At 35.7% G+C, this 56,476-nt stretch overlaps 1 pseudogene; it reads left to right on the top strand.

Moving 5' to 3' along the window:
• The first annotated feature begins 1,408 nt into the window (after window positions 1–1,408).
• On the top strand, window positions 1,409–37,032 carry LOC118857802 (annotated as a pseudogene).
• The last annotated feature ends 19,444 nt before the right edge of the window (window positions 37,033–56,476 follow it).

The following is a 56,476-nucleotide window of genomic DNA, read 5'->3' as shown; positions in this document are numbered from 1 at the left end:
TAGTCACCTCCTACTTATGAGACATATTTCAATAACTTAATGATTTCAAAGACCTAAAGTTCAGAAGATACTTTCATTTAAAATATGGTCACTTTCTACTTTTTGACATTTTGGTGCTTATACCCATGTAGGTGACCCTCAAAAAACTTTAAATAATGGTTTCAGTGGGCTCAATAATCTGTTAATTATCTTTATCCCTTCTGAGAGCAGTACTTCTTTCATTATTCATTAGTCAAGGGAGTTACCTTTGTATAGGATATGTAGCATTGTAGACAGATGTCTAAGTAAGTAAACAGAATATTCATGTTTTATTCTCAATACTTGAATGACCTTACTTAATCTTTCTAAACATCTATACTCTCAGCTGAGCAAAATAACATTTCTTTTTTTTTACTTCCCATAGAACAAAGGGAGTATATTGATTAGTATCATTTTTTGTAATGTAAGGCATTGGTTAAAAGTTTCCTGAATACGATTTAATTTTGATTATCTAAAGCAGTGATATAACCTTGAAAGTGTATGTGTGAGTTTCTTGCTTATAGTGTGTGTGTGTGTGTGTGTGTGTGTGTGTGTGTGTGTGTGTGTGTGTAAGTCTGGAGAGATTATATATATAAATATATATATAATATACATATACATATATATATATATAAAACCCCTTCTAAGAATAATGTTCTTAAATGCATAAAATAAAATACTTAGGATTACAAATGAAATTAGTTATATTGAAATAGAATTATTAAACTATTAAAAAAGCAAACTGACAGACCCCAGAATAGTTACTCCTAAAAGAAAAGAACAGTCCTAAAGGAGATAAGTAGCTCATAGGATTCAAAATTATTAGGTATTTTAAAAGATCATTCTTTATGTAATGTTTTGCTTCAAATTTGATTCATTTGTTTTGTACTTATATTTAAATTAGAAGTTCATGTTTGAATATAAATGTTTAAAGGTCTGTGAATTATTACAATAAAACTATTATAATCATACTTTGAGAATCTAAGTGGAGGAGGGTTGGAAAAAGTTCACCCTATCCAGCCCTCCATCTCCAAATAACTTATAACACACATTCTAAGCTTGATGTGGACACTATGATCTTTCAGTCTGATATGTAAATGTTTCCTCCACCATTCAAAGACTGCATTTGTTTTAGAGTTAAAAAATCTCAGTATGAGTCCAGCCTTTGTCATGTACCATCTATTTGAGACCTTCACTCTTATTCACCTAGACTAGGCAGAACCTAGATGGCAGAGTAGATGTAACAACTTAGCCAAGTTTTCCCAATGTTGCCCACCAAAAAAATTTAAAATAATGGCTCTGAACAAATTCTGGAGTGGCAGACCCAACAAAATGTCTGGGTAAGACATTGTTCAAGCCCAAGACAACTTAGGAGGTCAGCAGGAAACATATGCAACACCGGTGTGGAGGCTGTCCTAGACTGCAAGTAGCTTTGCCAATGCAACTGTGGGTCTTGGAGGTGGTTATGACAGCAGCAGTATCAGTAACAGACAGCAGCAGCAGCTTCAGGAGTTCTCAGTCCAGCAACAGTAAGAGGGTTAGGCAACTGGTCAGAAAAATATATGAAGGAGGCTGAACTAGTAATAAACAAAGGACCCTGTTGCATCGTACATACACAGGTCTAGGTCACAGTTTGAAGGTAAAAAAATCCTAGACTTCATATTTCAAAATAAAATATAAAGGAAAACTGTCCAGATATCTTAGATCAGAGAGCAATATCAAAATTGAAAGAATCTATGAAATACCTCCTGGAAGATCCCAAAATGAAAAAGAAAATGATCAGGAATATTATAGCCAAATTCCAGAGCTCCCTGGTAAAAAAAAGAAAGAAAACATTGAAAGCAGCCAGAAAGAAACCATTCAGATAAAAGAAACCACAGTCAGGATCACACGAGATTCAGCAGCTTCAATACCTATCAATCTACAAAAATATTATTTTATAGAGCAAGAAAACAGAGTAATAAAATTCATTTGGAAGAAAAAAGATCAAGGTTATCAAAGTAATCAGTGAAAACAAAAGGTGAAAGAAGGTGGCCTAGTAATTATAGATTTTAAACTATATTGCAAAGCAGTTATGATGAAAATAATCTGGTACAAGCTAAGAAAAAAGAATGATGGATCAGTGAAATAGATTATGTATACAACACACAGTAGCAAATGGCCAATAATCTAATATTCAATAAGCCCAAATATTTAAATTTGGGGGGTAAGAATTCACCATTTGACAAAAATTCCTGGGACAACTGGAAAACAGTTTGGAAGTAACTAGACATAGCCCAACATATACCAGGATAATTCCAAAATGGATAGATGATTTAGATATAAAGGGTAATGTTATGAGTAAATTATGGAAATATAAAAATGTACTTGGCAAATCTATGGATAGGGGAAGAGTTTATAATCAAATCAGAAAGATAGAATTGCAGGAATTCAAATGGATAACTTTTTTACACGACATTAAAAAGCTTTTGTACAAACAATAAAAAGGCCAACAAAATTGGAAGGAAAACAGGAAACTGAGGGAAAGGTTTTAACATCAAAATTCCCTCATAACAGCCTTATTTCTCAAATATATAGGGAACTGAGAAAAGTTTACAAAAATAAGAACCATCCACTAGGCTATAAATCATCAAAGGAAATGGATGGGAAGTGTTCAGGGGAAAAATATAAAACTCTCTATAGTCACATAGAAAAATCCTGTAAATCACTATAGACTAGAGAAATGCCAATCAATACAAGCTTGATAATCCACCCTCACACCTATCAGATTGGCTAACATGACAGAAAATACTGGAGGGTATCTGGAAAAATTGGGACACTAATGCACTTTTGTTAGAATTGTGAACTTGTCCAAACATTCTAGATTACAATTTGGAACTACCCCAAAGGGGCATAAAGCTATTTACACCCTTTGAACCAGAAATACGACTTCTAGGGCTTAAACCCAAAGAGACCAAACAAAATACAGAAGAAACCATCTGTACAAAAATAGTTATTTCTTTTGGGGTGGTAAAGAATTGAAAATCAATATAATGTCCATCAATTGGGGGTTGGCTGAAGAAGCTATGGTATATGATTGTGATGGAATATCGGGCCATAAGAAATGATGAACGGGATGGTTTCAGAGAAAACCTTATCAGACATACATGAATTTAAGGAAGGGAATGTGTAGAAACATGAGAATATTGTACAAAGTAATAGTAAAGTTGTAATGATTATCAATTGTGAAGGATTTAGCTACCCTGATCAAGACAATGATACCAGATAATTTCAAAGTGTCCATGAAGAAAAATGCTATTCACCTCCAGAGAACTAACAAACTCTGAATGCAGATTGAAGCATACCATTAAAAATATTTCTTCATTTTTTTTTGCAATTTTATCTGTGCTATCTTTTGCACAATGACTAATATGGAAATATCTCTTACATATCTTCACATGTATAATTGATATCAATATAATTGTCTTCTTAAGGAAGGGACAGGGTCAAGCAGAAGGGAGAGAATGTGGAACTCATCATTTTTCAAAAAAAATAATTATAATGTTTTACCTGCAATTGGAAAATATTTAATGAGGCAAATAACAATACATTTATAGTGAAAATAGGTTTAGAAAGAACATATCCATAAAATAAGCATTATAAGAATTACAAATGGAATGGAAGAAAAATGGATTCCAGTTATAATTCTCTAGCTGATATTTGAAACGTATTTGAATTGACTGAAATGGCAAACATTAAATAACTATGGCTTTAGCAGGTCAGTGGAAAAACTCCACTTATGTAAATTGAGATGCTCAGAGAGGGGTATGAATGGATTGCTTATGCTTATTAGAATAGTTAAGTTAAGTGTTTGTTAATATAGTTGCATTTTTATCTATAAGAGAAAATTGGAAAAAATGATATTTTGATTAGTCACCCATATAATGCATAATTTATTGAAAAATATTCCTTGAGAATTTCATTTTCGAATATGAGATCTATCCAGGTATAATTTGGGAAAATTTCCTCAGAAGATGAGAAAAGAATTCAAATCTAATTTTGAAAAAATGGATTTGTTATTTTGCTATATTTATATATGAATAATGCCCCAGAATATTACAGGAAGGTGAATCAAAGAATGCTTTAATGTTATAAGCTATTATAATATAAGATTTGATTTTACTGCTAGATATCATTCAACTTGGTCTTGGAGTTAACAGTGCTTAGCCATGCTTTCTAGTAAGACTTTATATTTCTTTCAATAAAAAGCACTAGAGGTTTAACTGAATAGAAAGTTTTCAGTAATATTTCCAATCATTTTGATCCTATCTTAGAGATATTAGATTTACAATGAAGAATAGATATTTGATTTTAAGACTTTCCAGATAATTCTGCACCATTTGATTAATAGGGAGAAAAAGGGAAGGAAATAGCTGTCTATTTCTTATGATGTGGATGTGAATAGTGAGAAGTTGAGCAAATGGCAGCTGCTTTTGTTGTCAGACTGAGGAAATAGGTAAGCCATTTGAAAATATGGAACAGTCTTTCTTTTAGTGGCATTCATAAATGTGAATACCATCAGTGGCACATTTCTAATGCGTATGGTATTAGAGCTATAGAAATCATTTCTGGCTGCCCAGGCACAAAGAGATATATTGTTTGAAAGTGAATAATATAAAAAAATACTTATTTCAATAAAAATCAATGATAATGTTATCTATATAGGTATAAATGTATATCATAATTACTATCACCATGATTAGTCTATATAGGGAATGTGGGATAGTGTTTCAATGACCAGGCTTAGAGTGAGAAAGACTTTGATTTAAGTCCTGTCTCAGACATAAAATAGTTATATGAACATGAGCAAGTCATTAAAACTCAAAGTGCACCCACACAACCACCAAGACTATAAATTATATTTATAGATACATAGAGGGAGTTTCCATACCAGACTTCCCAATACCAATGAAATCATAAAGCTACACCACCAAAAAAGACATTAAAATAGCAGATTATATGGCACAGTGAAATAGGTTAATTCAATTATCTTAAAGATTTATTTGGATCAAAAATAATGTTAACATTGATCAAATCTTAGTGCTTTAGAATTTTGAAGTGTTTTCCATACATTATCATTTATCTCATGTCCATTTTCTGAGGGATAGGTATTGTATGAATTGTTATCCCTACTTTGCAGATTAGGAAACAAAAGTTCATAGTAGATAATCATATAGCAAGACTGAGTAATGATGTAGTCCAGTTGGTACATTGGTTCTTTCAAGATGTAGAAAAGGAATAAAAAGGAAAGCTTCCCTCAAATTAGGTAGTTCCTCATGGAAAGCATGGGAAAGAACTGCAAAACATTGAAAAGCCATGGTGTGTCTGCCATCTCCAAAGTTGAAAGGAGACTCAATGTAGATATATTCAAAGCAGTATATTTAAAATTGTTTGGAAAATTTACTTGTTCAGCAGTAGATGGAATAATCAGATCTGGCTTCAGTAAGGACATGAAGCATGAGACCCAAAATCAAGATGGGGTTATTTATTTAAGTCAGCTTCCTTGCTGAATCTTCTGGGCTAGTGAAAACTGTCAGGCTTTTCAGTGAAGGTTCCTCAATGACCTTGTCACCCATAGTCCAAATGGATATGCCTGGTCTTCTTAACAAATTTCCAAGACCATTTGACACAGTATTCCCTAGATTCTTGGTTGAACTTATAGGGTCCTATGTATAACTAACTTTCTGATTTGGCTGTGATACTTAGATGTGACATTGATGTCTATATTTAATCCCAGTGTGCTATATTGGCAAAAGCTCTTGAGTAGGAAAGAGAAAACAATAGCTTCAGGTCTATATCCATCATCTACTAACTATATTACCACAGAAAAGTTATTTAGGCTTATTAGTGGTCTCACTTTCTTTATCTGTAAAAAGGGGCAGTGATCCTTACACTGCTTACCTCATGGAATTGTCAGGAAAATAAATAGATACTAAAGTGCCATTATTCTCATATTCTTAAGCACATTGTTTCAACCCTGGCCTTGGACTCCCTGGGCTTTAATTATAATAATTCATTACTGTGGCCTTCTCTTTAGTATTTCTAAAATTTTTGGATTTGCATGGGCTAGTTACATTCTTGTTTATTACTATGAATTAAAATCATTTCTTTTTATGGGTAGTTTGCTCTACCCATGCCCTTCCTACAAAAGAAATATGCCACAATTCCATAATTAGTTGTTTCCAAACCTCTTAGATAGTCTCTAGAGGAGGATCCTTGGATTATCACACCTGTTCTACATGCTCTGTCCTTGTGTGCTAAACACAACTGCTTAGGACTGAATTAAATGGTACTGGAATTCTGATTCTATTCCTTCTCCCCATCCCCAACCCTCTTCTCATCACTATGAAATCATTTTGGGCTGGTTGTAGATGCATAATGGCTCAGAAAACTGTGAGAATATGGTTTATTATTAGTAGTTCTCTGGTATGCATATTTATGTTCTGTTAATTTAAATTACACAAAAATTAAAATTACATGTTGAAATATCTATTTTAAGTAATATTTTATTCTTCCCCAGTTACATGTAAAGACACTTTTAACATTCATTTAAAAAAAATGAAGTCCAAATTTGCTTTCTCCTTCCCTCCTCACCTCTCTCCTTGAAATGGAAAGCAGTTTTATGTAGGTTATACATATTCAATCATGTAAAACATATTAACATGTTAGTAATGTTGTGAAAGAAGACACAGACCCAAATGAAAGAAAAACATATACACAAAAATACACAGAAAGTGAAAAATATTGCTCTTGAAGCATAAATTCTGAGTGTATAAAACAAACAGGGAAAATAAGTAAGATATATTTAGACTTAGATTAACTGTTATATACAACCCAGATCCCTCTGAGTTATTACTATTATTTAGTAAATACTATTTCAGCAGAATAAAAATGATGCCCACATGGACTGAGTCAATTAATTCAGCTTGAAAAATTTCTTACTTCCAGGATGTTACACAGTGGGGAAAATTGTCTCATTTTGATAAATGCAACTTGTATGTTTGTGGAGAGCAAAAAAAAAAGATATTTGACCCAATACTAAATTTTAATATTTTAGTGCATCTACAGTGTCATTAGTGTATGTCTTGAATCTGTGATGGTGACAATATTTCCCTTCTTTATAATCCTGGACAATTTTCTTTGATGTATTTGCATAAACCTCCAACTTCTGCCCCTACAACTCTACCTTCATTGATCTACACCACTAGTTAAGAAAAAAAATAGGCAACTAATGTCCAGTACCTCGACATATCTGGAGCATCATTGTCTATGGTCTTGACTCAAAATGTCACCCTGGGGAGAGGGTGAGTATCCAAATTCGTCCTCCACTCATTACCTATCCCTATATATAGCAAAATTCATGTAATGTTACTTTCTTTATTCTGGTATTAATCATTACCTTCATAGAAGTAACTGTGCCTATCTCTATTTCCCATTTTTTTATCCCAATCCTATTCTACTCCACCTATGCCTTCTCTAAATCTGCTTACTCCTTCTACTGTGCCATCTGAAATTCTCATTCTGTAATTAACAAACTTCCCTTCATTCTGGACCTTTTCTTTTCATCTGCCACTTCTATCTATTTGCTCTCATTGAGACGTGGATTCTTCAGGATGATACTATATTTCTCTCTATTCTTTAGATATGCCTTCTCTCACCTACTTTGAAATGTTGGTGTTGGAAGAGAAAAAGCATACAGCAATTTTTCCTCCTTTGATGCTTACTTGAATTAAACAAGTTCACCCAATGTAGGTCATGATAGAAATTTTCTACTGGCCTCATCTGAATCAGTTTCTTCCTCTGCTCCTCATATGCTACTTGTTTAATAATAAAATACTGATATTCCTTCATAACGTGCAACTCAAAGCTCCCACTTCCTCAATCTCCTTAACTTCTCTTATCTATTTTTTCACTCACCTCAGGCTCACACAAGGATGGTCTTAACCTGAATCTCACCTTTGCCCCTAAGTTTGTATTTCCTTAATCAAAACTGACATTTTTCTATATGACTATAATCTCCTATCATACCATCATTTTCTATGCCTTATTATTGTCAAAGTTCTTCATCATCCTAGATGGAAATTTCAATCACTGTATTCATCAGGACCCTTTTTCTGACTTCACAGTCCTTTTTTATATGTTTTTTATCCTTCAGTCAACTAATTCAACTCCACACTTTCTTTTACTTTCCAAACCATAAATACATTTTCTTTTCACTATACTTCCCTTACCAACTGCCAACACAAAATTTCTCCCAATATCTACCTCTACTATTCTTACACAGATGCTGCTGAATGGAGCTTGAGGAAGTCATAACTTTGCTACAAATTTATGTTATTTAACTCAACTTAGGCTGCAATGAAGGAAGGCAATTGTTTTATTCTTCCTTGCTTGATTTCCTATTTCAGTACTTGTGAAAGTTATTTGTAATATTTTCTTCTTCCATTAAATCAGCCTCTTCTCCTTCAAAATTTCAAGTTTCTTAAACTTCATTCACCTTTAAACTTTTCACCTTAGGACTTCACTTGTTATTTTACTGATAAAATTGAGGTCATTCACTGTGAATTTCCTTTTTTTCCTTCTCTTCATCTCAAAACCAATTTACATCATCTCCCACTCTCTTTCATAATACTCATTTTTATTCTCAGGGCTAGCCAGCTAACCTTCAAATCATCCTCACACTGTCCAATCTTTGGTGCCAATATAAGAACCACTATGACTCACAAATATCTCAGGGTCCTAATGATAACCCTAAAGTGGGTGGTATAATCTTCCACTCTTTACCACTTGAAACAGTAAGGCAGTAAACACATCAATTAAAATTGTGAATATGCCTATGCAGTTGTATATCACAAAGGATGAGAGACTCTCCATAAAGAAGGTAAAAGAAGTATAACATTTATTAGGACACCAGAAAATCATATCCCATAACCAAATGTTCAGCTCCCACAGCCAGTCAGTCCACTTTATCATAACAGCAAGGTACTTAAAACACCATATCACAGCCTGGAAACTCACCATCCCCAAACCTCTCTGACCCCCTGCTAGGGTCTTCCTCAAAACAAACTCACAGTACAGCTAAGTCAGCCTGTTCTGTTCTAACAACCATTAGCAGCCACCAGCAGCCATAACATCTTTCTCTCTCTCCCTCTCAGCATTTTCTACGACATAATTTCCTTTTCCTGTCAGGAAGCTCCTCCTACCATGTAACTTAGACTTTCTGTGATGTAAGCAGGTCACATGGACTATTAATGGGAGGGAAAGACCTTCAAATCAAATTGCTACTACCCTGCTGTAGATATTCTGCCCACTCTGTGGCATGATCCTTGGCAAGAAATAAAAAAGCATGAGGATTGAAAAAGGCAATTAAGAGTTCATTGGTAAAAGAGTTGAACAGTTGAAGAGAGGAGAGGTAATTGGGTTGTGTATAGACAGCTTTTTGTAGAATCTGAGACACAGAAAAAAGTAATGGTATTTTAGGTGATAGTAGGATCAGATAAGGTTTTTCAGTCCTCATTCTTCTTGATTCTTGCACATGACACTCCGGATACCCCTTTCTTCCTACAAACTTTTTTACCCTTTGTCTGAACATGCCTTCCAAGTCACCTATTTTGGATCATCCTTCTTGACATTCTCACTCACTCACCCAAGGTTCTATCCTGGATGTTCTTCTTATGCTCTGCACTTGGTGATGTCATCAAATTTCTTAATTTTACTCCCCATTTCTGTGCATATTATAACATTGAACTGAGACCAGTGTTTGTTAGCATGGCCAGAGTGTTTTACCCCATGTGGAAAAGTCTGGGAATTTTGTGCTTTTTGGATGATAATGAATAAAGGAAATGGCTTGGATATGTTTAAAATATTTGCAAATATTCTGTAAGTGGTTCTAGTCTGTGAATCATGTGATAACACAAAGTCATTCTTATTTTATTGGTTAAGCTTTATATTTAGCTATGGGCAAGAATTTTAAAAGAAGTCACGTATCAAAGCCTTGACTCCTTCGCACTGATGGCATTATAGTTAAAGAAGAGAGACAATGATATATGAGGAGAGGCTGAGTCCTCTCTATCCCAAGTTGACATGTGGCCTATGAAAATGGACTTTTTTTCTTTGCCTCAATATTTTATCTTTAATTTTATGTGAAAAAGATCAGATACTATGACCTTGTGAGTTTCAAAGGATCAGAAGTATAAACCACTGGTACATCTGGAAATGGCAACCAAGTGGTCCTGCTTTGAAGCTTCATGGAATGATTTGGAGGACTCAGCCCAGTGGTAGTAGAGACAAGGACTCATTAAGCACTGTCATCATATTTAGATGTGAATTTTATAAGAGCAGTGCTATGTAGAAACTGCAATGAGTTGGATTCCAAATGTCGTATAGAGGAGATGCTCCTACAGTATTGGTGATAAATGTACTTTTGTACTAGTTATATCTTTGATGTAAATGTCTCTCTAAAAATATAATTGATGTTAAGTTTAAAATAGAACTGTGGCACTATTTACTAGTAGCTAAGAGTGGAGAGATCACACTCACCCTTTATGGGGATTAAGCATCAGAGCATGAGAGAAGATATACCCCAACCCTTCAAGGTTGTCCATGGATCCCTGAGGGTTTAGTGAAGCCAGTATGGCCCTGGGACAATGAGGACAGAATACTCACTACAATATGATGATTTCAAAATTTACATATCTAGTCGCAGTTACTATACATGATTGTGATGGAGTCCTATTGTGGTCTGAGAAATTATGAAGGAGATGGTATAACAACAATGTTTCTAGTAGCTGCTGTGGCCGTGTAAAACCAACAACAAGAGCACACAGAAGGGCTGATAAAAAGGTTCTTCAACCTGCTTTCCTAAGGAAAGCAACTCTAAGGGATTAATAATCTCAGTTTAATTAAACATACATATATCAATCGCTTAGTTCAGGGGGGAAGATCAGTCCCCTGATCTTCAAGGCAAATACAAACAGAAATTACAAACATCAATGGACAGACCTTGTCTGATCAAAACACAATTTGTAGTTACCAACATCTGTCTGAGTTATCAAGGCTGGGAGGGGGGTATTTTAACAGCTTGCCCAGAGTCTTGTCACCCTTTCAATTACTGTACCCACAAAAGTGAAATGCTAACCTTCTAACACATATACTCTGCTCAGGGCCCTGGGGGTATGAGGCTCATCATTCAGGGAGTGGGAAATCAGGGTATGGGAAAATTCCTTAACCACCAGCACCACATCATATATAAATCAATAACTCTCTACCACCTTAGTGCTGAGAAGCATTCCAAGACAAAAGATCCCACTTTACCTGCCCCATTCAAATAAAGGCCAAACTCATTAAAGGCACTTGGTTGCCTTAGTATCCCAAAAGAGAAGAATAGAAAAAATCCTGCCCTGATTACCATTGGTTTCAGAAAAACCTAGGGAAACTTACATGAACTGATACAAAATGAAGTGAGTAGAGTGAGGATAATTTTGCGCACATTAACAGCAATATTCTAACAGTAACCAACTCTGAAACATTTAGCTACTTTGATCAATACAATGATCCAAGACCATTCCAAAGGACACATGATGAAAAATGCTATTGAACTCCAGAGAAAGAATTGATGAGCACTAATAAAAGTTTATTTGTTTGAATTTTATTTTCTTGACTTTCTTTTTTTTTTCTTTCCTTCACTTCTCTTTCTTTCTTTTTTTTCTTTATTACTTTTGCAACATGACTGATATGAAAAAGTATTTTGCATGACCTAACATATGCAATGTGTATCATATTGCTTGCTTTCTCCGTGGGTGGGGGATGGGAGAGAGAGAAAGAGAGTAATTGGATCTGAAAACCAAAAAAAAAAATAGTATTAAAAACAAACTAAACAAATAAAAAAGGAGGAAAAGGAAGAGATACTCAATATACTGTAAGACCCTCCTGTATAAAAGGGGGGCAGTAAATAATACTTAAGGACTAATAATGCATTAATTTTGACTTGTACTTTCCACATAATTGATTCTACATTTCTATTCATGCATTTTCCCAATGATGATCCCTGTGCCACTTTCTGAATGCAAAGTATTAGTGGAAATATGCTGCAGGCTCATCATTTTCATCATTCATTTCTCCATTGATTCTTGCATCACCTGCTATTTTGGTTTATCATTAGTTTTTACTTTTTGCTTGGTCAAATATTTAAGTAAGGATGCAATGAGATATAGAGGCGATAATATTCAACATAGATCTTAAAAGTATAGGTTGAAATCCTGGACCCATTATTTATCAGACACATAACCCTGCCTACATCACTTAAATTCTCAGAACTTCATTTTCTGCACAATTTTCACATGTCAATTGGGAGAATGAAATAGGTATTGATGAGTTTAATAAGGGTCATTAAGAACCTAGAAAAAGGCAAGGAGTGATCACAGTGTCTGCCCAAGATGAGAATCCTCTAAAAATCTACCCAGCTTCACATGTTGGAGGTACCTAATTCCACCCAGGAAACCAGCAGACTTCCTTGTCTACATTCTCCCTGACTACATCTTCATATTTTAAGTATCTCCCTCAATACAATTTTCTCTCTCTCTCTCTCTCTCTCTCTCTCTCTCTCTCTCTCTCTCTCTCTCTCTCTCTCTGTCATTTTTCACTTTGCTTTGGGTTCTCTGTCTCCCAGGCATGCCACATTTCTCCATAGAAATACCGGATTCTATTAGTCCTAATGCTGAGACTGACAGTCTCAACTGTTGTGCCTACTTCCCAACCTGAGGTTTTTAGGGAAGATAAAAACATAAGGCTGAATTAAAAATCCCATGCCCTGTAATCATAATGAGAGTTTGGCCTCCTTTCTCCCTGACTCAGGGGCTGTGACAAGGGGTCATGCCATGAATAACATTCTCTTTGGGCATTCCCACTGGAAACATAAACTACTGATAAAGGAAATTGCTGTCTTTCATTCTCTTAAATCCTCAAAAACTCATAACCTAAAAAACTGCCGGGCACACGATGGATGATAAATATTTCTGATTGATTACATAAATAAAATCATAGACTCTTATTGTAGAACTGCCCATAGCCATTTAGGTATTACAATATCATGGTACAAAACTAAAAAGTTGTGAAAAGATATTAACTGGGGATAGAAAAAGAATTGCATTCATCCCATATACTCAGGTATTATTCTACAATTTACTTTTCCATAAAAATTTAATGAGACCACTGTGTAACAGCAATGCTGCTAGCAGCTATTGTGGGGGTGAAAGATCAAGAACAGCACCCAAGATGGCTGCTAGCACAGGTTCTTTAATCTACTTTTCTAAGAAAAGTAACTTTAAGGGGTTAACAATCTCATTTTAATCCAACGTACATATATCATTCACTTAGTTCAGGGGGAAAAGCCAGCACCTTGAACTTCCAAGCAAATACAAACAGAAATTACAATCAGAGACAATATAAACAGAGGAGACATTTATGTCTAACCAAATCACAATACTTAGTTACTAGAGAAGTACCAACATCTGGGTTTTCAAAGCCGGGTAGTTCCAGCAAATACTGAGGGTCTCATCTAGTCAAATCACAGGACACTCTTCCAGTGAGGGAGAGCACCAAACATAATGCTAACCTCTGAGTTTATATAACCTCTTCAGGGTCAAGGGGCATCACAAACATGTGACTCAAACCTATGTGAACTAGGCTTTCCCTTGATATAAGCATGTCATCAAAGACTCCCTATTTAATCAAAGAAACAAAGGTCAGAATCATCAAAGCACTTGATTATCTAAGTGCTCCAAAAGAGAAAACAGTAAAAAAGTACCACCCTAATTATGAACACATCTGGCCATTGTTATAAAAGCTCCTCAAAGAAGCTTATATTCTTTTCAAGAAACATTGCATGTGAATTCGTGCACACAGATATATTACAAGGAAAATTGAGAAGAAAGTATCTCATTGGGGATGGGGAAAGTGGAGGATTTCATGAAGGAGGTAGTAAATGGATTCAATTCTGAAGGAAGATAATGGTTCTGAGAGGAGGAAGCATATCCCAGACATGGAAAAAGTATGGAATGATGAGTTTAGAAATAGCATATTAATTTGGCTAAAGCATAGAGTCATTGGAGAAGGTAGTAGAAATAAACCTAGGAATAAATAATGGAAATAGAAAGTGGAAGGTCTTCAATGCCATATGAATAAATGCGTATTTTTCCCTATAGTCAGTATTTACCTTACTGGATGTTTTTCATAAGGAGAATGATGTGACCAGGCTTTTGCCTTAAGAATTTTTGGAACTCTGTAGAGAATGGATTGTAAAAGGAAAAGACTGGAAGAAAAGAAATGATTTAGGACACTATTAAGAGTCCCAGTGAGAAGAGATAAGGGCTTCTAATACTGTAGTAGTTACGTGAGAAGAGACAAGTGAGTAAATGCCAGAGTAAATTCTGGAGTTAGAGGACCTATGTTGTATCTCGTATTACTGTGGGCAAGTACCATAACCTTCTTAGGCCTCATTTTCCTCATCTTTAAAATTAGAAGCTTGGAACAGATGGATTGTCTCTCAAGTCTCTTCCATTTCAATATCTATGATCCTATGATTTTACTAATTCATAGTAGACAGGAAGATAAGGAAAGACAACCTTTTAATAAGAAGAATGGAAAAGAGGGAAAGGTCAAAGCAAACTTAGAAGTCGCAAACCTGGGTGAGGGGAAGGATGGTGATATATTGTGACAAAAATTTGGCTAGCAGCAGCTGTAGGGGTGTAAGACCCAACAAGACCAACAACAAGAGCAGCCAGCACCAGTTCTTTGGATCTCCTTTACTAAGGAAAGTAACTTTAAGGGGTTAACAATCTCACTTTAATCACACATACAAATATAGTTATATAGTCACTTAGTTCAGGAGGAAAAGACAGCCAACTGAACTTCCGAGCAAATACAAACAAATTACAAACATCAACAGACAGACCTTGTCTGATTCAATTCATAGTTACCAGGGTTTAAGAAAGTCACAACATCTGGGTATACAAACTGGGGAGGGCAGCATTACAAAAAGCAAAATGGATAATTTTGATTATGCTAAACTGAAAAGTTTCTGTATAAACAAAGCCAATGCAACAAAGATTAGGAGGGAAGTGGAAAATTGGGAGAAAATCTTTACAACCAATGTCTCTGATGAAGGCATCATATCTAAAATATGCAGGGAACTGAGCCATATTTATAGAAATACAAGTCATTCCCCAATTGAGAAATGGTCAAAGGATATGAAGAGGCAGTTTTCAGAGGAAGAAATTAAAGATATCTATAGGCATATGAAAAAATGCTCTAAATCATTATTGATTAGAGAAATGCAAATCAAAAGAACTCTTAGGTACCCCATCTCTCCTGTCAGATTGGGCTAACATGACAAAACAGAAAACAATAAAAGCTGGAGAGGATATAGGAAAATTGGAACACTAATACATTGCTGGTGGAATTGTGAACTGAATCAGCCATTCTGGAGAGCAATTTGGAACTATGCCCAAAGGGCTGTAAAAATGTGCATACCCTTTGACTCAGCAATACCACTGCTAGGGCTATATCCCAAAGAAATCACACAAATATTAAAGGGACGTGTATGTACAAAAATATTTATAGCAGCTCTTTTTGTGGTGGCAAAGAATTGGAAATCAAGGGGATTCCCATCAACTGGGGAATGCCTGAACAAGTTGTGGTATATGAATGTAATGGAATATTACTGTGCTATAAGAAATGGGGAAGATACGGATTTCACAACAACCTGGAAAGACCTACATAATATGATATTGAGTGAGAGAAGAACGAGGAAAACATTGTACACAACCAAAGACATAGTGATTCTCTTATGACTAACTTGGATAGACTTGGCTCTCCTCAGTAATACAAGGCTAAAAGACAGCTCCAAAGGATCCAAGATGGAAAGAGCTAGCCACATCCAGAGCAGGAATGGCAGACTTTTTGGTATTGTTTCTTCTCTCTTATGATTCAGTCCACTGTTCATAATTCTTCTTTGCAACTTGACTATTGTGTAAATAATTTTAATGTGAAGCTTTATGTAGATTCTATATCAGACTGCGTGCCATTTTGGGGGAGGGGAGCAGGGAGGGGAGGGAAGGGAAGAAAATTTGAAACTCAAGATCGTGTAGAACTGTGTCATAAACTAAAAATGAAATAAAATCTAATTAAAGAAAAAATAGACAGACCTTGTCTGATTTAAATCTCAATTCATAGTTACCAGGGTTTAACAAAGTCATACTGTCTGGATTTACAAGCCTGGGGCGAGGGTGCTCTTAACAAGAGCTGCCCAGAGTCTCTTCAAGGCATACACCACTCTTCCAGTGAGTGAGAGCCCCAAAGGAAAAATGCCAAACTCTGAGTTGTTATATCTTGCTCAGGGTCAAAGGACATCACAATATGACTCAAACCTATGTGACCTAAAAGCATCACAAACATGGAACTCAAACCCATGTAAACTAGGCTTTCCCTTGAGGCAAGGAGGTCATCAAAGACTCCTGATTAAATAAGGGAAACAAAGGCTAGACTCTTCAAGGGCACTTGATTAAATAAATGGTGTAAGAGAAAACAGTAAAAGAAAGTGCCACCTTAATTACTGATAAATATGTTAAAAAAAAGACAACCAGGTACAGAGTTTTCCACTAGTGCATGACATTAGTTTGAACATATTCTCTGTACCACTATTTCAGTTTTTGTGAAATGAGGTAGTTAGATTTGATTACCTCTAAATCTCTTGAAAGTCTAGTGTTCTATGCTCAAAATATGTTTGTGTGAATTATCTATGAATTTTATAGTTCATTCTTTTGAGTAATTTTTTGCCTAAGTGCTTTAGCTAACTGATTCTGCTCTTCATTTTCCTTGTGTGAATAGGCACAGCGTCAAACTTGATAAATAATTTCTGAAATTATCAATATTGTATGGCATGCTCAAATATGTTGACAAAATTTTCAGTGTTTGCTCATGTTTATGAAAGAATTGGTAATTTATCTGTTCAGGTAAAAGTATTTTTAATGGAAGTGACTGCCAGATAAATTATATTTTGCCTCAAACTTTGTAAAGGACATGAAGTATGCCCTTGTATTGCTTTAAAATATCACAGGCATTTTTTTTTGAGAGAGGACCATTCATGCCAAGTGAATGGTATTTATAATCATCAACATATACCATACAATAAAAAGGCTGAATATGAAGCAAAGCAAATATACTTGATATTATCAACTTCATTTAATACAGTTTACTGTCCTAAGAATACTTTGAGACATTTTTAACTGGACTCATCAATGATGGACAGTTTCTATATAGAATAGAATATGTAAAATCATTCCTTGAGCAAGAATTTATGGAGGGAGATATGTAAGCATATCGGTGGGTAGCAATATTAATTAATGGAAGGAGTGATTATTGGCCAACTGACCATTCTCTCTTTAGCCTTCATATTTTGTAATTGGGTGACCCACTATGCCTAGAGTGCTTTTCTTCTGCTCTGCCTCTAAGAATGTTAAAGTTCTTCAGGACTGAGCTCAAGGTCCACTTACTGAGTAACCAATTTAAAAAATTCTACTGACTTACTTATCTCCCTCCTCAAAATATCTTTAATATATTTATTTGTTTATATGTCTATCCACTCATTAGAAAACAAGTTTTTGTTGGCTAAGTACATTTTTAATTTGATTGTTTTGTCTTGTTATCACTAATGCCAAGCACAGTACTATGGGCACAGTTAGTACAAAAAAAAAGCTAATTGAATTGGATCGGACGGGAACATCTATAATAAAGAAGCTACAAATCTATCAAAATTTGTTTGATGATAAGCAAAATTCAGTAAATTGTAAAATATTCTTTCTGAATTAATTCAATCATAAGAACATTAAAATGGCCATAAATATCACTTAAAATAATTTTACAACAATTATGAAAAGTTGACAGAAAAACAACAATTTTCTTTCCTATTTGTGGTCGTATAGAATTTTATACTACCATTTTGTCTTTAATAAATTATATTGATATTATGTCTTATATATATCATGTAGGAATACAATATTTTCATTCAAAATAGTAGCCTTTTGGGGACAATAACCTAATTCTCCACATTTTATAGATAAGGAAGTTGTGAAGATGCTAAGTGATTTTACTGTGTTCATGCAGGTAGTTAGTAAAAGCAGTAGCATTAGAGTCAGGGACTTTTGATGCCAAGGCTTGGTTATAGGCACTTCACTAATCTATCCCAATGACATGTTTTTCTTCCCGTAAGATTCATAATATAAAACTGGTCTTTGCAATCATATTTTTAAAAAAATTGAAGATAATGTGTGGTTTATAATTTAAAGTACCTGGATGTGGATAAACATTGACTGGGTCAAGCTAAAATTTTTAAAAATCATGCCAGATAAGAGACACAAGAAGATAGAAAAGCAAGGTACACTAAAAGATAAGGGTAAGTCAGATCCAGATACTGAAAAGCAAGGAAGAAAAATTCTTATTACAGAGTGAGAGAAAATAATTTCCTCATCCGGTGAACTGAAACTTTTCATGTAGCTTTCAACTTATAATAGAAGAAAAGGAGGGGTGTGAGCTTATTATAGTGTATATATGTATGTTAAATATAGTATCATAGTAATTAAATTCAGAACCAAAATAATGCAAATATTTCACTTCAGAATAGCGTTATACATTATACACATGAAAACCTTATTACATATCTGTTATCAATAAACACATTAAAGAAATATGAAATTTGAAATATAATTCATGGATAGTCAACTGTCACCCCTACCAAATAGATATTACATGAAATTCATAAAACATTTATTCATATTTTGGTGCAAAGAAACCTGATAGCTTTTTTAAAAAAAATAAATAATATTTTATTTTTCCCAATTATCACAAAAAATTGATATTCATTTAAAAAAATCATAAGTTCCAAACTCTCTCCATGCCTCCCCCACTTTGCCCTTCTCTGAGATAGCAAACAATTTGACATAGGTTATACACATTTTCAATCTTGTAAAACATACCTCCATGTTAGTTGTGTTGTGAGAGAAAACACCCTCCCAAAAATTAAAAATTAAAATGTGAAAAATAGCGTGTTTCTATCTGCATTCAGACTCAATCAGTTCTTTATCTGGAGATGGTACCATTGTTCATCATCAATCCGGTGGAATTATTGAGAAAATCCAAGTTATTCACATTTGATCACCCTAAAATAGTGCTGTTAATATGTATAATGTTCTCCTGGTTTTCCTAACTGCATTTTGCACCAGTTCATGAAAGTCCTCCCAGGTTTTTTTTTTTCCTAAAACCATTCTGCTCATCATTTCTTATAGCACAATAACATTCCTTCACAGTCAAATACCACAACTTGTTCAACCATACCCCAATTGATGGGCATACCCTAAATCTCCAATTCTTTGCCAAAAAAGAACTACTATAAAGATTTTTGAAGATGTAGGTCCTTCCCCACTCCCTTTTTATGACCTCTTTGGGATACAGACCTAGTAGAAATATTGGAGGATGAAAACCTATGCATAGTTTGATTTCCCTTTGGTCACAGTTACAAATTGCACTTCAGAATGGTTAGATCAGTTCACAACTCCAATAGTCTATTGTTGTCACAATTATCCCATGTCTTCTCCAATAGTTGTCATTTTCTGTTCTGAGATATTAGCCAATCTGATGGGTATGAGGTGTTATCTCAGAGTTATTTTAATGTGCATTTCTTTAATCAATATCGATTTAAAGCATTTTTCGTATGCCTGTAGATAGCTTTGATTTCTTTTATCTGATAACTGACTCGTCACATCCTTTGGCAATTTTTTAATTGGGGAATGACATGTATTGTTACACATTTGATGCATTTCTCTAAATACTTGAGAAATGCAGTCTTTGTAAGAGACACTTGCTGTGAAATTCCACCCTCCACCATAACTTCTGCTTTCCTTCTAATATTGGCTGTATTTGTTTTGCTTGTACAAAAGCATTTTAATTTAATATAATGAAAATTATCTACTTTACCTTTCTAATGCCTTCCATCTCTTCTTTGGTCATAAAGTCTTCCATTATTCATAAATGTAACAGGTAAATTATTCCATGCTCCCCTAATTTGCCCATGGTATCATCCTCTTATGTTTAAATCATGTGACCATTTTGACCTCATCATGGGACATTGTGTGAGATGTTGGCCTATGCCTAGTTTCTGCCAACTACTTTCCAGTTTTCTTAGCAGTTTTTGGTCAAATAATGAGTTCCTGTCCTAAAAGATGGGATTTACATGGCTTTATTGAATACAAGAATATTATAGTCATTCGCTACTGTGTCTTGTGTACCTAATCTATTCCACCGATCTACCACTCTATTTCTTAGGCTGTACCAGATTGTTTTGATGATTACCATTTTGTAATTCAATTTGAGATCTGTTATGACTAGGCCACTGTCCTTCACATTTAAAAAAAAAAAAAAACAATTCCCTTGATATTCTGGAACTTTTGTCCTTCCAGGTGAATTTTGTTATTATTTTTTGCTAGCTCTATAAAATCATTTTCAATAAGGACATTAATTTGGGTAGAAATATCATATTTATTATATTGGCTTGGCCTTACCCAGGGGCAATTAATACTTTTGCAATTGTTTATATCTGACTTTATTTGTGTAAAAATTGGTTTGTAATTGTATTGACATTCATTCTGGGTCTGAATCTTAGCAGGTAGATTCCCAATTGTTTTATATTGTTAACCATTAGTTTAATTTCTCTTTCTATCTCTTACTGGTAGACTTGTTGGTAATATACAGTAATGCTGATGCCTTCAATGGGTTGATGGCTTTTTTTCTCTTAACAATCATTTTATTATTTAATATTTATTTTTCAACATTGATTTCCACAAGATTTCGAGTTACAAATTTTCTCCCCATTTTTACCCTCCTCCCCAATCCAAGAAGGCTTATATTCTGATTGTCCAGTTCCCCAGTAAGCCCTCCCTTCTGTCATGCCAATCCCCCTCCACATCCCTTTTTCCCTTACTTTCTTGTAGGGCAGGATAGGTTTCTCTGCTCCACTCCCTATATATCTTATTTCTCAGTTGCATGCAAAAACAACTTTTTTGAGTGTCTTTTTCAGGAGGCGATTGGTGGATTCTTTCCATTTCAATTTTACCCTCTGGCTTTAGAATATCATGGCAGTTTTCCTTGATAATTTCGTCAAAGATGATGTCTATGCTCTTTTTCTGATCATGGCTTTCAGGTAGTCCAATAGTTTTAAAATTATCTCTCCTGGATCTATTCTCCAGGTCAGTGGTTTTTCCAATCAGATATTTCACATTGCCTTCCATTTTTTTTTCATTCCTTTGGTTCTGTTTTATAAAATTTTGATTTCTCATAAAGTCACTAGCTTCCACTTGCTCCAATCTAATTTATAAGGTGTTACTTTCTTCAATGGTCTTTTGCACCTCTTTTTCATTTGGCTAATTCTGCCTTTTAATGCATTTCTCTCCTCATTGGGCTTTTTGGTGCTCTTTCGACTTTTGGGTTAGTCTATTTTTAAGGTGTTATTTTCTTCAGTATTTTTGAGGTCTCCTTTAACAAGTCATTGAATTGTTTTTCTTGGTTTTCTTGCATCATTCTCATTTCTCTTCCCAATTTTTCCTCTACTTCTCTTACTTGCTTTTCCAAATCCTTTTTGAGATATTACATAGCCTGAGATGAATTAATATTTTTCTTGGAGGCTTTTGATATAGGTTCTTTGACTTTGTTCATTTCTTCTGCCTGTATGATTTGATCTTCTTTGTCACCAAAAAAAGATTCTAGAGTCTGAATCTGAGTCTGAGTCTGCATCCTTTTTTGCTTCCTGGACATGTTCCCAGCCAACTACTTGACCTTTGAGCTTTTTTCAGGGTATGACTGCTTGTAGAGTAGAGACTGCTTTTTCCCAAGCTTTAACGGCTGTGCTGCCATTGGCAGAGCCACTTCTACTTCACTGTCACAGAAAACTCTCTCACAGCAATGTTCCTCCTCCCCTACATACTGCCAACCAGGATTACAACTCAGATCCAAGCAGGACAAAGCAAACCTTGCATTCTCACTCTGGTCTGTCACTTGATTCTTCTCACTGTGTCAGCCAGGAACTCCTGAAGCAGCTCACACTGGTGCTCTGGCAGGAGCCACAGGAGCTTCCTCCTTCTGCTGCTACCACCACCACACCACCTCGGCCTCCCCCAGGGTTGGGGCCTGACCACTCTCTAACCTGAGGTAGCAGTTTACCCACTAACCTGCTCTAAGGTCTTTGGCATTTGCGAGATAAGAAGTCTGCTAATTGCTACAGCTCAATGACTCCTGGTCCTAAAGCCTAATCTGGTCAACTCCTGGTCTGGTCTGTCCTGGTGCTATCCATGTTGGATTGTGCTCTGCTCTCAGCACCATGCAGCAGACCCTTCCCAGTGATCATCCAGGCCATCCTGGGCTGGAGACATGCATCCCTCTGCTATTACATGGGTTCTGCAGCTTTATAATTTGTCCAGAGCCATTTTTACAGGTGTTTGGAGGGACCTGAGGGAGAGCTTAAGCAAGTCCCTGCTTTATAGCTGCCATCTTGGCTCTGCCCCACTGATAGTTTTGAAATAAGGAAAGTTAAGATAATTTTAATCAAAAGTCATATGATTCAAAGGGTGGCAGTACAGTATGACTTAGAAACAGTCCTGAACTTGTAGTAAAAAATAACCTTGGTTTAACTTCTCACTCTGACACTACCTGTGTGACAATGGTCATATCATGTAATCAGTTCAAGCCTTAAGTGCCTCATCTGCAAAATGGGACTACCAGTACTTGCAGTATCTGCCTCAAGTTGTTATTGTGAGTCTTAAATGCTATAATATATGTAAAATATATATGGCAATTATAATGAGAACCTTTAGCAATAGCTACATTAGAATAAATAACAAATTAACTGAATATTTTGCTAAGAAAATTCAGCAAATTTTTAGACCTGTTTTTAACACTTAAGAAAAATGTCTATTTGTGTGTATAATATTTATAAATATACATACATGTATACATATACATATATATGTGTGATGAATATTTATGAATTTCAGTTTTCCATTACTTGGAAGTGATGATAGTCTTTAAAAATATGTAATGACTATTAATTACCCTTATAATATGTCCAAAAGGAAAGGGAAGTTATGTTTAGAACAAAATATATAAAACACATTTGAAAATAAATTAAAATTTATGAAATCTAAAATTTTTGGTCTATTGCCAAGATGTGGGAGTTGGCTTCTAAAGATGTTATTGAGTTTTGGCATATGAAACTGACCCATGGCATAAAATTAATAAGCTAATTATAGTGAAGGTAAAGCAAACACATTTGTCTCTTTTTCTTCCTCCTTTCTCTGAGCCCACAGTAAATGAAATTCATCATTTTTTTTCCTGTGGCAACTAGAGGCTCTTAAATAATTATGCATGAGCAAAATTTACAATTAATTCTCAGGGTGTTCAAAATGACCAGGATCAATCAACAATATTGTCACATGGCAACTGCCTTCTTGCTTATAATCACTCAGAGTCTTCAGCAATACCTGTATAAAATTCAGCTTTCGCAAACATTATTCAGTTAGTAAAACACATTTATTGATGCCAAGTAGAAATTCAATGTCATTTGTATGGAAAAACATAAATTGAGTGGGTTTTTTATTTGTTGTTTTGTATAGGAAGGGGAAATAGTTTACGGGATATGAACTGTTCCAAAACAATGTACCTGCAAGTAATTCACAACTTGAGCCAATGATGTACTACCCAATCATGAATACCATGCATATTTTACCATTAGCAGTACTTCCATATGCAATAATGCACCTAGATCAACTGTTAGCTCTCTAAATCAAATAAAAAAATCACTTTTAATCCCAAAGTCCCTTTTTCCTAAGAAATATTTTAAGTATATATGAAGAAGCTCCCTTGTTCTCTGCTGTTATTCTTCAGGTGCCTACTTTTTATTTGTAATATATTGTGACTCAAATATAGCAAAATGAACAATTCATTTTAATGCTAATTCACATGTTGAACAATAGCTCCTATGTGCTTAACTAACTATATTTTGAACTAAATCTTATATTATGAACTAAACATAAAACTTATTCATGCATATTCAACAATCATTTATTAAATGTCTCCCATGGACAAGACACTGTACTACATGCTGAGGATACGACATTTTTTGCTCTCAAGGTGCCCACCTTCTAATGGAGGAATTCGACATTTAAAAAGATAGATATATTATACTTTGCGAATGGAGAGAGCAATAACAAATAGAGAGGGGGAAAACAACTTCCTATAGGAAGTGGCTAAACAGCTCTCCTCAAAAGAAGATGCAAAGGATTCTGTATAGAAGAGATAGGGATGAAGACAGAGCTCATTAAAAGTATGTGGGATAGCTTGTGCAAAAGCACATATGTAGCCGATCAAATATTGAGTTCAACAAACGAGCATGTCCATTTCATTGCAACTTAAAGTGCATGATAGGGAATAATGTACATTAAGTATAGAATGCTATTGCTAGATCCTAAAAGATCCTAAAATGTTAGACCAAGCGGAGTGTAGGAGATATGATCGTATCTTTGTTTTAGAGATATCCATGAAATGTGCTCAATGAATTTCTGCAGTCATATAAATATGCCAAGCTACTCAAGTGATCATGGTGTAAGCTGTGGATGATGTCAGGAAAATGTGCCAGGAAGGGATAAGGATAGACAGAGAAATTGAGTAACAAGATGAGGAAACATTAACTGATTAGCCCCCCAAGCAATATAAGATTTGATATGAGCAAGGAGCATAAGATGCCACTAGAATAAATGGTTAGGTTAGGTACGAACATCATCACTGAAATTTGGTTGAGAAATGAACAAGTTAGTCAAATAAATATTTTCCCTTGATAGTAAACTCACCTTTTCCACGACTAAAGCAATTAGCATTAAGCAGACAAAGTCACAGAGAAGTTATGTCATATAAAGAGAAAAAAAATGCATATGGTAACTCTTTACACCTTTTCTTTGTAATACCTCCCTCTTGATCTTGTTTGGTACTTTCAGTGGAGAGACGCATTTCACTTATTTCTCACCTGATATGGCAGGTATTTTTTTTCATAGTTACGTGAATCTAAAGTGTCTGGCTACAGAGTATCCATTTCATTTTGTGATGCCACATGTTGTATCCTCTTCCAGGTACAGAATAAAGTTAAATGTTTCCAGCAAGTAAGGTGTACCTCGGCTGAGCAAGACATTTTTGAAAATTACCTTCATTATTTTGGGCTGACAGGGTGTCATTTAATAAGTGGCATTGGCAGACCATGAAGTGGCATCATAGCAACTGAAAAGAAGTAATGTCCTTGTATAATGTTATTTTGGCAATGTAGAGGATTCCAAAGAGTTTATTGATTCATCCACAGCCCATTTAAAAAAATGTCAAAAACAGTTTGGCATCCTGTCCATAAAAGGGCCAGTCAATGGAGGGAATTTTATGTTTTTTCCACAGTTGGCAGTGGGAATTCATGTTCTAACATTACCCTACATCATACTACTTTAGCAAGCAAATCCTAAAGCAAATTTATGACAGGTAATTATAAAAATGTGTTATGTCTATGCACAAAGCAGTTAGTTTTATGAAACCTGCAAATAGTGTGGTCTCAGCATATTTTTATGAATTATTGATCCATGCATGGAGATAAAATGATGCAAGTATAACCGATGAGGGAGCAAGAGAACACCCATGATTCAGCTAGAAGAAAACATCATTCATTTTATACACATCTAAATATTGCATCAAAAGATTGGCATAGATTATTTAGATTCTTTGTAACATAACCCCTGAAAGGCATTACCATGAAAATAGTATTTCAAGTTTATTTTGTAGGTTACATTATTATATGATAAGACTAATCCAAATAAGTAGGAATGTTATGTCTTTAAATATAGGTCCTTAGTTGAGTTTTCTCATTTGATAATTTGATAATTCAGTTTTCTTAGTTTGGCAATTGATGATAGTGTGGTTTACAACTCATGTTAAATATTCATTTAGCTGAAGACAAAGTATGTTTAAGTATATATTATGAAGACAATAGTGTTTTACAAAAGCTCATTCAATAATTAAAAAAAATGTTTCATATATTTACAAACAGTAGAAGGGGAGGTAGGTCTCAACAAATCACCCAAATAACGGTCTATTAAGCATTATAGAAACTGCTGTGGAACTGAAATCCATTTGATGAAGCTTACACTTGTATGAACTATGGATGTGTGTGTATATATATATATATATATATATATATATATATATATATATACATATATATATATGTATGTATATATATATGTATGTATATATACATATATATATATGTACACACACACGTACATATATATGTGGGTATATATACATACATACATACATACATACATATATACACATATATACATATACACATACATATTTTTTCATGGTATAACCAGAGTGGGAAGTGTGGGACTTTGCCACAGGACATCAAATTAAGTGGGCCCAGAATGATCTCAGAAAGGCTGAGTAGCAACCTACCCACTTAGGTAAGTGACATGAGAGTGACAGGACCTGATCTTTCACTAGGGTCTGGGAAAAGCATTACTGAAACTGCCTTTTCCTCAGAACCTTACCTATAGCAATCTGTATGATATTTTCTTCACACCCAAGTCATACAAGTCATGAAAAAGGCCTGAGAGAAGCAAGAAATGAGAAGGACAAGAGATCCCCATGCCCCCAATATTTAAATTTGCATACTGTGAAAAATCTGGTGTCTGCAGATATGGAGAATCATTTAACTTTGGATTGGCCTCCTTTGCATCTCATGTTCTTAGCTGTCATCTGTAGTTATCCAGTTCAGTCTGTCCCTAGTATTTAAGGACAAGTAACAAGCTTAAGCCAGAGGACCCTTCGTGGCACCCTAATACCCAGCTTACTGGGGTAGGCCATGATGGTTGATGCATCCTGTAAGGAAGAGTGATATTTATATAAGCTCCATGACTCTCTCATCTCAGGAGGGTCTATGTCCTTTGCACACGTAGCAACACATTCCCAGTTCATAAGGAGATGAGTTGCTGGCTGATGAATTACCAATAACGCCAACGACTATGCTTCCTCCTGTCCTCTTCTCCTTCATATCAATGCAAACACAGCTATTTAGGTAAGCATGGAACTTACTACTCCCACCACCTTTACAACATTTGAGTGTCCTAGTATAGTTCTAACCACTAAGCATCCCTGTTTGGGATGGGCATAAAATTTTAGCCTGCAGTTGAAAAGAAAAGGCAGTAGTGGTGGTGGTGGGGGTGATGGTGGGGAGAGTCTGATGCAGGGTACATTCCTTTAATGTTGTTGGTTCCAATTAATTCAATTTATTTCCTTTCACAGATGACTCCCAGATATTTAAATCAAATATTCATCTCTATTCTGAAGTCTGGAACCAAATGACTAGAATTATTTAGACCATTCAAATCTCAAAATTTCCAAATATAATTTATTATATTTCCTCTACAAACCCAACCCTTCTTCATGCTTCAGTTAAAGTCCCCATTGCCACCCAGTTTTCTAATTTCTATGTCATTCTGGATACTTCTCTCTCTTTTACCTGTAATTAAAGTTGCCAGATTTGTGTATATTCATTCTCTATATGTGATGAATCTGTTTCCTTTTATCCACAGCAAGGGTCACAATCATAATTAAAAACCACAAAATCTCCAAATCTGAGGTTGCCTCCTAGCTTTAGTCTCTTCTCTTTCAGGCCTATGGTCTATATAGCTACAAAAATAATCTGCCTTATGTAAGTCTTACCATATCATTGTCTGTTCTAAATAATTCAGTTACTCCCTACTACGTCTAGGAAAAAAATACTAATTCTTCAGTTGGCATTTAAAATCCATGACAATATGATCTCTGTCTTGCACCCTGGGTTTCTTTAATTAAGAAAACAAACAATACATAATGCACCATTTATTAAGTACATACCCTATTAGAGGCATTTTACATTTTGTGATAAGGTGAAAGTGCAAAATTTCCACTTAAGAAGTTTAAGTTCTAGCAATGGAGACCATATGAACATTGCCAATTTTAACAACTATGTGGGGGGTATCTATGAATACTATAATACCCTTCATATCACTTGGAAGTATGAACACATACTCTCTGGACTGACTTGTTCACTTATATTTGTCCTCATTCTGGCAGGTCTAGGATCTCAGAGAAAGACCACTGGGACATGATCAGACTCAAATTTTCTTAAGTTCTAAGGGTAATATTGTTGTATGGACATATAAATCAATGTATGGAAATCTTCTTCATCCTGTCCCACCCCACTGCACACCACCACCACCACCAAAACACACTCTGTTCTTGAGTCTATACCTATGTACTTTTATGCAAATCATCAATAATGATACTCATGATGCATCTGTTGTGAACATAATTTTCTTTAATTACATTCCTGGGAGTCTGTAGGAGCACAGATCCTGCGGCTACAGGAGCAGCTAGCCCAGAGGCCTCCAACCCACAATCTAAAGATTTGAAAGTTGCTTTCTTGAACTTCTGGGAGTCATAATGTGCAGGTAAAATGGACTTTATCCCTCCCTTGAATAAATCGAGAGGAGAGAATAATACCTCAGGTGAAAGAGAGGAGCCAGAAGTGGGGCTTCAGTAGCGAGAGAAGTCGGGGAGGGGGCCCTCCCTGTGGTGGCGGAAGGAGACTAGTGAAGGAAGACAGGGGTCCCAACAGCCCTCACCTCAGCAGAACAATGAGAGTAACTGAATCCCAGGGGGTGGAGCTAACAAACATCAATGCCAGGAACCCAGACTGGGCATTGCACAGCCAGGGGAAGTGTCATACACCAGCACAGACAAGAGCTGAGACCACCCATTCTGTAGAACAGTCCTGGGGAAGAGGAGACTCCCAGCTGCCAGACCACCCCTCCCCCACACCTCAGGAAACCAGAGGCCATAGAACATAAAGCCAGTTAGCAGATCCACAGATTCCAACACAAGAAACTTGGGATAGATCTCTCTGAGCCTCAGAAACAGAGATCCACTATAGAAGCCAGGAGGAAAAAAAAAAACACCTTGAAAAAACACGCTAAGAAGCCAAAGAATATTGATTCGTATTATGGAGACAAGGAAGACCAAAATACCAACTCAGAAAAGGACAGCATGGACACTACACCAACATCTGAAATCTCAAAAGGGAAAGTGAACTGGTCTCCAGACCAAAAAGCATTCTTGGAAGAACTCCCCCAAATTAGGGAGGTAAAAGAAAAAATGGAAAATAAATTCAATGAGGAAAATAAATATTTAAAAGGTAAAATCAGGGGATTGGTTAAGGAAATCAGAATTTAAATGGAGAAAATGTCTCATTGAAAAGGAAAATCAACTGAATGGAAAAGAAGATAGAGAAGATAAAGGAAGAAAACAAAACATTAAAAATTAGAATTGGGCAACTAGAAGCTAATGACTTTATGAGACATCAGGAAACAGTCAAACAAAATCTAAAAAATGAAAAAAAAAGAAGAAAACGTGAAATATCTGATAGGAAAAACAACTGACCTGGAAAATAGATCCAGGAGAGACAATCTAAGACTTATTGGTCTACATGAATGCTATGATGCAAAAAAGAACCAGGACAGCATTTTCCATCAAATCCTTAAGGAAAATTGCCCAGAGGTCCTAGAACCAGAGGGTAAAATTATTATCGAAAGAATCCATCAATCATCCCCTGAAAAAGATCCCAAATGGAAAAATACAAGAAATATTATAGCCAAATTCCAGAACTACCAGGTCAAGAGAAAATACTACAAGTTGCTACAAACAATTCAAATGTCATGGAACTAGAGCAAGGATCATGAAGGACCTTTCAGCTGCTACATTAAGTGACAGGAGAAATTGGAATATGATATTCTGAAAGGCAAAGGAACTTGGACTACAACCAAGGATCATCTATCCAGCAAAGCTGAGCACAATTTTCCAGGTGAGGAGATGGACATTCAATGGAATAAAGGAATTTCAGATCTCCCATATGAAAAGACCAGAGCTCAATGGAAAATCTGATCTCCAAATACAAAACTCAAGAGAGACATGAAAAGGTAAATGGTGAAAAATATCCCTAGTTAATCAATATGGCAAATTAGTTACATCCTGATATAGGATCATTTTGTTTTATATATGTTTATATATATATATATATATATATAGTATATATATATATATATATATGTTTATATATATATATATATATATATATGTCAACCTTGAAAATTGTTTATTTATTATGACAATTGAAAGGGATATTCATAGACTTTGGGTATAAGTATAAAATAACTGACATAACCATAAAAATATGATTAAGAGATATAAAGGGATGGTTCTGGGAGAAGAGGAAAGGAGGTAGTAGAAAAGGGTAAATTACATCACATGAAGAGGCACAAAAACATATTGTAATAGAGGGAAAGAAAGGAGGGGAGAAAGGCAGTATTTGAGCTTTATTCTCATTGGAATTGGTGCAAGAAGGGAATAACATACCCTGATAAGTACAGAAATCTAACTTGTCCTACAGGAAGTAGGAGGCAAAAGGGGAAAAAAGGAAGGAGGGTGGTCAGAATGGAGGGAAGAAGTTGCAAGAAGAAAACAGTAAGATAAAGGAGGAAAGTGAATAGGGAGATTAAACTGAGGAAGGCAGTGGTCAAAAGCAAAACTCTATTGAGGAGTGAAAGGGGAAAGGGAGAAACAAAAGCATAAACAGGGGGAAATATGATGGAGAAAAAGACACAGATAGAAATCATAACTGTGAATGTGAATGGGATGAACTCTTCCATAAAATGGAAGCAGATAGCAGAATGGATTAAAAACCACAAACCTTCAATATGGTGTTTGCACGAAACACTTTTCAAACAGGGAGATACACCCAGAGTAAAAGTAAAAGGTTAGAGTAGAATATATTGTGCTTCAGATAAAGTAAAAAAAAATCAGGGGTAGCAATCCTAATCTCAGACAAAGCAAAAGCAAAGATAGACCTAGTTTAAGGAGATAAGGAAGGACACTACATTCTGCTAAAAGTCATCATATACAATGAAGCAATATCATTATTTAACATATATGCACCAAGTGGTATAGCAGGCAAATTCTTAGAGGAGAAGTTAAGGGAGTTACAGGAAGACACAGACAGCAAAACAATACTAGTGGGGGACCTCAACCTCCCCCTCTCTGAACTTGATAAATCCAACCACAAGATAAACAAGAAAGAAGTTAAAGAGGTGAATGGAATTTTAGAAAAGGCTGATATGATAGAACTCTGCAGAAAACTAAATGGGGATAAAAAGAAATATACTTTTTTTTTTTCTCAGTGGTACATGGCACGTACTCGAACATTGACCATGTACTAGGGCATAAAAATTCACAATCCAGTGCAGAAAGGCACAAGTAGTAAAAGCATCCTTTTCAGATCACGATGCAATGAAAATAATTTGTAACAAAGAACCATGGAAAAATGAGCTAAAAATTAATTGCAAATTAAATAATCTAATTCTAAAGAACAAATCATAGAAACAATTAATAACTTCATTCAAGGGAATGACAATAATGAGACAACATACCAATCTTATGGGATGCAGCAAAAGCAGATCTTAGGGTAACTTTTATATCTGTAAATGCTTACATGAATAAAATAGAGAAAAATGAGATAAATGAATTGGGTATGGAACTGAAAAAGCTAGAAAAAGAACAAATTGAAAATCCCCAATTAAATAGCAAATTATAAATACTGAAAATCAAAGGAGAGATTAATAAAATTGAAATCAAGAAAACTATTAAATTTATAAATAAAATCAAGAGCTGGTTTTATGAAAAACAATGAAATTGATAAACTTTTGTTCAATTTGATTAAAAAAAATAAAGAAGAAAATCAAATCACCAGTATCAAAAATGAAAAGGGTGAATTCACCTCCAATGAAGAGAAATTAAAACAATAATTAGGAATTCTTTTGCCCAATTGTATGCCCATAAATTTGACCACCTTAGGGATGCGGATGAATATTTACAAAAAATATAAATTGCCCAGGTTTGCAGAAGAGGAAGTAAAATACCTTAATAAACCCATCTCAGAAAAAGAAATTGAGTAAACCATCAATGAACTCCCTAGGAAAAAATCTCCAGGGCCAGATTGTTTTACATGTGAATTGTATCAAACATTCAAAAAACAATTTATTCCTATACTTTATAGATTATTTTGGAAAATAGGTGAAGAAGGAGTCCTAACATTCTTCTTATGACTCAGATATGGTACTAATACCTAAACCAGGAAGAGTCAAAACAGAGAAAGAAAATTATAGACCAATTTCCCTAATGAATATTGATGTAAAATTTTTAAAATAAAATATTAGCAAAAAGATTGCAGCAACTTATCAAGAGAATAATCCTATGACCAGGTAGGATTTCTTCCAGGAATACAAGGCTGGTTCAATATTAGGAAAATTATTAGCATAATTGACCATATCAACAACAAAACTAGCAGAAACCATATGATTATCTCAATAGATTCAAAACAAAGCCTTTTTACAAAATAAAACACCCATTCCTATTAAAAACACTAGAAAGCATAAGAATAAATGGAGCATTCCTTAAAATTATAAATAGTATCTACTAAAACCATCAACAAGCATTATTTGAAATGGGGATGAACTAGATGCATTCCCAATAAGATCAGGGGTGAAACAAGGATGTCCATTATCACCCCTATTATTCAATTTTGTGCTACAAATATTAGCTGTAGCAATAAGAGAAGAAAAAGAAACTGAAGGAATTAGAATAGGCAAAGAAGAACCTAAATTATCGATTTTTGCAGATGATATGATGACTTACTTAGAGAATCCTAGAGAATCAAGTAAAAAAAAACTACTTGAAATAATAAACAACTTTAGAAAGTTGCAGGATATAAAATAAACCCACATAAATCCTTATACATTACTAACAAAGCCCATCAGCAAGAGAAAGAAAGAGAAATTCCATTTAAAGTTACTGTAGACACTATAAAATATTTGGGAGTCTATCTGCCAAGACAAACCAGGACATATATGAACATAATTATGAAACACTTTTCACACAAATAAAGTCAGATCTAAATAAATGGAAAAATATCAATTGCTCATGGTTAGGCTGAGCTAATATAATAATAATGACAACTTTACCCATACTAACTTATTTATTCAGCACTATATCCATCAGACTACCAAAAATTATTTTACAGAGCTGGACAAAATAATAACAAAATTCATCTGGAAGAACAAGAAGTCTAGAATATCTAGGGAATTAATGAAAAGAAATGCTAGGGAAGGTGGCCTAGCAATACCAGATAATAAACTGTACTATAAAGCAGCAGTCATCAAAACTGCCTGGTACTGGGTAAGAAACACAGTCGTGGCTCAGTGGAATAGGTTAGGTACACAAGAAAGAGTAGCCAATGACTATTCTTTGATAAACCAAAAGAATCCAGCTTCTGGGCTAAGAATTCACTATTCCACAAATACTGCTGGGAAAATTGGAAAATGGTAGGGTAGAAACTGGGCATAAACCGATATCTTATACCATATACCAAAATAAAGTCAAAATGGATTCATGATCTAGGAATAAAGGCTGATACTATAAGCAATCTGGGAGAGCACGGAATAGTTTATCTATCAAATTTAGGGAAAACCAAAGAATTCATGACACAAGAAGAAATGGAGAGCATTACGAAATGCAAAATGGATAATTTTGATTATGTTAAATTGAAAAGTTTTTGTATAAAAAAGCCAATGCAACAAGGATTAAGAGGGAAGCATAAAACTGGGAGAAAATCTTTACAACTAGTGTCTCTGATAAATGTGTCTCTAAAATATACAGGGAATTGTGCCAAGTTTATAGGAATACAAGTCATTTCTCAATTGAGAAATGGTCAAAAGATATGAACAGGCAATTTTCAGAGGAAGAAATTAAAGATATCTATAGGCATGTGAAAAAATGATCACTACTGATTAGAGAAATGCAAATCAAAACAACTCTTAGGTACCACATCTCTCCTGTCAGATTGGCTAAAATAACAAAATGGGAAAATGATAAATGCTGGAGAGGATGTGGGAAAATTAGAACAGTTACATTGTTGGTGGAGTTGTGAACTGATCCAGCCATTCTGGAGAGCAATTTGGAACTATGCCCAAAGGGCTATAAAAATGTTCATACCCTTTGATCCAGCAACACCACTTCTAGGGTTGTATCTCAAAGAGAACACACAAGTAGAAAAGGACCCGTGTGTACAAAAATATTTATAGCGGCTCTTTTCATAGTAGCAAAGAGTTGGAAATGAAGGTCCTGCCCATCAACTGTGGAATGGCCGAACAAGTCATGATATATAAATATAATCAAATACTATTGTGCTATAAGAAATGGGGAATATATGGACTTCATAATAACCTGGGAAAATGTATACAATGTAATGCTGAGTAAGCAGAGCAGAACTAGGAGAATGTTATACACAACCACAGATATATGGATTCTATGATGAGTAAACTTGATAGACTTAGCTCTTCTCAGGAATACAAGGTTCAAAGACAACTCCAAAGGCCTCATGAGGGAGAGAGATATCTACATCCAGAGAAAGAACTATGGAGACTGAATGCTGATTGAGGCAAACTGTTTGCTCTCCTTTTTTTTTTCTTTTTTTTTTCCTCTTTTTTTTTGGTTTTGTTTCTTCTTTCTCGTGATTCATTCCATTGGTCATAATTCTTCTTTAAAACTTGACTATTGTGTAAATAAGTTCAATGTGAAGATATATGTAGAAGATGTATCAGATTCCATGCCGTCTTGTGGAGGGAGTGGAGGGGGGTGGGGAAGAAAATCTGGAATTCAGGATCATGTGGAACTGAGTATTGTAAAATAAAAATTAAAATAAAACCTTAATTAAAAAAAACAAAAAAATACATTCCTGAACCAAAGCACATTCACAAGCCCTTTCTTCTTATAATCACCATTTCAAAGAGTTTTGAGAAAGTGCTACTTTTTAATTTGGCTATTTGAGTTCCTTTAGTCCAAAGAACTTGTTACTGTTATTCAGTCATTCAGTCATGTCTGCTCTTTGTGACCCCATGGACCATAGCACACCAGTTCCATTTATTCACTAATATCTTCCAAAGTCTACCAAAGCTCATGTCCATTGTTCCCATGGTGCTTTCTATTCATCTCATTCTCTGCCATCTTTTTTTTTTCCTTTTGCCATTATTTTTTTTTTCCTAGCATCAGGGTCTTTTCCAGTGAGTCCTGTTTTCTCATTATGTGGTCAAAGGAATTAAGCTCCAACTTCAGTATTTGACCTGGTGAATATTAAGAGCTCATTTATTTAAATATTGACTGATTTGATGCCTTTGCTGTCCAAGGGAATCTCAAAATTCTTCTCTAGCATCAATACTCCCTGTCTCTGGAGGAAGCAGAGGAAAAGAGTGACTTCCCTATTCTTCAGAGTCAGGAGAAAACACCCTGGGCCGCTAGTGGTCCACCAGCTCCTCACCCCCTTCCTTTCCCTTCCCTTTCCTTCCTTTCCCCCAGCATATCCTCTCCCACCCCTTCACACCTTTACACCCCTCCTTTCACTGAATGATCCTGGAGGATCCTGCATGTACATTCGTAGAGATATGTGAGGGAAGAAAAAAAAGTCAGCCTGACTGATTGATGTATCTAGAAAATTTATGCAATGTCTGACACCTGAGATCCTTTCACCTTTCACCTGAGGATAGATGAGGGAAAAATATCAGCATAACTATATAACCCTCAGAGGACAAAATATTTGTGGCTGGAGACAGTCTCTGAGAAAATTCCAGGTTACTACAACATTGTTCTCTGTGGAAATGCATCTAGTCTCACAACACTCAGAGGTCAAGAAGATACTTGTGACAGGCGATAGTCTCTCTTAGAACATCTGTATTACTACAGGCTTCCTCTTCTTGGAAATACATCTCAGAACAACGAGAAGACAAGATACTTGTAGCATGAACCAGGTCTCTGTAAAAGCTAATCTTTTTAGAAAACTCAGACTTCTCATCTTGGTCATGTTGCATAAGAAATAAAGGTAAACCAAGACATAATATATTTTTTTAAAAAGTCTTTTCAAGGCCTTTAGTTCTTCCATAGGGACACACACAGGCCATCTTGTTTTCCACATGCCAAAGAGCCCAGGCTCGTTGTTTGTCTTGGACATCAACTGGGCATCATGGACCCTGCTGTGCTGAGGAAAGCTGAGGAGTACCTGAAACTGTCCCAAGTGTACTGGATTGTCTGCTCATGCAATGGAAACAAGTTAATTCAATCATGTGTCTAGATTTTGCTGCTACCAGTATGAGATCAACAGAGCTTATTTAGTTAACTTTTCTAGTTTGAAGAAAAATTATTAAAACTGTCTTAAATCTTTTAAGTGTTTGCTAGGCTTGAATTCAAGTCATGAAATAGATAACTTTAGCTGGACAGTTTAACTGCAGGAAGGCAGTATACATTGCTACAAAGACACTAGCAACATATGAAGCCACTCTTCTCCAGATACAGAAAATAAATCTGGATTTGTCCAGGCCCTTTTTCACTATAGCTACACTATTTTCAGCATGCAGTGTCCTAAAGCTAAAAGTAGATAAAGGCAAAATGGTGGCCACATCTAGTGTAGAGAAAGCTTCATTTGATCAATTCTGTAAACATTTGGAAAAATTTGAGCAGCAAGTTAAGGAAGAATCTAGCATTTCAGCTTCTCTACCATCCAAAAGAGAGAAAAAGATTATAGTTGAATATTCCAAGAAGGAAATAAAGGATGAAGCAGAGTCCCTACATAAGTAGCAACAAAGTAGAGATTTAGAAGAAGATTATGAAGAATGGAAAAGAAACAATTTCAGAAAATGTTGCTAAAGCAAAAAGAAATGATTTCAATTTCCAGACAGCACCTGCCACCAAACATGACTCTTTCCTCCCCAGTGAGACTAGATGGTTTGTTAGTATTTGCCCTTGAGCAAGAATTCTGAAAGTACTGCCTTAATATGTTTGGGGTTCTTTTGCCTGGGCAGTATCAAACATTATATCAAGGAAAACATTTTATCTCCACTCTGAATTTCCATAGTTTGGTGAGGTTATTTGAAGAAGGTGGCACAAAGCTCACACTTAAGGCAGTGGGACCTTGCTCGTCTGGCCTCAGAAATAAGCTTGGTATAATCAACTATGATATCATTCTGCATAGCTTCCACTTGCTTGCAAGGTATATATGTTCTTTTCCAAAGACTCTAAGGAAACTTAATACTCTAGTTTATATCTTTAATATTTAAATATTAACAACTCATGTTAAAGCAATACAAATGGGTCTCTCATACTATCTCATGCCTGTTTTAAATTAATTTTTAAGCTTTTGATAATCAATGAATCTTTTAATTTAAAATAATGTGAATTTAAGAGAAAAATTATTTAAATTGAGAAAAAAAATTATTTTAAAAAGTCTTCCCTAGCACCACAATTTGAAAGCACCAATTCTGTAGCACTCAGCTTTCCTTATACTCCAACTCTCACAACTTTACATTGCTACTGGAAAAATCATGGATATGATTACACAGAGCTTTTTAAGCAAGGTGTTGTCTCCATTGTCCATAACTTTCCTTCCAAGGATCAAGTGTCTTTATTTCATAGCAGCAATTGCTATCTGCAGGGATCTTTGATCCCAAGAATATAAGGTCTGATGCTGCTTTCATTTCCTTTCCTTCTATTTTTCAGAAAGAGAAGGGACCTGTTGCCAAGATCTTATGAGGTTTCTTTTTGTTTTAACATCCAGCTTCAAGCCAGCTTTTGTACTCTCCTCTTTTACCCTTATAAGAACCTTCTTAATTCATCATTTTCTGTCATTGGAATATTATTATCTACATATCTGAAACTGTTGATAGTTTTGTCAGCAACATTAATATCAGCATTTGATTCATCCAGCCTGGCATTTCACATGACGTACTATTTATGTAATATAAATAAATAAGGTGACAATATACAGCCTTGTTATACTCATTGTCCAGTCTTAAGCCAATCAGTTTTTCCATGGTCAATTCCAAATGTTTACTTGGGACCTGTTCCTCAGAAAACAAGTAAGATAATCTGGTACTTCCATCTCTTTAAGGTTAGGATCATACTTTGCAGTGATTCACACTGTCAAGGGCTTCAGTGTGGTCAATGAAGCAGAAATAGATGTTTTGTTTTGTTTTGTTTTTTTCTGAAACTCCCTTGCTTTCTCCATAATCCAATGAATGTTGGCAATTTATGTCTAGTTCTTCTGCCTCTTCAAAAAACCAGCCCGCTCTTCTGGTAAATTCTCAGTTCACATATTGCTGATGCCTAGCTTGCAGAATCTCAAGGATAACTTAGCTGGCATGTGAAATGAGTGCAATCCTTTGCTTATTTGAACATTATTTTGTATTTTCCTTCCTTAGGACTAGGATATAAACTGATCTTTTCAAATCCAGTGGCTTCTGTTGAGTTTTCCAAATTTACTATCATATTGAGTGTAGCACTTTAACACCATCATCTTTTAGGATTTTAAATAGCTCATCTGGAATTCTAACACCTTCACTAACTTTATTGTAAGCAATGCTTCCTAAGGCCCACTTGATTTCATTCTCCAGGATGTCTGCCTCTAGATCACTAACCACATGTCTCAACAATCCGGCTAGCAGCTTCTGTGGGGGTATAAGATCCACCCACAGCCAGCACCCAGAAAGCTGCCAACAGCACAGGTTCTTTTGATCTGCTTAACTGAGGAAAGCAAGGTGAAGGGGTTGACAAGCTTACTTTAATTCAGCATACAAATATCATTCACTTAGTTCAGGGGAAGAGACCAGCACACTGAACTTCAGAGCAAATTACAAACAAATTACAAACATCAACAGACAGACCAAATACAGACTCATAGTTACCAACATCTAGGTTCAGCCTGGGAGCTCAGAACAAGGGCTGGCCCAGGGTCATGTGTGCCACCACTGCTGTGTGACAGAGCTCCGAAGAAGAGACAGTCAACCCCGGGTTTTGTATCTTTTTCAGGGTCAGGGGTGAGTCACACATGCGACTCACCCATGTGACCTAGAATCATCACAAAGAGGCGACTTAAACCCACATGGTATAAAAGCCTCTTCTCTCCCAGACATATAACTCCCTGTAACTCCTCCCTGGAGTCAGCCCCACCTTGGGCCCCACCTTAGTTGCCAATCCACACCCACATAGGTTTTACACCTAATGGGGGTTTGGGCCTGGGGCTTAGCACTTAGTAAGACTCAATGAAATACACTGAATTATTCAAAGCAAACAAAGGCCAAACTCTTCAAGGGCACTTGCTGAACTAAGTGCTAAGGAGCCCATTTTGCTTACCAACACACCACACCACAGTGGTTATGAGTAATCTTTCTTTTACAAATATTCTGTATATTTTTCTATACACGTCTGTATAATATCTTTAATTCTTTTTATATCCCTACAGTTTTTTTGTTTTTTATTGCGACCATTATTGGACAAAACATTCTCTTGATTTCTCTAATTTTCCTGAAGATCTCTTGTCTTCCTCATTCTATTGTTTTCTTCTATTTTTTTTTCTTTACTCATTTAAGAAAAAACTCTCCTTGCTATTCTCTGGAATTCTGCATTCAGTGAGATATATCTTCCCCTTTCTCATTTACCTTTTTGCTTTCCTTCTTTCCTCAGCTATTTGAAAAGCCTTAGCAGACTATGATTAAGACTAAGACTATCAGACTAAGAATAGGATATCTTTCTTGCTTGCTTTTCTTTTTCTTTGGAATGTTGTTGTTGTTTTTTGTAGCTTGCTGTACAATTCTGTGAGGTTCTGTCTGTGCTTTTTCGGGCACCCTATCTGTCACTTCTTTTTCATATCCATAGGGGATGTTATTTAGGTCACACCTATATGATATGATTATTTTGCTTACTTTCTTCAGATTAAATAAGATTTCTTTAAAATAAGAAGCTCATGACTCATAACCCAAGCCACAGTCAACTCCAGATCTTGTTTTAATGGACCACATGTAGAGCTTCTCTACATTTGGCCGAAAAGTATATGGTCAATCTAATTTCGATATTGAACATCTGGTGATGTCCATGTATAGAGTTGCCTTTTGGGTTGTTGCAAAAGAGAGTTTGCTATGACTAGCAAGTTAATCTTGACAAAACTCTTTTAGTCTCTGCCCTGCTACAATTTGTACTCCAAAGCTAAACCTGCTTATCATACCATTTATTTTTTGATTTCCTACTTTAGCATTCCAGTTCCCTATGATGAATACGATATCTTTTTGAGGAGGCTTTTATTTCTAGAAGATATTGTAGGTCTTTAGAGAACTGATCAATTTTGGCCTCTTTGGCATCAATAGTTGGAACATAAACTTGTATTATTGTGAAGCTGAACAGTTTGCCTTGGATTTGAACAGATTATTATATCATTTTTGAGGTTATACCCTATTACTGATTTTTTCACCCTTTTGTTGACTATGAGAGCAACTCCATTTCTTCAAAGGGATTCTTCCCCATATTAGTATACGTAATGATCACCTGAATTAAATTGACCCATCCTCATCCATTTGAGTTCACTACCACCCGAGATTTCAATTTTTAATCTTTCTATCTCCTGTGTCACCATATCAAGCTTACTTCGGTTCATAGAGCTTACCAGGTTCTCACATAATATTGATCTTTGTAGCTTCAGACTTTCTTTTCATCACTAGATAAATCTGCAGCACAGCTTCCTTTTGGCCTTGTCCCAGCGGTTTCGTTAGTACCTCTAGGTGTCTTCTGCTCTTCCCCAGTATAATGTTGGACAGCTTCCTACCCATGGGGGTAATCTTCTGGTTTCATATCTGTTATAATTTTGATACTTTCCAATGTATTTTCTTGGCAAAGATGCAGGATGGTTTGCCATTTCCTTCTCCATTTCATCACAGCTCTCTGCTACAACCTGTCCATTTTAGGTAATCCTGAATCAAAGAGTTCATAGTTTCATTGAGCTATGCAAGCCCCTCCACTATGACAAGGCAATGATCCGGGGGAAGAATTTAAAAGCTTATTAAGCTGGCTGCATCTAGGCCGTGAAGAAGAACCCCACCCACCTATTCACTTAATAGAACACAGCCAACAAAATTGGCCAGGTGACTTTCAGCAAACAAGCCTAACTAGCTCTTTAAACACAACAATTCTGTCATTCAAATATAGCTCTCTACCTCTTCATAAACAGCAATAAGAACAATAAAAAACAGTTGCTTTTCCTATCTTTCTCCTTTGCCCTCTCAAATAAAAAAGAGACAATAAAGAGTATCAGACATTGAAAAAAAAACTTTACTTCTTTTAAGCTCTTTATATGCTCAGGATCTAGTGTTCTGATTATAAAGAGAGGTTAATCAAAGCTTTATGAGTTGGATTTGAATGGGAACTGCTGAATGATCTTTAAGGAAAAGCCTTACCTCTTTCCTCATTATGTTTTTGGGTCTCCCTTAGCCCCTTTAGGTAAGGATTCCTTTCCTATTTTTTTTCCTATTTATAGAACTTTTATAGTTATAAAGAGTTAGGGTCATAGGGGTGGTGTATTTGATAGCACACTGGGTCTGGAGTTCAAATGAGGCCTCAGACACTTATTACCTGTGAGATTCTGGGCAAGTCAGTTAACCTCTGTCACAGTTTCCTCAAAGGTAAAATTGTTACAATAATAACAACTGCCTCCAAAGTTGTCATGAGGATAAAATGACTATGACAGTTAAGCACTTAGCACAGTACTTGGCACATTGCATATTCTATACAATTCTAAACTATAATAAATGTCATTAGCTATTATTATTATTAGGACACATTTGTATGTGATCCACTTGGGCCGATCTTCATTTGTTCTGCCTGCTGAGAGACTGAATGGTGAATTTATTCAATTAAAAAACACTAGTAAGGACCTACTACTTTCAAAGCAGAGACAACATGTCAATGATGCTAGAAAGTTGGTATTTCAGACAGGAAGACTAATTCAAGTCAATCAGCCAATCAATAAACATCTATATTCTCCAATTTATCCTATATGTATTATTCATAAATTGATATTTACAAGCTGCCTTCCCTGTTAGGCTGAGTTCCTTGAAAACAAAGAATCCCTTGTTGGTTTTGTTGTTATATTTGATATTAACTATCATTCTTTTGCTTCTTTTGAATCTACAATGCCCATAATAGTGTCTGGGACCTACTAGGTACAAAATACATGATATTTGATTGATTAAAGGAGGTTTCATCTTAATGGAAGAGATAATAAATATATAGACAAGCAAATACCAGACTGTATAGAAGATCGGAAAGTCCTAACTCTGACACACAATGATTAGCCAATCAGGAATAAGTAGGCAAAGCCTTTTTGGTACTTGACTGCTCTTGTTGTGGGCCTCTTTGAAATCACTAACCTCAAAGTGCCCCCAAATAACCATTTAAGACTATAATTACTTAACATTTATTAAGCATGTAAAATATCCAAACATTTTGTTAGGTGCCAGTGATACTAGTATAAAGAATGAAACAATTCTTAATCTGAAGATTATTTAAATTACACTCAGGAGAGAGACTATTAGATTAAGTGAAATAATTTGCGTTTGCCCCCTAAAATTATTTTGTTTTGTTTTGTTTTGTTTTTAATATAAACTATAATGAAGGCATTCGAGATATAAGGAAAAAAAAAGACCTGGAGTTAAGAAACTCCAATTTTCGAATTCAGCCTCAGACATTTAGTACCTGTGTGATCCCAATTTCCTCATTTGTTAAGCGGGGATAATAAAAGTGCCTACAGTTCAGGGTTGTTGTGAGGTTAAAATAGGACGATATTTATATTTTGCAAACCTTAACGTGCTTTATAAATCTTTTCTAAGATTATCGTTGTTATCAAAATTACAAAAATAATTAAGATAATTAATAATAATAACAATAATCTGAAATAATTTCTACCCTCAAGAAGTTTGCATGCTGCTGAAAGGAAAATTCTTCATTTGTGCTTTCATACTGATAAACTAGGCAAAACTCAGGACAAAGAGAATTGAAAGGATTTTATTATAAGTACTTCAAGGGAGCAACATATTGACAGGCTGATCACTGAAGATCATCAATAGCTTCAAGCTGGGGACAGGTTTTATAGGTAATTTTGAAATAATCCTGAGAAGTCTACCTCAGCAAAAGAGCTTGTGTCCTTGAATCTCAGTTCCTCCCCAAACTAGCAAGAATGTAACTAACAATCTGCATGTAGGAGTACCTGACAAAAAGCAGGCAATAGAACAACTGTAGACTGAATGTCTCCTTCCCCACCAGAACTTCCCGCAACACTGTTTGATAAGCAGGACTGAATCAACATAACTTTTAAGAATTCAATTAGGTCAAGATTAAACATATGAACTGATAAATAAATAAAAACAATTTTAGGAAGGTGCTATCACTAACAATAAAGAGGTAGAAAAACAAGAAAGGCTTCCAGCAGGAGGCAGCACATGATATAGGACTTGAAAGAGCAAAAGAGTCTTACATTTTGCATTGATAAAGGAGAATACAGATTCCATGAATGGAGTGAAAGACAGAGTAGAGACTATGCAAAGACACAGGGATTTTAAATTCAGGGAATAGCAATGGAAAGAAGTAACTTGAAAGTGTAGATGAGAACTACAGGGAGTCCCTAAAGTCTGGACACATAGGGAATCTCATTAGCATTTCATTAACCATTTTACCAAAGACTCTGTGTTGTTCATTGAGTTCTTTTTCTGGGGTATGCTAAAGGAGAAGGTGTAGTCAATGAAAATCACAGATGCAACACACTTGAACTCATAAACTCAAAAGAGTGAATGTGCTAAAATTGATGGCTATGTGGAGTTATTGCATCAAGTTCACATGAATCTTATAAAGCACGTCAAACTTTGAATCACAAATGATAGAAATCATATTGAAGATGTTATTTGTTAATATTCCAGTTAAATAAAATGTTGCTCAAAATTTCATTCATTTCATTTCTTGAAAATGTGCATTTTTGCCTATGTGTCCAGACTTTAGGAATATCCTGTAGATTGTGTAGGCCTTTAAATACCAATGTGAAAAATTTGCATTTTAAGCTAAAGGTGACATTTTTAACAGAAAGAGATGATCATACCTGTGCTTTAAGAATGTTGATTTGGTGGCTATAGGGTCAAGAAACTATATGCAAGAAAACAGGTCAGTTTCTGTTATGGTTCAAATAAGAAGTGATGATATTCTAGACTAAAATAATCGTCTAGTGAATACAGATTTTGATTTTGGCAAATTATTTTAATTTTATAGAGTATAGACATTGCTCCACCTGCCTCAAGCACTCTTTTCTATCTCATCAGAGTTCACATTTATTGGAATAGTTGCATTCATGGCTCAAGTTTAGTGATATTTTCCCTTTGTTATAGGAACTCACTAGAACCCAGAAGCCAATCTTTTAGGATTTAATTTTCTACTACTTTGCCTCCTTAATTCTCCACAAATCCCCCATGCCTCCTCCTCCATCACCCAAAACACAGACGCCCAGCATCACTACCTCTTCTATTACCTCTTATCACTCTATTTACCTGGAACAAATAGAATAGATCAATGAACAGAAACAGCATTTATTTTATTAAGTGCTTACCATGTGTCAGGCACTGAGGCAGACACTGGAGATACAAATATAAGCAAGCAAGACATTTCCTATCCTTAAGTAACTTAGAAAATAATGTAAAGAAAAGCTAGAAAGGAGGCGGGCAGAGGGGAGGGCAAGTATGTAAGTGGATTTATAGTGTGGAGACGAGCAGGAAATGAAAGCTAGATCAAATCAAGATCCAAGATTGCTTAAGGTTTCATTGGGTGATAGTTGCCTATGATAGCTAGACAGTGGTGAGATTCAAATAAAGTAACAACCAGTTCTATGCCCTAATGACTGTTTTATTTTTTTGTTGTTGTTTTGTATCCAGTGCTATGTTCATTTATTTCATACTTACAAAAAGAATCACCTGCCCCTTGTCCCTTCCCAGAATAATGATCTCTTTTTACAAACATTTAAAAATTAAAAACCAAATGAGGACAGGTTAATTTTGGTACAATTACTGAGCAACATAGCTGTCATAATTAGAATTGCGGTGTCCTATGGGTAACATCACTCATAGGACATCACAACTCTAACTGGTTCTCTGAGGCAATGACCATTTTTTTTTGAGTTTTGACATCAACCATAGGACATCGCAACTCTAATTATGACAGCTATGTTGCTCAGTAATTGTACTAAAATTAACCTGTCCTCATTTGTTTTTTAATTTTTAAATGTTTGTAAAAGAGACCATTTCTCTGGGAAGGGACAAGGGGTGGGTGATTCTTTTTGTAAGCATGAAATAAATGAACACAGCATTACATACAAAACTCAAAAAAAAAAACAGATTAAGGAATGTACATTTGCACTCACCTTAGAGAGAACCCTGAATACAAGTGCCATTTTAACGACTGATTCTCTGAACTCAACGTAAAATTAGGTATCAGTTCTGCCAAAGTGGTGCAAAATGGCTGAATCCCACCTCTGTAGCTCAAGTGTAGTAAATATGGTGTGAAGACAAAAGGAAAGTAACATGAAGTCCTCATTTTAGGCAAAAATTCACCTATCAATATGGGCCCACAGGTCAAATTTCAAGGTTGTGGTGGGGGGGTAGATAAGGATGATTGCAAGATAGCAGCACCCTAGTTTGGAGATGTCTAGGAAGTTCCATTTTTTTCTCTTAACTACTTACCATTTGCAAGATAATAAAGATCATAAAGAAACAAGATAATGTCGAAGAATTTAAAAAATCTAGTAGGTAGGTAGTTATACAGTTTATATATCTAGTCACCACCTACAATCACTTCTAATTCTCATCTACTACATGGATCTACAAGTAACCTAGAATGATCAGCTTGAATAGCACTATGGCATAATGGATAAAATCTTTTTCTCCAAGTCAAGAAGATCAAGATCAAGTCTTACACTTAACCTATATTGATTTTATGACCTTGGACAAGTTATATAATCTCTCACTGCCCCAAACCACTCTCTAAATTATAAGTTGCAGAGTAAATATCAATCTGTTTTGATTCTAGAAGTTTCTTATACTTATTAAGTTGAAGGTCTGGCAATTTTTTGTGTTTTAAGTATTGTACGTATGTATGCATATACATATGTATGTATATACATGCATACATGCATACATGCATGTATATTCATGATATATATAGCAAGTCATGATATATAAATATATTTGTATATTCTACAATGTTATATATATATATACTTGTATATATGTATGTATCAATATACATACTATTTACTTTTACCAAATTTCAACCCCTCCCAATTATATCAAATTTCCATACAATTTTTTAAGCTATTAGAAGTGAAACTTAAAGTTAAAGTTCATAAAGTTCATCTTCCCTTCAAATGAGGCCACTGGACATAAAAATATACATATACATACATACATACATACATACATATATATATATATATCTTTGATTTTCTGAAAGCACTCATATTGAAAAAAATTGGCATGGCCTCTATGGTTATTATATGCAAAGGTGCAATTTGGTGCTCAGTTACAAACTGCTATCACAAATATCAAGTATCGTCTAAGAGAATCAGAATTTAGTCAGGGAAAGAAATACCTCATAGACAATACTTTGACCATAATAAAATTCTAGTTTTCATCATTCATGCATTATGATATCTAATGTCCTTTGAAGGTGGTCAGTCCAACCTAATATTTATTTGAACATGATCTAAAATATTCCAATATAGCAAAATTACCTTCATCTTGAGAAAATATATAAATCATTTTTAAATGAAAACAAACACACACACACACACACACACACACACACACACACACAGTAGAGTGATTCAAATTCCCTAGGAAACTATGTGAGACAGTCAAAGTTAATTGCTCCCTTCCTGCTGTTTGGCACATTTAAAAGTAAAATTCACAAAGCATGTTTACAATTTTCCTTGTACACAAAAGGAGACATGCATAAACAACTCCAATGCCTTGATGGGTTGTACTTGGCAGGCCTATGTAGATATGGCATTTCTAGAAAATAACTCATTAGATATGGTGGGTTGAATCACTTCCTACATTACCAAGCATGAAAAATATGAGCTCCAGGACCTGTGGGATTGAAATATGGTGTGACAGCAACCTGTCTTCCAGGCTTCACGAGGCTGGGATAAAAACACCAGCAGCCTGTTTCTTAGGCAGCTAGAGATTGCTTCAGTGGAAGCTTTATGTAGAGCAAATCTTGGGGGCCTTAGATACATAAATCTTATTATACAAAATATATTGCTGAATATTTAATCCTTATAGGGAAATAAAAGGACTTTGAAAAGAAAGCATCCCCAAAGTAAATATCTACTCTGCCCTGATTTAATTGACTTACTTTACTTCATAATGCCAGATGACTTAGAAAGTATTTCTCTAGAAAGTGCCAGGAAATAAAAAAAAAAGTTTCACAATAAAGTTGTAATATTCACATTGTATGAAGTTGAAAGATTCACTGATTTTTGTTTTATAGATGCCATTTTAGTGCGTTGTGTGAGGACAATTCAAAGAAGAGGATTCTTTTCTATCTTTCACAAATACAGCTATGCTATTTATATGCTTTTTCAAATTTGGTATGGGTCTCATGAGAAAAATTCTGGACCCCGGACATGTGGTTAACAAGTAGCTAAATAAGGCCTTTATCCATATAACAGATTTGTAGAGAAATGAAAACTTGCCTTAAATAAAACATCTAAATTTTAACCATGAATCTGACAAAACACAGTAGCAGGGACTTGAAAGATGCCATTAAATTAAGTAATATAAAATTATTAAAATCAATATAAACTAAATTAATAAGTTAATCTAAGTCTCAGTTTTCTCATCATCAAATGAAATATTCATTAGCATTGTAATAAAATTGAAAGAATATAGGAGTGAAAATCAAGGCCAATGATTTAGGTTCAGTTCTATTATGTTTGTTTGTTTTTCCTTCAAGTACGTTTATATTTTCAGGACTCAATTTCTTTGTTATTTTATAAGCTTTAAATAGACAATCTTACCACTCCCCAACCTCATCTAGTGGTAATAACCAGGAAAACAAGGATTCATTAAGCACTTCCTATTAGCCAGGGCCAAAAATCATAATTGAGATGATCTAGGTCCTCAAGATACTTACCTTCTCCTTGAAAACTACTTCTAGGGGCAAAGCCAAGGTGTCAGAATAGAACAAGCATGTAGCTGAGCTCTTGCAACATTCCCCTCCAAACAACTTTAAAATAATGTTTTAAATCTAATTTGGAGTTGCAGAGCCAACACAAGGTCAGAGTGAGACATTCTTCCAGCTGAAGACAACATAGAAGGTCTGAAAGAGAGATCTGTGACAGGAAGAAGGAGGCTGGCCCCAAGCCTGTGCAGATGATATAGCCAGTGAGACCATATGATAATGTGAAAGGCCTTAGGGGCTCATCCTTATTCCCCTGAGGCCACATAACCCCTTGAAAAATAGGCCCAGGTCTTTGACATTTTCATTTGTTATTTTCTATTGTAGGTACAGGAAACAGTCTCTGATCTAGGCTATTGTTTGATTCACTGTGATCGAGAAATCCAGGAATATAGAACAAATATTGTAGTCAGCTCATCACTGGCACCCTGAGGAAAATGTATCCTGGACTCTGGCCCAGCAAAAAACTGAAAATGAGAATATTGGCTGTGGAATTTAATTTGGTGAAACTGTTGAGGTTTAGGGGTCAGAGAACCATATGGTGAGGTTTTAGGAGGTTCCGGGTATTCAGGACCTCAAAATACTGACACACTGTGTCCTGCTGAATGAATTTGACCCAAGCCTTCTTACAGCCAAAGAAAAACAAAGTTTATTAAAGACTGGCCATATTGGGAACAGTCTAAAGAGTGTGAGCATTTGTGATGCTTGAATTGATAAGCAGGTCAGTTTGAATCTGCGGTAAATTGAATCTGAGCACCTCCATGGAGGCAAGATGGATTTTATATACAGAAAGGTTGTGGGAGGGATCTAGGGTGGTCAAGCAGTCTGGGGTGATGGCAGGAGGGGTTTAGAGAGGGTCTTGATGGAACTGGGTGACTAAGGGGTCTGGGGGGGAGGGCAGACTCTAGGAATGGGATTAGGGTTGGGAAATGGCTGAAGGCTACCTGGAGCTGGCAGATTATGGAGGGCTAAGGTAACAGACTTGGGTATTAAAATTTTGCAAGGATCAAGGGTGGGAAAAGGCTTAATGCAATCCAAAGGTAACCAATAAGTGGAGTTAGCAGACAGCAAGATTTGGGCCTTAAAAGCCAGATCCAGTGGGAAGAATTCAGGGAGAGCTCAAGGGGGTTCCCAGAGTCTGTATCCCATTAGTATCAGTAAACTATAGCCCATCAGAAAGAATGATATGTAGGAACTGAATTAGTTTCAGGTCTAAAAGCCCATATCAACATGTGTCAAAGTGGTATGTGTATGTGGGGGGAGAGGGTGGATTTCATATCTATATATCTATATCTATCTATCTATCTATCTATATGTGTGTGTGTGTATGTGTGTGTGTGTGTGTGCATACATATATACATATACACACACATATATAAACTGAGAATTCCATTGGAGACATTGGATACACACACACACATACATGTAGTGTGAGCGCTGCATCTGTGTGTGTGTATGTGTGTGTGTGTGTATGATCTGATGTTAAGTGGATAAATAGGAATGGGATTCTATTCACAGGGTGGCTACCTAATATTGGGGCCTAGTGGAGCTTCAAACTGATGGGAGAGGAAAAAATATGTCCTGAACCCCTGAAAGTACCTGACAGAATGCAGGTGGCCCAGCTGGCACACAGTGGGGCTAGAACCACACAAATTGCTTAATAATGAGCTTTTTGAATTGAAGTAAGTACAATGCAGAGAAAAGTAAACTTGGATTGTCCTTCTGCTTGAGGTAGTATTTTTAGTGATTTCCCTGGAGATGGTAGTTACTTACTAGAAGTCCTCAGTTGAAGCTTGGTAATTTAAGTCTCCTTCAAGCTCTACTTAGGGATCTCTTCAGAATTCACTTTTTTCCAAGTGGCCTGGAGGGTTTAAATTTTTCTCTCTTTAGATTGGATAAAGTGGGAAAAAAAGAGTAGTGTTTTGCCTTGAATGGCCTGGATGTTTTATATTACTAATGTTCATGATCACCCAAATTGCCTCTGGGAGAACTACTGAATGAAAGCCCTTCCAGCTTTAAGGGAGTCATATTTGTGTGAGAATGGGAAAAGAATGGCTGGATCTTGAATGGTTTTTGGAAAAGGCCATTCACCTGAACCAATGGCACTCTTCACATCTATGACAGTATATAGACTTAGCCAACAATTAAGCAGAGGCAAGAAATACCCCAGCAGTGAAAGAATGAAAACCTAGGAAAATTGTGGAATCTTTGAATTGTCTAACAACTATGCTCAAAAGAAAGAAAAAAGAAAAACAGCACAAACAACTTTTAAAAAACTGAGTTTTTTTCTTCATTCTGATTATGAGTGGCCAACCAAATTTTGTCACATGGATTTTGTAATTCTTTGATGTAGGCTGTTGTGGGAAGGCACTTGAAAGAGAAATGCTACAGTCTCCACAGGAGGCAAATGCATTTCTGGAATTGGAGATATGGGCAAATACGTCAACTGTAACCTCATTTAAATTTGTTAAGGACGGGCAAGTCTGTTTTATCAGTTTAAAAACTTTCCACTCTCACTCATGAGCTACAAACTTAAATTTTTTCTCTAAGAAACTTCAGTAAGGAGACCCTGTAGAATGCATAGCTCAGGCCCCAGTAGTAGCAGCATGTATCTCTTGCCTAGCACAAGAGGGTAGTGGGGGTTCAGGCCCTCAAGAACCTTCTGCATAGGGGGACAGAGCCAGGCCTGCCAGAGTGGAATAAGGTTAGGTTCTAGTAGTAATAGCACAATAGGTTTCATGCCCAGCATAGAGTAGAATAGCTCAAGCCCTACTAGTGGCACTTATTCTGCCTTAGCATAGTAGTTAGCAGTTGGACCTGGCAGAGCAGGTAACACACAGAAATTCAGGTGCCAAACAGTGCTGGCAGGACATTATCAGGCACAGACAAGGGAGCCAGGAAAATACTACATTCAGTGGTCATGGATAAAGTTACTCGATGAAGTAGACAGCAAGCAAACACATGTGCCCCAGTGGCAGTGGACAGTGGAGAGGCTACGACTGGTATTCAGAGCTCAGTGGCAGAGGAGTGGACACTGGCATGAATAGTGGTAAAAAGTCATGTCTATTGTGGCCCAGTGCTTTCTATAACATAAAATTAATTGCCCTTTTCCATATCTGTCAGTACAATACACAGTGATAATTTTACCACTCTTCCCCAGAGAGGAGTTGGGAGCCCAAGAGGGGCATTGCTGGGAAGGGACTTTCTGGTAATAAGTGGGTAACTAAAGAATCTAACCAGTCCCTACAGAAGAAGGGGACAATCCCTCTGAGGGGTTTAATGAGAAAAAAGATTCTGTCCCTACTCCTTCTTCGAAGTTCCTAGAGATAGCAAGGTCTTTGCTGGTGGTCAAGAGAAGGCTGAGTAGGCAGGGGTACAAGGCAATTCTCCTGACCTATAATAAGATTTGGTAACTATGCAGGAAGTATCATCAGCTTTTCTGCAACTGTGTTATTACTTTTACTAATCCTGTTTATGGCTACTTTTTTAATATATTGAGAGATGGACATGTTAATTTAGACTTCAGAGTTGGCCATATTTGGGACTTCTTCAGATTTAGTCCTTCCTTACATAGCTGGTACATTGTTTTTTCTTGTTTTGTGCTTCTTTCCTTCCTTCCTTCCTTCCTTCCTTCTTTCCTTCCTTCCTTCTTTCCTTCCTTCCTTCTTTCCTTCTTCAGTACTAGAAGACTGGATTTACCAGCAGCAGCCCTGAAGAGTAATATGTTCTCAAAATTCTCTAGAACAATGCAGTCAAACTCATAGGAGGCCACTAAAGCATACATAAGGGTCCCTGCAGGATACATGTTGATTCAAAAAAAAAACAACACATGTTTATATTAACTATGTTTTCCTGTATTTTATTTTGTTACACACTTGCCAATTTCATTTTAATTTTAATCAGGTAGCACGTGGAAGAGTTTTAGGCTGCATATGACCTGTGGGGCACATGTTTAACAACTCAGCTCCAGAAGACATTAAAAGTCCAGAAACAAGGGGTAAAGTATAGTAGAAATAATATCCTGTCACCCTCCACCAATGCAATTTAACAATCCACCCTCCTTAAAAAATATTGAAGTCATTCTTAGAGTATTAAAATCTTGGGCTGTTCACATCACTTCCTACTCTCATAAACTCAAAAAAAAGCCACATGGAACTCCAGGACCTCTCTGTTGATTAATTGATGGATTATGGTGGGTAACTCAAACATCAGTACATCTCTCAACTAAATCAAGATGAAATGCCTTAATTTTTTTCCTTGTTTTTTTTTGGTTGTTGGTTTGTTTGCTATAGCTAAGTCAATCTCCTTCCGTTAATTGTTACAAATTTCCTGATTACATTTTAATCTGATTCTGTCTGCGGTGAAGGATTTTTCTGGCCACTTGTAGCCTAGGTACTGATAATTTGACACTTCTGAACTATCAGCTTATCTTTCTCCATTTTTATTAGCGATTTTTTTCCCTAATTTTTAGGTGCATTACATTCCTTTGATTTACCAGTCAACAGCTTCTGTGAGTAAAGAAAATATGATTAGTCTGGTATGACCTGCTTTTAGTGAAGTCATTATGAGTCTTCCTGTTCAATATTTCTTTTTCTCTAGACATTTACTAATGATCCATGATCCTTTGAAAAAATAAATTGAATAATTTTGCCAGGAATTAAAGTCAAGCCCAATGGTGTATAATTTTCAGAACTTATCCTCTGCCTTTAAAAAAATCAATATTTTTGTCTTTCTCTAATCCTCCAGTATGTATACCATTCTCTGTCATCTCTTGTTTTTTTTCAAACTGAATGAAATTTTCAAATTGTTTTTAAACTTATTTTAATTTAATTTAAATTCATATTGATGCCTTTTATTTTTAAATGACATTAATTCCTGGACACAACCCTCTCACTAATACTTATTACTCTCTGTCTCTCTGTCACTGTCTGTCTCTGTGTTTCTCTATGTCTCTGTCTCTTTCTGCCTTCTTGTAAAAAGGAAAAGTAGTTGAGGACAACCAACTGACATGGTGACTGCACTTGACAGCATATAAAACCTTCTGCACCAGTCTTCCCCTACATTTTCAGTGAAAGGAAGGAAGTTCAGTTCCTCACATATATTCTGGAGCTATTTTGGTTTTCATTTATACTTATTTTTGTAACTGTGCATATGCCCCTCCTCTACTTTCTTCACTCTAACTCAGTTTATGCATTTTGCTCAATATTTCTCTGAATTCCCATTTGTTGTTTATTTATGTCACAATTGCATTGCGTTACTTAAGCATACAATGTGTTCAGCCATTCCCTTATCTCCACAGCCCTTAAAAAAAATTCAGGCACTCAGGTTCATCAATCACATGTTGCAGTGCTTTCCATAAGAAAGCAGTTCACCTGGGGTGATGACTTTAACTCATCAAGTACAGCTAAGTGCTTTCCTATGTTACCCCATTTATCCTGCATAAAAATGCTTTATTAATTAATTTTGTTCTGTCTTGTCCAGTCTAAACTTTATTCTCCTTGTCAGGGAAAACATTTGGAGGAAAACTAGAGTCATAAGATCATACAATTTAAGGCTGAAAGAATCCTTAGAAATTACCTCCATCCTTTTAGTTTTACAGATGAGGACCCTGAGGCCTTTAAAGATTTCTGTAATTTGACCAAGGTTATACAAGAGAAGAGGAGGCATCTACTGAAGTCTTTGACTTAGAGGCCTCCACTCTACCATGAGCTTTTCCTCAGGTCTCCCACAAACTGGGGCTGTTGTCCTTGCTTAATTGCTGTTGTTCCTTTAATTGTGACTATCATTTTTCTAGGTGCACTCACAGAGGGAACACATTAGAGCCTTTCATAAGCTTTGGCAATATTGCTTTTCCTCCAACCATTTCTACTCTGAGCTAATGAGGAAATAACAAGGCAACTTGGGCTACAGAGAAATCATCTTACTTAAAATGTTCAAAATAAATCTCATTATTTGACTTTTCCCATTACCCAGATTCTAACATGGTAGAAAGTCCACTACATCTGAAGTCAGAAGTTGTTGCTGTTCAGTCATTCATTTGTGTCTGACTCTTTGTGACCCCATGGAAAGTGAGGTTTTCATGGCAAACTTGAGTGATTTGCCATTTCTTTCTCCAATCGATTAAGGCAAAGGTATTGGAGTTATTTGCCATTTTCTTCTCCAGGTCATTTTACAGATGAGAAAACTGAGGTAAATAGGGATTAGTGACTTGCACAAGGTCACACACCTAGCAAGTGTTTAAGGCTAGATATGAACTCAGACCTTCCCCACTCTAGGCCCAGCTATCCATCCACTGAACCACCTAGCTTCCTCCAAAGTCTAAGGAATGGGAGGGAGGTGGGGACAGCAAATTGCTATGCATGCATTTTTTAAAATTTCATCTTGCACTTCAATTTGCAGCAGTGAATTTTTCCCCTCCTCTGACGCTGTTCGCATGAATGAATTCATGGACCTCACAGGTGTGTTTTAATATAATCAATATTGTGAAGCCATCAGATCAAAGAGGCTTAGATAAAGCCCACGACTTAATAACTATCTAATCACACAAAGGCAGAAGCTTGGGAAAGTGCATGTCACCCTTTGTGAAGAGAGCTAAACAACCAGAAATAAACTTTCCTTTTCTTCCTCAGCTTGTTTCCAGCCTGGTAATCTTTACAACTTCCTAGAATGAAGAGGATTTTCACAGGCCCCTGACAGCCAAGTTCCACAATGCCAGCTGCAGCCTTGCCTCGCTTTCTTCTCCTTGGTTTTTTTCTTCCCACTGAATACCTTTCTTCAGTCACAGCTGAGCCATCCAGGGCAATTAGCAAACCGAGAGAAGAACATTTCCCCCCTCAAATAAGGGAAAAATAGAAGATATTTCAGAAGACAAGAAAAGTGCACGCTCGGCATGAAAATTGCTCCTGCCCCAGGATCTCGCCTTTTCTCAGGCATTATTTCCAATTTTAAAAGGAGGCGAGAAGGGAAAAGAAATTAACAAATATTCTGGTGTCCTACAAATTAGCAGAAGGCTAATGTCTCAGACAGTTGATGACAGAGGCACCTAAATTAATTTCCAGACCTGAATATGTCAAAGAAATGTTTATTCCAAAATTGTTGTGTCAGGGAGCTTTTGACAAGCATTACCTAAAGGGCTCAGAGAGCAAAATGTGTCATAACAAAAGCATGGGAGAGGCTATGGAACTGTGCACATCCTCTGCAGCATCTGCTCTTAACACTTTAAACAATCTTTTCTATGCACCTTCAAAAGAGTAACCCTTTTCTCCTCATCTTTTATTTTTAACTTTAATTCTTAATTAATAGAATGATTGTTTCCGGTTATCATTTATTAAATAAAGATTTGAAAAGATCAAGAAAATATACCAAGGCTCTTAATCTATTATGTTCCCAACCTTCCAATTCCCCTGATAGATGTGTTTGCGTATCCTAATGGGCCTCATCTGAACACAGTCACATCAACAGTGCTCAGATAACACTTTCATCAAATAACCACAGTGGGGCTTTTTTACCTTGCTCTGGAATGTAAAATACTCAGGATATTTGGAGACAAAGCTGTACAGACTAAGAATATCAAAACATTTTCTTTCTTTGAATAAACAAATAAAATAATTGATTTGTTTTGCATTTATTTAACCTCTATATAACTTACATTTTCCTTAGAACACAAAAAGAAAAATTCCTAATACTTTCTTCCCCTAGTAAACTGAATTGTTGTGGCTACCAATGTTAAGTGGTGGCTTGACAGTTACCCAATTACTAAATTGGATACAATTACTGCAATTAAGATCAATACTAATGATTTAGTAATTAAGTAATTGGGGATGTTATTTGAAAGATTTTCACCCTTATTTAATTATTAAAATGCATAGATAAAATCACATTTTATTTTGGCCTGTGGAGGTACATCTAGAGGTCTTTCATGTATTCTGTCATTGTAAAACAAGAAAGAAAGAAAGGAAGAAAGAAAGGAAGAAAGAAAGAAAAAAGAAAGAGAAAGAAAGAAAAGAAGGAAGGAAGGAAGAAAGAAAGAAAGTGAGAGAAAGAAAGAAAAGAAGGA

Source organism: Trichosurus vulpecula, chromosome 7 (genome assembly GCF_011100635.1).
Source record: "Trichosurus vulpecula isolate mTriVul1 chromosome 7, mTriVul1.pri, whole genome shotgun sequence".
Taxonomy (NCBI): domain Eukaryota; kingdom Metazoa; phylum Chordata; class Mammalia; order Diprotodontia; family Phalangeridae; genus Trichosurus; species Trichosurus vulpecula.
This window is presented reverse-complemented; position numbering and strand designations above follow the sequence as displayed.